This window comes from Diceros bicornis, chromosome 32, assembly GCF_020826845.1.
Source record: "Diceros bicornis minor isolate mBicDic1 chromosome 32, mDicBic1.mat.cur, whole genome shotgun sequence".
Lineage (NCBI taxonomy): Eukaryota > Metazoa > Chordata > Mammalia > Perissodactyla > Rhinocerotidae > Diceros > Diceros bicornis.
The window spans coordinates 37,872,358-37,929,326 of NC_080771.1; the positions used below are offsets into that span (position 1 = coordinate 37,872,358).

General features: G+C 51.0%; 2 protein-coding genes and 1 non-coding gene across 11 annotated transcripts; all 3 read left to right on the forward strand.

The window, feature by feature from the left end:
- Positions 1-5,713: 5,713 nt before the first annotated feature.
- On the forward strand, positions 5,714-46,202 carry SPG7 (SPG7 matrix AAA peptidase subunit, paraplegin). 9 transcript variants are annotated; one of them, XM_058528521.1, is made up of 19 exons: positions 5,714-6,005; positions 8,734-8,836; positions 12,128-12,217; positions 18,925-19,166; positions 22,464-22,603; positions 23,875-23,977; positions 26,067-26,192; positions 26,566-26,728; positions 27,122-27,295; positions 27,443-27,523; positions 35,397-35,521; positions 36,479-36,581; positions 36,847-36,984; positions 37,970-38,080; positions 38,791-38,906; positions 40,972-41,128; positions 42,300-42,466; positions 43,167-43,244; positions 45,383-46,202. In XM_058528521.1, exons 3-19 carry the CDS (start codon positions 12,157-12,159, stop codon positions 45,581-45,583), a joined length of 2,286 nt encoding a protein of 761 aa, XP_058384504.1. In that variant the 5' UTR covers positions 5,714-6,005; positions 8,734-8,836; positions 12,128-12,156; the 3' UTR covers positions 45,584-46,202. The 9 variants fall into 9 exon arrangements, with proteins under 9 accessions (XP_058384504.1, XP_058384498.1, XP_058384499.1 ...); XM_058528515.1 differs by lacking the exon at positions 5,714-6,005 and adding an exon at positions 6,876-7,067; XM_058528516.1 differs by lacking the exon at positions 5,714-6,005 and adding an exon at positions 6,876-7,067 and having other exon boundaries at positions 36,847-36,939.
- A 5,416-nt stretch (positions 46,203-51,618) lies between these two features.
- On the forward strand, positions 51,619-54,000 carry RPL13 (ribosomal protein L13). The gene is made up of 5 exons (XM_058528587.1): positions 51,619-51,773; positions 51,970-52,111; positions 52,293-52,466; positions 53,131-53,187; positions 53,817-54,000. The coding sequence occupies exons 1-5, from the start codon at positions 51,670-51,672 to the stop codon at positions 53,973-53,975; spliced, it is 636 nt and encodes a 211-aa protein (XP_058384570.1). The 5' UTR covers positions 51,619-51,669; the 3' UTR covers positions 53,976-54,000.
- LOC131396410 (small nucleolar RNA MBII-202) lies at positions 52,158-52,235 on the forward strand. The gene has a single exon (XR_009216496.1). It is a non-coding gene; the product is annotated as a small nucleolar RNA MBII-202 (small nucleolar RNA).
- Positions 54,001-56,969: the final 2,969 nt, after the last annotated feature.

Sequence of the window (56,969 nt, forward strand, 5' to 3'; positions counted from 1 at the left end):
GACTCCAGCCCCGGCCTGCTCCCAGCTCTGCCCCCAGCTTGCCGCTCCCTCCCCTTTCCCTCCCACAGGACTCACTGGAGCTTCAGCCCTGCACACACCTCCCTTCACTCTTGCTCTAAAGTCCCCTTACAAAATAGCAAATTTTATGTTATGTATATTTTGCCACAATTTTTAAAAAGCCCCCTCTCCTTGTTTCTCTCCCGTCACCAGAACAGAAGCTCTACTGGGGACAGGCGTCATTTTGCTCACTGTTGGGTCCCCAGCACCTAGGAGACAGCCACATAGTAAATGTCTGTTTAAGGGAATTCCACCTTATCCCACAAAAATCTCCTTTTCTCTCTAGTTCCTTCATTCTCTGCAACTGCTTTGGAGGCCTCTCACCAATACCCCAAAATCTGGTCCCCAGAAACCCCACCTTCCTGCCCCTTTCACTCTTCCTTCTTCCTCTCGCCATAGTCTTTACTTTGGGGCTGACCACAGCTCTGGTGTGTCTTTCCCTATCCTCTGCATCTTTCCTCCTTTCTTCTGACCTATTTTTGTCCTGTCTTTTTTTGTTTTGCATTACAAAACATCTGGGATGGGCTAGCAACCTCTGAGGACAGGGAGCTGGAAGTTCTGAGTGGAGGAAGGCAAGGTTTTCTTTAGCAGGCAGACAGAAAGGGCCGGAATGTCTGGCAACGCTCACTGTCACTGCCTCTTTTCCGCCTTACGCTGTGGCTGTCTGAATTCAACGTGGTTCATGGGAATTCTCCACCACCGATTTGCCAAAAAACCATAGTGGCCACAGACCTCTAGGATCCAGGACCAGCCAGCCAGTGAACACTCCGTGCCTTAATGGGAAGGCCCAAAGGCCCAGGACTGTCCTTCAGGGAGACAGCATGCTCCATCCAACCTAGTGAAATGGAGCCGCTCTGCTGACAATTGCTAGCTGTGGATTATGGAGTAGGGGTACAGCCAATCTGATCACTGGCTACATCCTGAGACGACCAAATAGAGGATCCTGTTGGCTCCACAGCACATTCAACTGTCTGGGGGACCCTACACAGACAAGCGAACCTTTTCTTGCTTCAAATATCTCATCATTCCCTCACAAGGAACCCCTGAGACCAGAGATAACAAGCTAGTAACTTTAAGGAATAGGCTATAAACTGAACATCTGGACATGGTCCAGCTTTCCTGGTAGCTGAGCCCAGACAAGTCTCTGAACCTGCCCCAGGGGAGTTGAGGAGGAACCCAGGCTTCCAGCAGTGATGACTCCCCAGTGGCTAAAGGACTCAGACAGGCAACCCCAACTTGGACTGACAGAAGCCCAATGTAAACTTGCATCATAAGAAAGGGTTTGGCTTGGGGCCAGCCCCATGGCGTAGTGGTTAAGTGCATGCTCTCCGCTGCTGGCGGCCCGGGTTCGGATCCCAGGCGTGCACTGACACACCACTTGTCAGGCCATGCTGTGGCGGTGTCCCATATAAAGTGGAGGAACACCAGCACAGATGTTAGCCCAGGGCCAGTCTTCCTCAGCAAAAAGAGGAGGTTTGGCATGGATGTTAGCTCAGGGCTGATCTTCCTCACAAAAAATATTAAACATAAAAACATTAGCAGACTCATTAATGGGATTTGTGCATTTGTTCAGTATCTTGCACCCATCTCAACAGTTTCTGGCATGGATATCCATAACAAGTCGATATGCAACAAGGCCAATAAACACAGCTGGTGAAAGTTTAGGGATAACAAGTACAACGCCATGTATCCATTTGGGACAAAGAGATTTACTTGGCTTCAGGGATCCAGACCATATCTTGACCAGCTATGCCTGTTTATTATTAGCTTGAAGGTCAGGGACCTTCACAATCTACAGTGAGAAAATACTACTGGGTTTGCAAAAAATAAAAGAAAGGGGTTGGCTCATGACGTGGAAATGAGGGGTCTCCCTTCAGTGACTGGATCTAGGGATACACAATGGGATGTCCCAAGTCCCACCTGTACCTTTGCTTCTTCACTGTGTGGTCTCATCCTCTCCAACCACAGCTGGGATTCCCCACCGGGTGGGGAAGGTTCTAGCAGCACCCTCAGTTCATCCTTCTACTCCATGACCCCAAAGGCAAGGTCCCTTCTCCATCTTCAAATAAAAGTCCCAAGGAAGGACTTGCTGGGATTGACTTTCCTGTTCCCAAACAATCAGTGTAATTAATGCGACGCTGTCAGGGCTGGGATCACATGATCAGGGGAGTGAGGAATTGAGGGGACAGGGTTTGCTGGGCAGATCTGAACAGCAGATATCTTCTATAATCATCACTATGGCCAGCAGCCTCCAAGCTGGCCCTCAGTGACCCCTGCCCACTGGTGTTCACATCTTTGGGTCGACTCTGCTGCATGGTACCATGTCATGTGAGCCCATCCTCTAGTACCACACAAGTTCTGAATGACTGCAACCCCAGCCATCACCTCGACTGCACCGTTGTGAGAGACCTGGAGCCAGAACTAGCCAAACCATTCCTGGACTCCTGACCCTCAGAAACTGTGTGAGATAATAAACATTAGTTGTTTTAACTTGCTAAGTTTTAGGATAATTTGTTCCATAGCAATGGATAGCTGATGCAATCAACAGAACAAGTGGTTACATTAATGAATTTGGTATGTGCTGTCCAGGGCTATGGGAGTCAACATTTTGTGGAGAGGATACAGACTCTGCCCTTTCGAGGTCCCTCCTAAATATCTGTGTCAGATTCCACACCCAACAGCCTTGAGAAACATCAAGGAATACATAGCTCTTCAGTTGTGCACAAATTTCTGTACAGGTTTTTGCTAGTAGAAATGGACTCTTCATCCTTTGTTTTTCAAGAAAGAACAAAATAGGGCAGGCCCCGTGGCTTAGCGGTTAAGTGCGTGCGCTCCACTACTGGCGGCCCGGTTTCGGATCCCGGGTGCACACCGACGCACTGCTTCTCCGGCCATGCTGAGGCAGCGTCCCACATACAGCAACTAGAAGGATATGCAACTATGACATACAACTATCTACTGGGGCTTTGGGGGGAAAAAAAAAGGAGGAGGATTGGCAACAGATGTTAGCTCAGAGCTGGTCTTCCTCAGCAAAAAGAGGAGGATTAGCATGGATGTTAGCTCAGGGCTGATCTTCCTCACACACACAAAAAATAAAATAAAATAAAAAAAAAGAACAAAATATGTGATCACAAATCTTGAGTGTGTGATCAGTAAAACCCAGTTGACGAGTGATTTGAAAAGAACTTGTTTCCTAAGAGAGATCTTTAGGGGCTGGCCCAGTGGCATAGTGGTTAATTTCATGTGCTCTGCTTTAGCAGCCCCTGGGTTTGTGGGTTGCAATCCCAAGTGCGGACTAACGCACCGTTCATCAAGACATGCTGTGGCGGCATCCCGCATACAAAACAGAGGAAGATGGGCACAGATGTTAGCTCAGAGCCAATCTTCCTCAGCAAAAGGAGGAGGATTGGCAACAGATGTTAGCTCAGGGCCAATCTTCCTCACCAAAAAAAAAAATAAGATCTTTAGTTCCGAAACAAAATTTGCCAAAATTCAAAGAGATGAACGAGTTTATTCAAACATTCCACAAGAGAGCATATTTTATAGAAGACATCCTATATTAGCCAGATATCTGGTTGTAGACCAGGTCATTCAAAGCTGCATGACTTAGCCTCAGCAGTATGAGCTCACATTACGACTACGGTGCAGCAATGACATTGCGCCACAGTCCAAGGGCTTCAGAGGCCAAGGAGGTGTGGAAGCAACCGTGCTTTAAGAAAAACGTTTAGAAGTTTAGTTGCTGCCAAGCTGCCTAATTTGGGAAGAAGCAAATAACTATTTGCTCTGATGTTAATAAAGAAGCCTAGATCTTAAAATCAAAAATGGCCCAAAAGATCGACTTCTGTTTCCAGACTGCTAAAATTTTATTCCTGTTTTACAGACAAGGTGACTGAGGGACGTTCCAAGAGCACCTTGCCTGAAGCCCACAGCTGACGGTGAACAGCAACAAGAGTCCAAGACTCCTCTGTGCTCAGGAAAAAAGGGTGGAGTTCTCGAGGGATGGGAGTGGGACAGACGCCCTCTGCTGTGGGCACAGCCCAGGCTGAAAGGGCAGCCCTTCCACACCTCCTGAGGCCTCACTTTGCTCATGGACCTAGAACGGATGGTGCCTGGTGTCAAGGTGGCAGTGCAGACACCTAGGATGTGTCCTGACTCAAACCAGGAGTTCACCATGAGATTGCCTCTGAGTTGGTTAAGGGAAGCTGCACTGAAACGTCCTGACATGCAGAGTTCAGAGAGCGGAGGAAGTACAACTGAGTAAACAGAAGTTACCAAGTACAGAAAGAATAGGCAGAGCGGGGGACAGAAATGGCTGAAAGTGAAGCTGATGTCTTGGCAGGAGAAGATGCCTCTGAAGTGGGGTCTGGGAGCCAGGGGGCTCTGGTGAGCCAGCTGTCCTACAGACAATCTCTTGTAGGGTCCAGGTCATGGGGCATCTGAATCCTTAAACTAAACCCCTATTGCCAAGGCCACAGGAGCCTCCCTCTAGGCCACAGCAGAGGGGGACTGGAGCAGCGTGGGCTCACAGTTCACCTCTCGTCTGAGGCCTAGGACACAGCCAGCCTTCAGAGCACACTTGTTAAATAAATGAGTTTGAATAAATGAATCAATAGTCTGTTTTCCCAGAACCTCATTTCCCACAATGTCCTAGGAATAACTCCCAGACATGAAGGGCTGGTTTCCTGGTTCACGAATTACTTTCACATACTTTTATTGCATTTTATCTTTACAACAACCCTGTGGGAAACCCAGAGCAGATATCAGCCTCAGTTTGCTGATAATTATTATCCCCATTTCACTGATGAGAAAGTTGACGCTGGGAGAAGGTCATAACTTGCCCAAGGTCACAGGCTGAGAAGGACAGAAGCCAGCGTTCCTTCCCCAGAGGCTCGTCATTGCCCTGCACTGCTTCCAACTGAATCACCAGGCAAGGAGGTTCGACCACAGTAACAATTTTATTTCAAACAATAATTATAGGATTGCATCTTTTTTTTTTTTGTGAGGAAGATCAGCCCTGAGCTAACATCCATGCCAATCCTCCTCTTTTTTGCTGAGGAAGACCGGCCCTGAGCTAACATCTATTGCCAATCCTCCTCCTTTTTTCCCCTTTTTCTCCCCAAAGCCCCAGTAGATAGTTGTATGTTATAGTTGCACATCCTTCTAGTTGCTGTATGCAGGACGCCGCCTCAGCATGGCCAGACAAGCAGTGCGTTGGTGCGCGCCCGTGCCTTGGTGCGCGCCCAGAATCCAAACCCGGCGGCCAGTAGCCCAGCGGACTCCCAGACGCACTTAACCGCTAAGCCACAGGGCGGCCCCAGGATTGCATCTTGTACTCCTCCCAAACACATTCAAGTTTGTTAGATGCTTTGAGTCATAAACCCTCTGAGCAGGGTGACGAGGGAACAGGGGCGAGGGTGAGGGGCCTGGTCCCTTCCTGTCAGGGCGGCGTTGCACAAGCTTTGAGAGGGTGCAAGAAACCACAGGGAAGTTGGGTTACAGTCACAGTCACGGGACAGACCTGGGTTGAGTGACGGCAGGACAGAGCCAGCCGGAAGGCAGAAAGTGGGCGGGACAACTTTACCAGCGAGAGGAAAAGTCCTAGAGGAGGAGCTGGGGAGGACGGACTGACTGTGAAGGAAGACTGCAAGAGGACAAGGCCGTTCAGCGTGTAGGTCGGGGCAGCCCCGGCTTAGGGCGGGTCTCTCCACAAAACAACCACAAGCAAGCGCCTTTGCCAAGGCACCGCTGCCCGAGCGCTGAGGACCAGTAGTCAGGACACTTCATTTAAAAAATGTCCCCAACCCTGTCTGGTGTCAGGGGAGGGCGGGGCAGGCTGTACCAGTCGCCAGACGACTGTTGTAACCAGCGCGTGGTGGGGGAGCGCAGGCCGGAACCGGTCAGACCAGCTCGGAAACCCGGCCCTGCGCCTTCACTGCAACTTTTGGCAGGTGACTCTTCGTTTTCTCGGTCTGTTTCGTCGCCTGTAATGTAGCTATTAAAGGTGTTTACTTCACAGTGAATATGACATGGGTGTTTGGTAGGAGCCGGGCACTAGGCGCACTCGGGAAGACCGGTCACTATTACAGGACTCGTCGTGGGGGATTCGGGGAAAACGGAAAAGCACAGAAATAAGTGTCTCTGTCACACGTCCACCCGATCTGCCCTTCGGCTCTCGGGTGTCCGGCCGTAAGCCCTCACGGGCTGGGCTGGAGTGACCTCCGGAGACGGGCCGTCGTCTGCGGGACAAAAGGCCGGTGGAGGAGGCGGTCACCCGCCCGCGATGCCCTCTGCGGGACCAGATCCCGGACTCCTGCCTGCGCCAGGCGCTCGCCTCCCCCCCACCCCCCACCCCCGGCCGTCTGAACGTCCGGCCCTCCGTGCGCGGACCACCGACGCGGGCACTCAGACAGGCCTGCGGCCTCATCGCGCGCCAAGACCGGGCCGGGCTGGGGTCGCGGTGCGGGGTCAGGGCCGGGATCCGGCGACCGCTGCCCTCAGGCTCCTAGCTCTACCCCGTGACTCTGGGCCCGGCCGAGTCCTCCCCGGAGCCGGCGGGCGGTCCCAGCACGCGGCCGGGCGCCGGGTCCCGACACCCTCCCTCCCGGGCCTGCCAGGCTGCAGCTCTAGAGGCGGCGCTCCGCGCGGGACGGCACCTCCATAAACAACTAGGGAACCCTACTCGGACTAGGTGGTGCCAGCTGGCCGTAAGTCTCCCGAGGCCGGGCGCAGGGTACCGAGCCTTAGCAGGCAGGACCGCGCAGGCGCTGCGGAGGCCGCGATCACGCAGGCGCCCCGCGGAGGCGCAGCGGCGCAGGCGCTGCTTCCGGGCCAAGATGGTGGCCGTGGTACTGCTTCTGCGTTCCCTCCGCCAGGGTCCCGGCTCGGGTGCGTGGCGGCGCCCCTACTGTGGCTGGAGCCCGGGCCTCTCCGCCGGGGCCGGGAGGAGGTGGCCGTACTTCGTCCACACGCCTCCGATGGGTCTCGCCGGGGCTGGAGGCCGAGCCCTGCAGGTAACCCCAGGGCCTGGCCGGGGCCGGAGCGGCGCCCCCGCCCGGACCCCCGGTCAGGGGTCCTCGGCGGCGGCGTCCAGGTGCTGCGGTTGCAGGTGTGCTCCGAGCTCGCCCCGGCCCGGGGAGAGCCGGGCAAGCACCCGCACAGGCGCAGCCTGGATCTCCAGCCCGATGTCGTGCGTTGATGTTTCTGCCTGTTTCTCGGCGTTTCAACATCGAGTCCAGCGAGAATGTCTCTCGTTTCTAGCAGAAAACTGTTTGACTCCGGCTCGTGCGGACCGGGTCCCGGGGTGCATCCCAGCGCCTTCCGAGTGGGAGCGGGCCGTCTGAGGGTTCGTGTGCGAGCGGAACACCGTGTAGCTCGACACGTTCCTGACACGTTAGTCGTGTCTGATGCCGCGTGCCGGGCCCTCCTGGGGTTAACCCCGCCCCGAGAAGAAAGACCCTGAGTCCTGCTGCTTTTTTGGTTGATTTTGTTTCCAGCCGTCTCTTAGGATCTCAGCCCTCACAATTTAGGTCGTAATTCATTATTGTTGTTATATTTTACCATCGCTTGAGGACCAATTTGAATTATAATCATATTCTAGATTACTGGCCACCCTTCCTGAACCTGAGGGCAACTGTAGATATATTATACTTTTTTTTTTTTTGTCTTTTTAGTTCTATTGAGAAGGAAAATTATAATTTATAATCTTTAGTCTTACCCTGTGCTTATTCTATGAACATAAGGGCTGAAGTAGGCAATACACGCATACTTGGGAAGTCTAAGATTATCTCACCAGTGGCTGTAATAGTAATAAACTAAAATAACCTGGTTTACACAAGCACTGGGGCTGACTTTGAAGAATGGCAGTTTTCTTTTTGCTATATCTGACACACTGATGTTTATTGGGCCCAGTCCACAACTCTCTGGCCCTCCCTTATATGACTATTGGTCATTGCTGAGCCAAGAATAGTAGTATTAATTAAATGGGACAATGGTTGTATAGACTAGGAATTTTCATCCTATTGCTAACAGGAAATTACATGTAATGTACTCCTTACCAAAGGACATTGGGCAAGGTGTTACTTTTCTCCATGGCAGCAGCCCAGCACGGATGAGCTAAGGACAAAATTAAGAATGAATAAATAAGTAAAACAGATGAAGAAATTGCAAACAGAGAGATAGAAAAAGTTAAATTAGACCATTGATCTTAAAAACATAAAACAGTCAAGTGAGAAAATACTCATCTTGAAAACAGAACTTTAGAAATATAGACTAGTAATCTGCTGTAGTACCTGAAATGTTCTACAGGGAGTCATCTGGCGACGTCGGGAGCAAAGGTCCTGGGCAGTTGCTTTGGTAGCCCATCTGCTCCTTGTGTCCTGCAGGAGAGTTGTGAGCTTCAGGCCACAGAATGGCAGTCAGTGCGCCATGCCTTTAGTTCAGCATTTCTTTGACTTGCTAACTTGCTTTTGACGTTTTGATGTTATTTTTTTTTTTATGTTGCATTAAAACTTTGAAATAATGCTCAGACTATTACTTCACATTTCAGGGCAACATAAACATTACAAATAAATAAATATTTGAGCTTTTAGAAAAGATTTTGCAGCAGGGAATTAGCCCACGTTGCTTTGGTGTGCTGTGGTGTTGGTGTGACTGATCCTTGGTATCCTTTTTTTTCAGAGTTTACAGTTGCGACTGCTCACCCCTACCTTTGAAGGAATCAGTGGATTTTTGTTGAAACAGCACCTAGTCCAGAATCCAGTCAGACTCTGGAAACTTTTAGGTTTGTATCTATGGAAAGACAGAAGTGACAGAGGCTGTGGCATTTGTGAATAAATGAGGATAATGTTGCTGGTTTGATGTTGACAAAACACCAAAATCACCAACAGGACCTTTGGCTTCTATTTATTGTGAGCCCTTAGATGCTCTGAATGAAGTTTACGAAAAGGAAGATTGTCTGAGGTCTGAACGGGCCATTTTTGCTTGTTTTCAGTCATCTTTTTTTAAAATTCTGATGTATAGCAATAATTGGACTGCTTGAAAAAGGTTTTTCATGTTCTCTAGCCGGCTCCAAGAACATTTAGTAAGGATTTACAAAGTGGCTCTGTATGTCCTACATCCAGAAGGTAACTGAAAACAGCCTACAGAGAATTTACTGTTCCAGTAGAGTTGCACCGTCTAATGAGCTACTGACGTCCTGCTCTCTCTTGACCTGAGGTCAGAGGACCTTAAGGATTGACACCTGTAATTTTACTCCCCCGTTTATTCAATTGGAACATGGGAAAAATAAAATCTTCGGACTCCTAGTGTGCATTGGACAGCCTGGTGCCCACACATGGTCAGAGAGCTCTGACTTGGCGGCAGCTTGGACGTCTGCTCTGTTTTCTCATTTAAATCTACACGTGCGCCCAGTGGCACACACTTCACTCTCCAAACAGCCTGATGCTGTGTGGTGGCTGTCCAGGTTGTCTCATTTGTGGTTCTGTTAGTGTCTGTGAAGAAAGGTATGGCTCGGTCGTGGTTGTGAGACTCTTTTCTTCCCCCATTTTAAACTGATTTGATCAGTCCTTGGACAAGACAGAACCTTTCATGTTAAGAGTGTTATGTGGGCCTGTCTTGGTGATGGTGGCACTGGGTTGCTGCCATTGCTACATGTGCTAAAGCCACTTGTGTTGTGCATGTGTTTAAATTCATTTCAAGTGATTGTATGTATTGAAGGGATTGTTCTCCAACAAACTCATGACACTTTCTCAAATTTATGTTCATAACTAATTTTTATTCCCTCACATTGGCTAATTTAAATTACAAAGATACTTCATAAATTGAATTAGTTTATTATTTTTTTAAATTTTTTCTTATTGCGGTAACATTGGTTTATAACGTTATATAAATTTCAGGTGTACATCATTATATTTCGATTTCTTTGTATATTACATCATGTTTACCACCCAGAGACTAATTGCCATCCATCACCATACACATGTGCCTAATCACCTGTTTCCCTCTCTTCCCTCCCCGCTTCCCCTCTGGTAACCATCAATCCAATCTCTGTCTCTATGTGTGTATGTGTTTGTTCTTTTTTTTTGTGAGGAAGATCAGCCCTGAGCTAACATCAGATGCCAATCCTCCTCTTTTTGCTGAGGAAGATTGGCCCTTGGCTAACATCCGTGCCCATCTTCCTCTACTTTATGTAGGATGCTGCCACAGCGTGGCTTGACAAGCAGCATGTCGGTGCGCACCTGGGATCCAAACCTGCGAACCCCGCGCCGCTGAAGCGGAACACATGCACTTAACCGCTACACCACCGCGCTGGCCCTTTGTTTGTTGTTTTTATCTTCTATTTATGAGTGAGATCATACAGTATTTCACTTTCTCCCTCTGACTTATTTCGCCCAGCATAATATCCTCAAGGTCTGTCCATGTTGTCACAAATGGCCAGATTTCATCCTTTTTTATGGCTGAGTAGTATTCCATTGTGTATATATACCACATCTTCTTTATCCATTCTTCCTTTGATGGGTACCTAGGTTGCTTCCAAGTCTTATATTGTGAATAATGCTGCAGTGAACATAGGAGTGCATGTATCTTTATGCATTCATGTTTTCATATTCTTTGGATAAATACTCAGAAGTGGAATAGCTGGACCATGTGGTAGTTCTATTCTTAATTGTTTGAGGAGTCTCCATACTGTTTTCCATAGTGGCTGCACCAGTTTGCACTCCCACCAGCAGTGTATGAGAGTTCCCTTCTCTCCACATCCTCTGTAACACTTGTTATTTCCCATCTTGTTAATTATAGCCATTCTGACAGGAGTGAGGTGATATCTCATTGTAGTTTTGATTTGCATTTCCCTAATTAGTGATGTTGAACATCTTTTCATGTGCCTGTTGGCCATCTGTATATCTTCTTTGGAAAAATGTCTGTTCAGATCTTTTGCCCATTTTTTAATTGGGTTGTTAGTTTTTTTGTTGTTGAGATGTATGAGTTCTTTATATATTTTGGATATTAACTCCTTATCAGATATATGGTTTGCAAATATCTTCTCCCAATTGTTAGATTGTCTTTTCGTTTTGTCGATGGTTTCCTTTGCTGTATAGCTTTTTAGTTTGATACAGTCCCATTTGTTTATTTTTTCTTTTGTTTCCCTTCACTAGTCAGGCATAGTACTTGAAAATATGCTGCTCAGACCGATGTCGAAGAGTGTACTGCCTATGTTTTCTTCTGGAAGTTTCATGGTTTCAGGTCTTACATTAAAGTCTTTAATCCACTTTGAGTTAATTTTTATGTATAGTGTAAGATAATGGTCTACTTTCATTCTTCTGCATGTGGCCGTCCAGTTTTCCCAACACCATTTATTTTATTTTATTATAATTTAAAGATTTTATTTATTTTTTTATTGTCCCCCCGAAGCCCCAGTAGATAGTTGTACGTCATAGCTGCACATCCTTCTAGTTGCTGTATGTGGGACGCGGCCTCAGCATGGCGGGAGAAGCTGTGCATGGGTGCGCGCCAGGGATCCGAACCCCGGGCCGCCAGCAGCGGAGCGCACGCACTTAACCGCTAAGCCACGGGGCCGGCCCGGAAAGTCTCTTCAATAAATGGTGTTGGGAGGGTCGGCCCCGTGGCTTAGCGGTTAAGTGCGTGCGCTCCGCTGCTGGCGGCCCCGGGTTCGGATCCCTGGCGCGCACCCATGCACAGCTTCTCCCGCCATGCTGAGGCCGCGTCCCACATACAGCAACTAGAAGGATGTGCAGCTATGACGTACAACTATCTACTGGGGCTTCGGGGGGACAATAAAAAAATAAAAAATAAAATAAAATTATGAAGAGACTTTCCTTTCTCCATCTTATGTTCTTGGCTCCTGTGTTGAAAATTAGCTGTCCATAGATGTGTGGGTTGAAGTAGTTTATTATTCTGTAATTAGTAAATATTATACTAAGAATGATTATCTCAGACTTCTAAATCTTCTGCACATAGGTTTCAGTTTGGTTTGGTCATTTGAGAATATGCTCTTCTCTTTTGTGTCCCCTGGTTGCAGATCTTGGTTGTGAAACATTTTCCCTGTTCCTTGTAGGTGGCACTTACTATTTTAGCACCTCAAGGATGAGACAGAAGACTAAGGACAATGATAAATCCAAGGGGAGGACCCCTGAAGACGATGAAGGTAAGTCTATCTGATGTTCTTTAATGTTGGCTCTCCTAGTGGTCTTCACACGTATGCTCTAGTCTAAGCAACAGGAGATCCGTCTTAAAAGGAGGGTGAGCACAGGCCCCTGTGTTTTCCTCACCCTGGGCACCTGCCCCCAGTCTCATGTGGTTGCTGGATCCTTCCTGCCTTTTGGAGACACTTCTGTCAGCACCTGTGTCCCTTGTCGTGTTCAGAATGTCTGAAGGCAGGTGGGGTTTCTGTCCTCTACATGGAAAGGGTGAATCTTGGATCTTCCCTGAGCTCTGAGTTCCAGGGTGGGGAGGAAGGCACCAGGACTCCTGGGCTGAACCCAACCCCATACATACCCGATTGAGAAGCAGCCTCTGGAGGAGAGGATGGTACAGTGTGTGGCCTTGAAGAAGGAGTGAGACAGATCCCTGTCCTGTACACGTGACCTCTGTGTGCCAGTTAATTCCTGCCCCAGGCCCAGTTGACAATGACCTCACTTGCAAATCTTAAGTCTCATCCCTACTCTGGAATTAGGACTCGATGATGATATGAAGGGCGAGGGAAATAAAAAGGGAAGTTTGAACTGAATTGACCTTGTAAATAAAAGCTGACTGCTTGGAGCTAATAATCATGGAAGTTGCTAACCTTTATGAATGATTGCAGTGTGCCCAGCACCCTACTAAGAGATTTATATATCTTCTCAGTTAATTCTCGCCTCAAAATTACCCTGTTACTGATCTCTTCTTACACCCGAGGGCACTGGATACCTGCTCTGTGCTGTGTCTCGGGAGGGTCACACCTGGAGAACTGGTTGTCTTGTCAAGGAGCTCCGTTATACTTTGGTACTGATTTTTTTTTTTTTTTTGGGTGAGGAAGATTGTCCCTGAGCTAACATCCATTGCCAATCTTCCTCTTTTTGCTGAGGAAGATTGTCCCTGAGCCAACATCTGTGCACATCTTCCTCTATTTTGTATATGGCATGCGGCCACAGCATGGCTTGATGAGCAGTGTGTAGGTCTGTGCCCGGCATCTGAACCTGTGAACCCCGAGCCACCGAAGTGGAGTGCGCCAAGTTAACCACTACACCAATGGGCTGGCCCCTCAGTGCTGATTTTGATGTGGCTGCTGTGTGTTTGTTCGAGGGAACCCAAGTGGGAGGCCTGGAGGAGGGTACTCAAAGGCCAGTCCTGCTCAGAAGCACAGCTCCTGGGAGCCCCAGACGCATAAGGGTGGAAGGCAGCCTCAGAAGTGCCTTGTCAATCGGGCCCCTGGGGCCACACCTGTCTCCAGAAATCAGCATGCAGACTGATGCCCACTCCCCAGCCCATCTTCCCGAGGGCGCAGCCAACCTGGAAGCAGAGTGGGGACGAGACGGCTTCCTGACCAGGCGTTTGGTAACTTAGGAGGACCTTTTTCCCAAGTCACAGTTCAGACACGTTTTCAGGACGTGGAGATTGTGCATGGCTCCATCGTGAATGTGGAGGTTCAGCCTGAGCTCACGGGTTGGAGGGAAATCCGCATGCTCAGTTTTCTAGAAGCTTATGTTTTTCACTGTTGTCACCTTTACTTTGAGGTTGAGAAGAGCAGTAACTTTCCATTTTAAAGCTCTTTAGGGAAAGGTCTTAACTCCCAGAAATGACATGTGGCCATTGGTTGGGTTCAGTGTAGACATTTCTGGTTTCAGGCTCAGCGGTGACTCCATCGTAGCCCTCACAGGGAGCATTGGCGCTGTCAGTCACTCGTTCATTATTACCAAGAGAGCTCCCCAGGGGAGCAGGTGGATCCAGCAGACGGAAGGAGGGCCTTTAGTCTGTTCAGTAGTGCTGGTGTCTCATAGGGATGCTCGTGGGACTTCCTGGGAAGGCGGAGGAGGGTCTTCCAGGGAGAGGAAGTGTCTTTTTTTTTTTTTTTTTTTGAGGAAGATTGGCACTGAGCTAACATCTGTTGCCAATCTTCCTCCGTTTTTCCTTTTTTCTCCCCAAAACCCCAGAGGAAGTGTCTTTTCTATCCAGAGTGTTCAAATGCCATGTTCTGTTTAGAATCTCAGGGTCAGATTTTGTTTCACCTGTTACACCTCAGAAATTTTCCTTGTCTTTAACCAATCCTGTAAGGGTCTTACATTCATATCTTCCCCTACTGCTCTCTTTTTTTTTTGTTTTTTGGACTGGCCTCATAATATCATACTGATCACTACTGCAGACATGTTTTTTTAGGTTTGGTTTCCTTGGGTTAAAGTTTCAGAAGTAGAATTAGTGAGTTATGGAAACTAAATGTTTTCTATGGCTCTTTTTTTTGTGAGGAAGATCAGCCCTCAGCTAACATCTATGCCAATCCTCCTCTCTTTTTGCTGAGGAAGACTGGCCCTGGGCTAACATCCGTGCCCATGTTCTTCCACTTTATATGGGACTCTGCTACAGCATGGCCTGACAAGCAGTGCATTGGTGTGCACCTGGGATCCGAACCTGAGCTGCCAGCAGCGGAGCGTGCGGACTTAACCACTACAACACCACAGGGCTGGCCCCTCTATGGCCCTTGATACACCTAGGCCAAGTAGCTTTCAGAAAGGGCTTCCCGTTTGCACCGCCTGAGAACGAGTATGGGGCCAGCTTGCTGTACTTCGCAGGCCTGGGTTTCCAGGTCCTTCCACACCTGGCCCTCATCTCACACTTGCACTTTGTTGTGTGTGTGCACTGTTTTTTTTTTTTTTTTAAAGATTTTATTTATTTATGTTTTCCCCCCAAAGCCCCAGTAGATAGTTGTATGTCATAGCTGCACATCTTTCTAGTTGCTGTATGTGGGACGCGGCCTCAGCGTGGCCGGAGAAGTGGTGCGCGCCCGGGGTTCCGAACCCGGGCCGCCAGCAACAGAGCGCGCGCACTTAACCGCTAAGCCACAGGGCCGGCCCCTATGTGTGCACTGTTGACGCACGTGTTTGCACACTTTTGTAACAGGATGTCCACTGTGGGGACTGATCCCTCTTTCTGTGGCCCTGTCTGGGGGAGTAGTTGTTGGTCTCCTTCCTGCTCAGGGAGGAGGACTTGAGGCTATTTTGACTCAGAAGCCGGAGGAGGATTTATTGAAAAATGGAAACCATTTTAACCTAAGACTTCAGTGAATCTCCCGGAGCTTCAGGGCAGTAACCACTCTGGGTGGAACTTGTTGCTTCTCAGCCTGCAGAGTCCTCTACAGAATGGGGGTGTGCGGCCTTCTTCCTGAAACGGGCGATGGGGGCGGCCTGTGCTAAGGTGGCAGCTCCTTGTGTGTTAGAACGCCTGGCTGGTTTTTATTTGAAAAGGGTTGCTTTTGTGAAGAAAGCAGAAGAGGTGTTTATTGAAGCCCAAATCCAAGCTGTCATTTTATTGTTTTTAGAAATTTTTGTTAAAAGTGCAAAGTTATCTTTTATTTAAAACAAAACCACATCTTTTAAAAATCTTAGGCCTGCTTCATGTTCTACGAACAGATGCTTGTGAGTTGTAGAATTGCTTCAAACCCTTGTTTATGTGGGGTGTGATGGGCACATGGGCAGAGCAGTGAGGAAGGGGAGAGCTGTCCATCGCTTAGGCGTGAATTTATAAATACTTCTATTGAATTGGGTACTGCGGCCCCCCAGCCAGGAACACGGGGACTCACAATTTCAGTATCTTAAACGTATCACTGCTTATGTTGAGAATTAGGTATTATGATCACAGAAAGCTCTGAAAGAGAGATGTTCATCTTGCTCGCTGAGCCTCACTCAGGGCAGCATGTTGTGGCTGTTGGAAGGTATGATGACTGTTGATGTTGTTAATTAGAAAGCAAGATTGGAAATTAAATATTTGAAATAGATGGTCTCTAAATTAGCTACTCATCTGAGAACATGTTTGCTTTCCAAAATAAGTGGTAGCCTTTATTGCCTTTTGTGAATATGAACTTTATTTATTTATTTCCCCCCCCCCAAAGCCCCAGTAGATAGTTGAATGTCATAGCTGCACAATCTTCTAGTTGCTGTATGTGGGACGCGGCCTCAGCATGGCCGGAGAAGTGGTGCGTCGGTGCGCCCCCGGGATCCGAACCTGGGCCGCCAGCAGCGGAGCGCGCGCACTTAACCACTAAGCCATGGGACCGGCCCAGAATATGAGCTTTAAATATTAGATAACACTATTATAATCTGTTGTAAGATATCCTGCTATCTAAAATGTGCATCCATGTTTTCAAAACGATCGCTGAGACAGCCTTCTCAGTAGGTTTCATTTTTTTTTTTTTTTAGTTCTTTGTTTTTTTGTCTTTTGTTTTCCTTTTTTTTTTTTTTCATTTTGTGTTTTTAAGCTGATTTAAAATGCTTTTGAATTCCTCTAAACTGATTGTTGGAGAGGAAGGGGTGTGTTTGTGGGTGACTACACCTCCAGGCAGTGCAGAGAGGATACAGAGGTCCAGCCGGGCTCTTGTCCTTGGAGAAGTGCCCACATGTGCAGCTTGTGTGGACCTCCCACCCCAGGCTTTGGGCTAGCCCTGCGTCTGTCCCTGCTCCTCCCTGCTCCTGTAAGTGGGTTTGTGCTCTTCCCCTGAGTGGACGAGTATGTTTGTGCACGAAGGAGCACACGGATTGCGGGGAGGACTGGTAAATGGTTGAAACTCTGGTTGCTGAGTTAGGTCTGGGCCTGTCTTGGGCAGAACTGGTGAAGGATTGTACATGCATTTCTCAAAAAACATCGTTAACAACAGGTTTGGTAAACTCTAGATGGAGTGTTGGGAAGGACGGGTGCACACTGCACAGGTGAGCAACGCATGAGTAGTTCCAGGGCTTCCTGGTGTGTAAATGGAGGTGCCCAGATGGTTGTAAGGGCTAGGGGAGGTGGGCTACTAGGGGAAGTGGGCTAGTGAGACCATGTAAAGTGCTGGGCTGAAAGTACCACATCAATCACATTCAGCACCTGCCCTCCATCCCCAGTGGAGGTGGGGCTTATCTGATTGGTGGATTTGGGAGGAAGACTGTGGCCTGGCCTTGGTGAGTCCCTAAAACCCAGCTCAACTTCAGGATGGTGTTTTCCATCTGTGCTCTGGGCCACAAGTGCTCCTTGTCTCCTCGGTAAACGCTTCTCCCTTACTTCCTTCCTTCTTGAAGCCTCATTGTGGTGCCCATGCTGAGAGCATTCTTCTTGGAATTCCTGCAGATTCCTGCTGTGCTAATCCCACTTCAGCCTTATGTCCACTGCATGCTGAGGTCGATTTACCTCCCCCGGGTGCCTGTGTCCTCACCTCACGTCCTCGTGTGTCAAGATCAGGGGCTGAGTCTTAAGTCTTTTATTTTTGTGAGGAAGGTCAGCCCTGAGCTAACATCGATGCCAGTCCTCCTCTTTTTGCTGAGGAAGGTTGGCCCTGGGCTAACATCCATGCTTTATATGGGATGCCGCCACAGCATGGCTTGACAAGAAGTGCGGCAGTGTGTGCCCGGGATCCAAACCTGTGAACCCTCGGGCTGCCAAAGCGGAGTGCACGCACTTAACCCCTACGCCACCGGCTGGCATGTCTTTTTTTCACCCCCTGAGAACTGAGCGTGAAGCTGTCTGTATCCTAAGTAGGGTATTAATCACTGAGTAAGGCAATTGGGGGAATTTATCTGATGGTTCTGATAAAGAATTGGTTTCTGGGAACATTCTGGAATTAAGTGGTCCCCAATATGTGTCTATAGACTAAACAATATCTTACACTTTTTTTTGTTTTGCTGAGGAAGATTCACCCTGAGCTAACATCTGTTGCCAATCTTCCTCTTTTTGCTTGAGGAAGATTCGCCCTGAGCTAACATCTGCGCCAGTCTTCCTCTGTTTTTAATGTGGGTCGCCACCACAGCATGGCCGCGGACGAGTGTGTAGGTCTGCACCTGGGAGCCAAACCTGGGCTGTTGAAGCTGAGCGTGCTGAACTTAACCACTAGGCCACAGGGCTGGCCCCTCTTACGCTTTTTAAATGTGCTATTCTCAAATGTTATTTTGATGAATGACATACAACTTACTTGAACATTACTCATTCTGATAAAAAGTTCAGGATAGGTGGTTGTGAGATGAGGGGAGGGCAGGTGGCGGTGAAAGGTATTTGTTATTAATAAGTTAAACATGTGCCACAAATGCACTGCTGCTGATCTGTAATGTCTGATCGCTCCTGGGGAGCCTGAATTCACTGCTCTTGGGCCGGCGTGCTTTCCGGGAAATGTTTACGGTGTAGCTGCGTTGTGTGCTGGTCCTAGAAAGGTTTTGACTTTATTTATTTATTTTTTAATTTTATTTTTTATTTTTCCCCCAAAGCCCCAGTAGATAGTTGTATGTCACAGTTGCACATCCTTCTAGTTGCTGTATGTGGGACGCGGCCTCGGCATGGCCGGAGAAGCGGTGCGTCAGTGCGCGCCTGGGATCCCAACCCCGGGCCGCCAGTAGCGGAGCGCGCGCACTTAACAGCTAAGCCACGGGGCCGGCCCAGGAAGTTTTTGACTTTAAAAGTGGTTTCATGTTATCTAAGCAGGTGGGACCTTAGTAAATGGAATGTTGGTGACCTCGATTGCCTTGCGATTAGTATTTGTCTCGAATCACTTTGTTGAAAAATTGGCCAAAATGCAGGATCTTATAGGAGATGAGACACCACGGTCTCAATGCTGAGCTTTCTTGACGAAAGGACATAGGGCGCAGAGGGTGGGCTCTGGCCTGCGGCCTGGGTCTGATGCTCCCTCTGCTTGCCCATTTGCAGAGGAGAGGAGGCGCAAGGAGAGGGAGGACCAGATGTACCGCGAGCGGCTGCGCACCTTGTTTGTCATCGCCGTCGTCATGAGCCTGCTGAACGCACTCAGCACCGGTGGGGGCAGCATTTCCTGGAACGACTTTGTGCATGAGATGCTGGCCAAGGGCGAGGTGCAGCGTGTCCAGGTGGTGCCCGAGAGCGAGGTGGTGGAAGTGTACCTGCACCCTGGAGCTGTGGTGTTCGGGCGGCCTGTGAGTGAGGGTGTGGGTACGGGCTCTGTGGCGTGGCCACTCGGAGAGACCTGGGGGCTTGGGTGCACGCCCCTTTTCAGGCAGCCCCTGCCCACTCCATTTGTTTGACTGTCATGTTTCAGGTTTTCTTGAAACAAGATATATCTCCATTTAAAGGAGGGTTCACTGGAAGTCTTTGAATGGTGGCCCACTAAGATGGAGCTTGAAATGGGGGAGGCAGTGTTGTCTCCAGACAGCAGCCAGCAGGGTCTGTAGCTGCCGTGGACAGAGGAGGAGATAGAAGTAGTGACAGAGTGGCCATAGTGGTGACCCGTGGCACTAGGGATAAGGAGAGGGGGGCCATCTCTGGCCCCTAGGTTTCTCTTGGGCAGTCTGGGTGTGTGGTGTGGCGCTGGCTGGGGGTCAGCAGACAGGGTGGCTTTGGCAGATGCAGGTGAGTTGGGACATGGGGGTTGGCCAAGCGGAAATCTCTTGGGGGTGGGAGGCAGGAAACAGCACTCTGAGGGGTGGCTAAGAGTTAGGAGTTGGATGAGGACTGGCCCTCGGAGAGGAGCAAGGGAGAGAGGAATGAGAGGGACCCTGCTCATCTCCCACCTCAGGTACCCCCAGGAGAGAATCCCAGCGTGGGCAAGACTGCAGAGGGGTGCGCTAGCGAGAGGAGAGGTTGTAGGTGCTGCAGAGGGGTCGGGAGGGTGGGATTTCATCGCAGGTGGAGGGCTGGGCATCAAAGAGGGGAGAGACACGCCCTAGCGACAGTGGCCCAGTTTTCTGGCACTGCTGGGAAAGGAGGGGGGTGCATGGAGACTGAGCCCCAAAAGCTTGACTGTGTGAAATGAACCACTCTCTCCAGTGCCCTCCCGTCCCTCTGACCCCCTTCTCGTTCCCCCGGTAACCACAACACCGTTGTTGGGCCCAGGAAAGGCCACCCTGACACAGTGTTTTCTACAACCCCGTCCCTGTTCACATCTCCCAACTGCCTGTCCACCAGCCTTAAGGGTCTAACCCAGGATCATGAATAATATTTAATGTCATGTTGCTTTAGTCTCCTTCCCATTGTTTGTTAGAAGTTTGGACACTGGGAAACTAGACCAGCTCACATCCTGTGCCTCTCTACATGCTGGGAGACAGACAGGCTTTCTAGTTCTGACTCACTTTGCTCACGTGGGACACGGCTTTACTCTTTTCGGCAGAGTATTCTCTCCCTTAGAGCAGAATCACGCGGCACCCCAGAGAGTGCCCTGTGCACACCGCAGTCTCTGCTCTGGTTTCTGGGTAGGGTGGAGTGGTCAGCAGAGCGCTCATCCTACTAAGCGTACTCGGCTGTGGCTGCAGCTCAGCCCAGTGAGCTTCTCTTTTATTTATTTATTTATTTTTTATTTTTGTGAGGAAGATCAGCCCTGAGCTAACATCCATGCTAATCCTCCTCTTTTTGCTGAGGAAGACCAGCTCTGAGCTAACATCCACTGCCAATCCTCCTCCTTTTTTTCCCCCCAAAGCCCCAGTAGATAGGTGTATGTCACAGTTGCACATCCTTCTAGTTGCTGTATGTGGGACGCGGCCTCAGCATGGCCGGAGAAGCGGTGTGTCGGTGCGCGCCCGGGATCCGAACCCCGGGCTGCCAGTAGCGGAGCACGCGGACTTAACCGCTAAGCCACCAGGCCAGCCCAGAGCTTCTCTTTTAGATCGGATCTTGAGGGGTCGGCCCTGTGGCTTAGTGGTTAAGTCTGCGTGCTCCGCTACTGGCGGCCCGGGGTTCGGATCCCGGGCGCGCACCGACACACCGCTTCTCCGGCCATGCTGAGGCCGCGTCCCACATAAAGCAACTAGAAGGATGTGCAACTGTGACATACACCTATCTACTGGGGCTTTGGGGGAAAAAATATATATATATATAGATCGGATCTCGAGCACGGTGTTTGCAGCTGGTTGTCAGTTCATAAGAGCTTATAATGTGGTTGGGGTGATAGGATCAACACATAGACTGTTAACCAGTCAAAGTTGAACTCCAGCACATTTCAAAAGTGAGGGGGTCTGGGCCTGAGTGACCTGGCTGACGCTGTGGGGCCTTGCAGAAGTGAGCAATGATTTGGACCCAAGTGATTGGAGGAAGCTTTACAGAAGGTGTGGGAGTTGAATGGGCTTCTGGTATCATACATTTTGCTCTTGGATCTGGGCATATAAAGAGGGTCATTTCTACGTTTTTCCCTTCTATGCAAATGGGTGACCCTGTTTACATGGCCAGGCCAGGTGTTTAAGTGATCAAGACATTGACGAAGTCCAGATCAAACATTTGGGGTCCGTTAGGTTCATCCAGCAACCGAGGCCACTGGGTGTTCCAACGCAGATGATGGTAAATACATCGTGACTGGTGGGTCCCCTTGTCTGCCTCTCCATCTGGCCTTGTTACCCCACAAAGTGGAGCCTGGCTGTCTGCTCTCATAATGACAGTCACTCCACAAGGAATCTTCTGAGACTCTTAAGAGCCAGGGGGAAATCTGTTGCTTAGTTTAGGTTCCAAGAGTGTGTTTAGAACCTGAGCTTGGAACAGTTCTACTCTGGACACCATGTGGACCACGCTGTCAGGAAATGTGGCAGGATTGGTGTGAGGTAGTTCACGCTGGTGGAAATAATTAGGACCTCCCCACCGAGGCTTTTGCCCCTTTGTGGGTTGCTCAGATGTTTCTTCTGAGGAGGCTTCAGAGTAGCCCGTGAGCGATCCCCGTGACCAGATCAGCTCCCTGAGAAGGGATTTCGGGACCTGGTGTAGACTCCTGGTCTGCTGTTGGGCTTCCTTCTCAGTGAGGCCTCTGTGCTTGGGGGAGGCGGCGATTCGCTTCTCTATCCAGGAAATTTTTACTAAGAGAAAAGAAACTCATGTAGCTGAGTTTCAGATTCAGCCAACTGTTAAGCACAAAGCCTGTGTTTCTTGCCTTAGTAGGTTGACTGCGCCTCCCCAATCCAGTGCTGCAGGCTCGTCGCTGTGTCTCTGTGAGCACGCAGGGCTGAGTGGGAGACAGGAGCAGAGTTTAAAATGCAAATGCCACTCTTCATTTTTTTAAAATGTTCCTATTACTGAAAATAGAAAAAACATATCTATTGAAATTTTGTTGTAATTGTGTTTGAGAAAACTAAAACTTTTTAGATGTGGAAGTAGTTTCTGAGTGGCAGATGAAAACGTCAGCTCTGAAACCCTGCAGTTGTCTGTACAGGGTGTTGAGGGACTGTCCCCTGTTATTGGTGGGGTCGGCAGTCTGTGCTGTTTGTCACTCTCACAGTCCCCTCTGCTTTCTGCCCCAGCGGCTGGCCTTGATGTACCGAATGCAGGTGGCAAATATCGACAAATTTGAAGAGAAGCTTCGAGCGGCTGAAGATGAGCTGAATATTGAAGGCAAGGACAGGATCCCGGTTTCCTATAAGCGGACAGGATTCTTTGGAAAGTATGTTGGTCATTTTTGTTAGCTCCTGGACTAAACCAGGTTGGCTTTGTAATATGAGAAACAAACTACAAACACAAATCTCACACTGGCCTTGCCTGCAGTTAACTAGACCCCCTTGTGGGAGGGGAAATAAATGTGAGTGGATGACGCAGCACTGGGGAATTTGGGATTCTGCAAGCCTGCTGGAGTTTCCTGTAGTCACTTTCTTTCATTGCCTGTGGCATTTCTTAGTTCCATGCATTGTGGGGTTGCCGTATTCTACAAATAGGAAAATGGAACAGGTGGGAGAAGCAGGGGCATCTGGTAGAAATTCTTGGTTCAACATTGCAGAGAGAAATAGAGACCTGTGGGCCCTGCATACTCCTTAGTGGGATCAAGTTAATCAGCATCATCATGGGGGTTATTTTAACCGCATACTGGGACCAACAGTGGCTGAGACCCATAAGCAGAAAGGTTGACTCATGGATGAGCACTGAAGTTCTGATAAGACACTGGATGCCAGTGATGGCAAGCACTCCTGTGAAACGATGTGTCTCTAAATTCTACAGCCCACTGGCTCCTGCAAGCGCAGGGCTCTGAGGCCGTGCCTCTGGTTTTTGGTAGGGAATGACCCAGCTGGCTCCCCCCTCCCCCTGCAGGGCTGACGCCCGAGGTTCACTCTTTATTGCTGTGCTTATTTTGCCTACTAACCAGCGCTGATGGGCTGCTTTTGAAAATAAAACATATCAAACATGAAAACCTGATCTTGTCAGGCATTGTCACAGGCTCTGGATGACGGGGTGCATGTATGGTGTCAGCCCTCCTGGCTTCACGCCAAGTGAGGTTCTGTGACCCCACGGTTCCCACGCTCCCTCTGACACCTAGGAAAACTTCATGAAAGAAGATGATTGGTGAGAATTGGGCAAGGAAACCCATTTTTACGGCCATTTGTTTTCCACGTTGGTCTTGGTGTGAGGAATTGCTCTTCTCATCTTTGAGACGTTCATAGTGCCCTGACAGTAAAGCGTGTCTGTCAGCTTCCACCTCCGAGCCGTAACTGCCTCTCTCCCCCTCTCCCCCTCTCCCTTCTCCCCTCTCCCCCTCCCCCTCTCCCCCCTTTCTCCTCTCTCCTCTCCCCCTCTCCCCCCCTCCCCTTCTCTCCCCTCTCCCTCTCTTCCCACTCCCTCTCTCCCCTCTCCCCCTCTCCCCTCTCCCCCTCTCCCCTCTCCCCTCTCCCCTCTCCCCTCTCCCCTCTCCCCTCTCCCCTCTCCCGTCTCCCCCTCTCTCGCTAGCGCCCTCTACGCCTTGGGGATGACGGCAGTGGGCCTGGCCATCCTGTGGTATGTTTTCCGTCTGGCTGGAATGACGGGAAGGGAAGGAGGATTCAGCGCTTTCGTAAGTTGTACAAATCATATCTCGCTGCACTTCCATCTGAGGATTTGTCTGTGCGTGCTTGCTGAATGCTTTCCCCCAGGCTGCAGAATAAGCACACAGTGAAAATGAACCTGTTGCAACGGCCAGCCTGGAGCCATAGTTGGGTAGCTCTCCTTTCCTTCTGCTTGGCTGATTACAGGGTGTCCAGTAACCAGCTCTACCTGAGGCCCCCCTTTCCCTGACTTGTGGGAGGCTGAGCCAGGGGCATCTATAGGACAGTTTATTCTGCAGTTTTCTTTCTTTTTTTTTGCTGAAGAAGATTCGCCATGAGCTAACATCCGCTGCCAGTCTTCCTCTTTTTATATGTGAGCCATTGCCACGGCATGGCCACTGACAGACGAGTGGTATAGGTCCATGCCCAGGAACCGAACCTGGGCTGCCAAAGCGGAGCATGCCGAACTTAACCACTAGGTCACTGGGGCTGGCCCTATTCTGCATTTTTTTTGTGTGTGTGTGAGGAAGATCAGCCCTGAGCCAACATCCATGCCAATCCTCCTCTCTTTTTGCTGAGGAAGACCGGTTCTGAGCCAACGTCTATTGCCAGTCTTCCTCCTTGTTTTCCCTAAAGCCCCAGTAGATAGCTGCACGTCATAGTTGCACATCCTTCCAGCTGCTGCGTGTGGGACGCGGCCCCAGCATGGCCGGAGAAGTGGTGCGTCGGTGCGCGCCTGGGATCCGAACCCGGGCCGCCAGCAGCAGAGCGCGTGCACCCAACCGCCAAGCCACAGGGCTGGCCCATATTCTGCAGTTTTTGATGTCAACTGGGCATTACTTCTTTTTCGTTTCCCCTACTAGCTAAGATGCTGAGAAATTTTTAAAGGTTGTCTTTAAAAGGACAACTTTAATACACTTTAAAAATATTCTCCTATTGTTGTTGCATGGATTATAACGTGCACTTTCCCTCCCCATCAGGTTGTCTGTGGCCAATTAGCCACATCAGCAGAGGGACTGGGGAGGTGGGCCTGAGGCCCGGTCACCTCATGGTCCCTTCCCTGGGATCTGTGACAAGGCAGGGATGCAGAATGTCACCTAGTTGTGTCCACATAGACTAGGAACGTCTTTCTGTGTCTGTAGCTAAGACTCACACCTTACTTTTAATGGCAGCCCTGGGTCTCATTGTGAGGCTATATCATATTTCACTCAACCAATTTGATAATTCTTGCCTATTTTGGGCTGTTTATTTTTGTTGTTGTATTTAAATAATACTGTGGTGGATTCCATGCACATGTCTTCTGAGTGCCTAATTATTTGCCTGGCGTGTGCCTTCCTAGAAGTAGAGCCTGGGTGCAGCTTAGTGCCTCAGGAAGAGCTTGATCTCTCTGGCCTGATCGCTGTCCAGAAATTTACCAATTGACATTGCTACCAAGACTCCCCAGAGCTGAGTGTTAGTATGTTACTTTTATAATCAGGAAAAGAAATTATGGGGCCTGCCCGGTGGTATAGTGGGTAAGTGCCCGTGCTCTGCTGCAGCGGCCCAGGGTTCGGATCCCGGGCGCGCACCGATGCACCACTTGTTAAGCCGTGCTGTGGTGGCGTCCCATATAAAGTGGAGAAAGATGGGCACGGATGTTAGCCCAGGGCCAGTCTTCCTCAGCAAAAAGAGGAAGATTGGCAGATGTTAGCTCAGGGCTGCTCTTCCTCACAAAAAAAAAAAAAGAAAAAGAAATTACACAGTAGTGGGAAAAATCATATGGAAAAATAAGATAGTTTATGCAAAAGACTTTATTATATTACCTAGGTTGTAGTGGGGAGTTTTTTGTTTTTTCTTTTAAGGCAAATTGCTAGATGCTAGACAGCTTTCCTACTGTTTAATAATGTAAAATAAACATTTCCCCTTATATGTCTGGAAGGTGACCTTAATCTCCGTCTGTCTGTCTGAGTGGAGAGGGCGTGGGCTGGTACTTCGGGGCGGAGGGAGAAGGGTCCATCAGACCCTCTGGCCGAGGTGGGTGGGCACACGGGGATGTGCTGGCAGAGCCAGCACCGAGCTCTCATCTTCCCTGCTCTGCTAGGAGTGCACAGTGCCCTGCCCTTTGTTCTTTGTGCCCAGAATCAGCTTAAAATGGCTCGTTTCACGATTGTGGATGGCAAGACGGGGAAAGGAGTCAGCTTTAAAGACGTGGCAGGGATGCATGAAGCCAAACTGGAAGTCAAGGAGTTTGTGGATTATCTGAAGGTGAACACACATGTTGAGCAGGAGGCTGATGGAATGCTCTCCCGAGGGAAGAGCCGCACTGGTCAGACGTTGTGTCCTGAGTGGTGAGCTCCCTGAGCGCAGATGGGGCCACGAGTGTCCTACACGTGCTGGTGCCTGTTAAACGGCAACGTGGGTGAAACGCATGGTCGTTAAGCAGCCGAAAGGCCAGTAGTGTATTAGAGATTGCACCCTGAGCTGCCTGGTCACCACCAGAGCTATCTGCTTCTCCCAGAACCGCCTGAACCAGAGCTGACTCATGACAATACATGAGCTGACCTTCATGTGAGTCATTTTTTGAAAATTCTGTCTGAATCACCTGTGGTTAGTGTCACATTATCTGCTGCTTTTCTAGAGCCCAGAGCGCTTCCTTCAGCTCGGTGCCAAGGTCCCGAAGGGTGCACTGCTGCTTGGCCCCCCCGGCTGTGGGAAGACGCTGCTGGCCAAGGCAGTGGCCACTGAGGCCCAGGTGCCCTTCTTGGCGATGGCCGGCCCGGAGTTCGTGGAGGTCATTGGAGGTAGGCATTGCTTGGGGCCTGCGGACAGGCTCACCTGACCATTTGTCCAGGATGGCTCTCCTTTCACACGTCCTTCCTCAGGTGGCTGAACTGACAAGGAAATGGGGGAATGGAGAAGGAAAAATAAAACCAGTGTTACAGGAAACATTGTGTTGATGTAGAGAATTGGGTGATGATGTGCTTTGAAGCCACTTCCACTTGTGGCCTGGGGAGTCCAGGAGGGTGAACATCTGCCAGGGTGACCTCTGCTGGGATGGGGTGCCTGGCCTTGTTTGCATGAGAGGACACTTGCTGAGATTTTGTCACTCTCAGTGGTCAGCTCTGGCCCCTGGCATAAGCGTAGGGTTCATCTCCCATTACCTGTCCACTTCCTGATCCTCTGTGTCCCCTCAGGCCTCGGTGCTGCCCGTGTGCGGAGCCTCTTCAAGGAAGCCCGTGCCCGGGCCCCCTGCATCGTGTACATTGACGAGATCGATGCTGTGGGCAAGAAGCGCTCCACCACCATGTCCGGCTTCTCCAACACAGAGGAGGAGCAGACGCTTAACCAGCTTCTGGTGGAAATGGATGGTGAGTGCCCGCGCCCCCAGCTGCTCCTGTGCCAGGAAGGGCGTCTGATCTCTTTCAGAACAGTCGTTTTCTAGGTGGATCACACTGCTTGTGTTTATTGTTCCACAACCTTGCACTAATGCTCATAGGCATTTTATTTTCCTCCAGTCAGTGGTCTGTATTGTTTCTCCACACCACCTGCCACAGGTGAGGGTGATGTCAGAACACAAGAGAACTGTTCTCTAGCAGGTAAGAAATAGAAACAAGGCCAGTTGAAGAAGCAGTCAGCATCTTGCTGCACTCAAGAAACACAGCTTTTAATTTTAAAAAGTTAAGACAATAGTGAAAAAAGAAAAAGGCAAAAAACTGGGAATACAGGTGGCGGTCAGGTTGTGATGGGGAGTTCCGGTCTGGACGAACCAGTTGATTGTGCTGTTGTGCATCTCTGTGCCGCCTGGTTGGCTGGAGGCCGGATGGAGCAGGATGTCTGTGGAATGCAGCTGAGGCGTCGGGGGCCCTGAGGAGGTGCTGTGTTTGCTGCCCTTGAACACGACCTCTGACTGGCTTCTTCACAGTCTCTTTTTCTTTTTAATGGAAATGATCCAGCAAAGGTGACATGGAATTGTTTTTCTTCTGAGTTACTTTTGTAAGATCCTCTCTTTTTTGGTGTAGATATTGTATGTTTTTTTTTATTGTAAAATATATATAAGATAAAATTTTAACTATTTTTAAGTATACACTACAGTGGCATTAAGTACGTTCACATTGTTGTGCAGCCATCCCCACCATCCATCTGCAGAACTTTGTCATCTTCCCAAACCAAAACTCTGTCCCCATTTTTTTTTTTTTTTGTGAGGAGGATCGGCCCTGAGCTAACATCTGCCAATCCTCCTCTTTTTTTTTTTTTTTTTTTTTGCTGAGGAAGACTGGCCCTGGGCTAACATCCATGCCCATCTTCCTCCACTTTATGTGGGACGCCGCCATAGCATGGCTTGCCAAGCGGTGTGTCGGTGTGCGCCCGGGATCCGAACCGGCGAATCCCAGTGCCGCAGCGGAGCGCGCGCACTTAACCGCTTGCACCACCGGGCCGGCCCTTCTGTCCCCGTTAAATAGTAACTCCTCATCCTCCTCCCCCAGCCCCTGGCACCCACCATCCTACTTTTTTTGTCTATGAATTTTGACTCCTCTTGGTCTCGCATATAAGTGGAATCATACAGTGTTTGTCCTTTTGTATCTGTTTTATTTCACTCAGCATAATGTCCTCAATGTTCATCCATGTTGTAGCGTGGGTCAGAATTTCCTTCCTCTTTAAGGCTGAATAATGTTCCATTGTGTGGATGGATCATGTGTTGTTTATCCATTCATCTGCTGATGGACACTTTTGGCTACTGCGAATAATGCTGCTGTGAAAATGGGCATACAGATGCCTCTTCAAGACCCTGCTGTGTAAGATCTGTTTTTAACTTTTCTTTAATCAGTATTCTACTTCTATTTTAGGTATTGTAGATGAGGGAGACACTTTTTTCTCGAGTATTTTTGGTTCTAAGAGAGCTGTTATTTGTGTATTTATTTTCCTTTTCAAAGTGTTCCTGCCATTTGGGATGGTGTACCTGTTGGCCGCATATGGACAGTAGAGTTTGACTGTACATGACTAAAGGCGAAATTTTTTTAACCTTTCCTTTTGAAATGATTTAAGACTTACAAAAGTGTTGCAAAAGCAATCAAAGTGTTCCTTTATACCTTCCCCTAAGCTTCCCAAAGGACAATGTGGACATGACCAGGAGGCGAGCATCCACGCGGAGTCTCTCATCCCGTGGCTGTGCCTTTTTTGGTCCAGGATCCAGTCCAGCCTCACAGGTCGCATTTAATTATTCTGTCTCCTTGGTCTCCTCCAGCTGGCACTGTTTCTGTGTCTTTGTCTTTGTGACACTTTTGTGACCTGTGACAGGAGGTCCCTACCGTGAGGCTGTGCTGTTCCTGAGAGGCAGTTCGAGCTGTGCATTTTTGGTGGGAACAGCCCAGCAGTCTCAGTGCCCCTCCACACATGGCATCAACGCATCTCGTCCCTGTGCTGGGATTTGGACTGAGATGGCTGCAGGCGGCATGGCGAGGCCTTTCCTCGCGCACTGTTGTGCAGGTCAGGTGGACTGATGCACTGGAAGCATTCTGTAAGCTCTGAAAGCTCACGGTTTAAAATCAGAGTGTAATTTCTTTCTTTCTTTCTTTTTTTTCTTTTGTGAGGAAGATGAGCCCTGAGCTAACATCCAAGCCAATCCTCCTCCTTTTGCTGAGGAAGACTAGCCCTGAGCTAACATCCGTGCCCATCTTTCTCTACTTTATGTGGGACGCCGCCACAGCATGGCCTGACAAGGAGTGCGTTGGTGCGCATCCGAGATCCAAACCTGGGCCGCCAGCAGCGGAGCTTGCGCACTTAATCGCTGCGCCATGGGGCCGGCCCCTCAGAGTGTAATTTCTAACGGAACCAAGGGAAGGGCTGCGTCATTGCGTCATGAGAAGAGTGGTTTATGTCTGGAGCTGCCCCCGCAGACCTCCTCTGTTCTGTCTCTCCCTCATCCAGTGGGCCATAAACATTTGCTCAGGGACTGCTTATGGCACAAGCAATTAGGATCTGAAGGGCCACCTTCCACATGAAGAGCAAGCCTTCCTGGGAAGTACATTTCCAAAGAACTCAGTGTCTTTGGAAACATGAATGGAGTGGGGCTCAGATTCTGAGATGTAGCTTTCAGGAGACACCCTCAGAGATGAGGACCCTCCAAGTGTACTCTATAGGCCAGGTCCCAGGGACCAGGACCTCATACCCCTCTTCTGGGGTCGTGCGTGCTAGACCTGGCTCTGATGCTCCCTCTAGTGAGTGCCTGGGCTCTGATGAGCTAGATCTGCTTTTCAAGCAGTGTGCTATTTTGTAGTTTAAAAAGCTATCTTCTAAAATCTCCAACTTTTTTTTTTGTGTGTGTGAGTAAGATTGACCCTGAGCTAACATCTGTTGCCAATCTTCCTCTTTTTGCTTGAGGAAGATTGGGTCTGAGCTAACATCTGTGCCAATCTTTTCTCTCTTTTGTATGTGGGTTGCTGTCACAGCATGGCTTGATGAGTGGTGTAGGTCTCTGCCTGAGATCCGAAACCATGAACCTGGGCCGCCAAAGCACAGTGAGCTGAACTTAACCACTACGCCACCAGGCTGGCCTCTGAAGTCTCCAACTTTTAAGAAACCACATCACGTTGCTTCTCTTTTGAATGGCTTCACATGACCTCTTAGCGGCGTGTCACCTTCAGTGTGGCTTTGGCGATTGCTTCCGGAGGTGATTTTGGAGTCCTGAAGAAATCTGGAAGTCCCTTTGGGTTCTGGCCACAGGGTCTTGTGACCCTTGAGGGTTTGGCAGGTGGATGGCCATGATGGGCTGGCCTGCAGCAAGTGGAGCTGGAGGTCTGTCTGGCAGCTGTAATCCAGTGCTATACATGTGATGAGTCTCTGCTCTCAGAAGTGCCAGGTTGTGGGGCTGGCCCGGTGGTGTAGCAGTTAAGTGTGCACGCTCCACTTCAGTGGCCCGGGGTTCGCAGGTTCGGATCCCGGGCACGCACCAATGCACTGCTCATCAGGCCATGTTGTGGTGGCGTCCCATGTAAGAAGTAGAGGAAGATGGGCACAGATGTTAGCCCAGGGCCAGTCTTCCTTGGCAAAAGGGGGAGGATTGGTGTCGGAAGTTAGCTCAGGGTTGATCTTCCTCACAGAAAAAAAAAAAAAAAAAAGAAGTGCCAGATTGTAACGATAGCTTCTGGTCGTCTCTCCCTCTTTTTTTTTTTTTGTGAGGAAGATCAGCCCTGAGCTAACATCCATGCTAATCCTCTTTTTGCTGAGGAAGACTGGCTCTGAGCTAACATCTATTGCCAATCCTCCTCCTTTTTTTTTTCCCCCCAAAGCCCCAGTAGATAGTTGTATGTCACAGTTGCACATCCTTCTAGTTGCTGTATGTGGGACGTGGCCTCAGCATGGCCGGAGAAGTGGTGCATCGGTGTGCGCCTGGAATTTGAACCCGGGCCGCCAGTAGTGGAGCGAGCACTTAACTGCTAAGCCACGGGGCTGGCTCTAGTTGTCTCTTTAAAAAAGAGAAGAACCTTTGTGATGTTGAGAGGACAAAGGGAGCCAGCCCTGATGGCCTAGCAATTAAAGTTCAGCAGTCCAGGTTCAGTCCCCAGTCGCGGAACCACACCACCGTCCGTCAGTAGCCATGCTGCGGCGGCAGCTCACATAGAAGAACTAGAAGCACTTACAACTAGATATACAACTATGTACTGGGGCTTTGGGGAGGAAAAAACAAAAAAGGCAGATTGGCAATAGATGTTAGCTCAGAGCAAATCTTTCCCAGCAAAAAAAAAAACAAAAAAGGAGTGGACAGAAGGAGAACAGTCTTGAAAGTCATCAGATGACTAGGTGGCCATCCAGACGTGATGCATCCTCAAGTTCCACTGCTCTTGAAGGTGTAGCGATGTTTACGTTTGTCCTTCGGCTCTTGCAGACACCCATCCGTGTGCTGGACCTCAGTCATGCTCGTGGGCTTGTGGAAGGACAAGTGGGTTCATGCTGGTCCCTATTCTCTGAGCTGGGTTTTCTGATGTGTAAAATGAGGTTAAAGTGCATGACCTCACCTGTGATTCTGTGACCTGCGTATGAAGGGAGTCTCAGTGTGGAGCCTCCCATGTGGCTCTCTGTAACTGAGCACTCAAGGCCACGAGAAGTAGCACATCTCTTTCTGCTTATATTGCTTTTTGCACTTGAAGACAGAGACCACTTTTTTTGGGCAGACTTGAGCCCACCAGGAAGCATTTACCAGGCGGCCTCTTCCTCTGAGCTCAGCCTCTCTGTGCTGCCGTGAAAGAGCTGCTTCCGCCCCAGGATTTGCTCTTGCCCGAGAATCCCTGATGGAAGCCCTTTTGTTGGGCTGGGCCAGCAGCTAACAAGTCCCTCTGTGCGCGGACACAGCTGAGCATTCTCAGCCCTCCAGATATGTCTGAGGGGTCTTTGTCACTCCTTGGGGAAGAGCAGTGTCTGTTCATTGAAGTACGGAACACGCAGCAGACGCTGTGCGGTTGTGGGAAAAGCTCGCCAAGGAAAAGAAATTCTCGGCTCATGGGTCAGGCAGGGGCGGCCCTGCAGGATGGCCAGACCAGATGGGCAGGGCACCTGTGTCCAAGAGCGCTGGGTTCAGCCCAGCTGAGTTACCTGTCGACAGTCATCTTTTTACAGTTTGATCAGCAGAAAGGGCTTTGTACTCCAACATCTCCATCAGAGCTTCTGTGTTAGAAAGAATATGGGGGACATGAACTCTGATTCCACATGGAGTCATTAGAAACCCCAGCTGCCATTTACACGGCCACTTCCATTTTAAGCTGTGACCCATTTTTAGTTGATTTTTGTGTAGGTATGAGGTTTTGGTTGCGGTTTATCTTCTTGCCTGTAGATGTCCAATCGCTCCAGTACCGTCTTTTGGAAACACTGAGCTTCCTCCACTGGATAGCTTGTGCCCCTTTATCAGAGCTTAGCTGGGCATATTTGGCAGAGTCTATTTCTGGGCTCTCTGGTCTACGAGTCCATCTGACCACCACACCACACGGCGTCTGCCATGTAGCTGTGCATAAGTCTTGAAAGAAGGTGGCGTGATTCCTCCCACTTTGTTCTTCTTTTTTTTTTTTTGTGAGGAGATGAGCCCTGTGCTAACATCTGCCAATCCTCCTCTTTTTTTTTTTTTGCTGAGGAAGACTGGCCCTGGGCTAACATCCGTGTCCGTCTTCCTCCACTTTCTATGGGATGCCTGCCACAGCATGGCTTGCCAAGTGGTGCGTCAGTGCATACCCAGGATCCGAACTGGCGATCCCCTTGCCGCCGCAGCGGAGCGTGTGCACTTAACCACTTGTGCCACCGGGCCGGCCCCCCACTTTGTTCTTCTTGACTAGCATTGTTGTAGCTCCTTCCTTTGCCTTTTCATATAATTTTTAGAATAGGCTTGTCCGTATCTACCAAAAAGTCTTACTGAGGTTTTGATTGGCATGCACACCTACTAGGATAGCTAGAAAAACAAACAGTGGCCACATGAAGTGCAGGGGAGGACCCCGGTCTGTGGGTGGACCTGGAATAAAGCAACTGCAGAAACATATTCCTGAAGCCATTGGGGAGGTGTGGACCTGACACGTTGTGGTGGGGATGTGAAATGGTGCTGTCTGTCTGGGAAACAGTTTGGCAGTTTCTGAAAAAACTAAACATATACTTACCATGTGACCCAGTATTCACACTCCTGGGCGCTTATCTCAAAGAAATGTTTACACAAAACACCTGTGCTCCAGCGTTCATTTATTTGTAATAGCTGAAAACAGGAAAGAACCTAGATGTCCTTCAGCGGATGTGTAAACTGCGATATGTCCTCACCGTGGTGGACCATGCAGCAATAAAAGGAAACAAACTGTTGTTACACGTGGCTGCTTAGATGGATCTCAAGGAATTACGCTGAGAGAAGAAAGCTGACCTTAAGAGTCTGTGTGTTGTATGATTCGGTTTATATGAGATTGTCAAAATGACCAAATTCTAGAGATGGAGAACAGATTCATGGTTACCAGGGTTAGAAGGGCAGAGGGGGAGAGGATGTGACTGTAAAGGAGGTCTTGTGGTGTGGTGGTGGAATCTGTCTTGACTGAGGTGGAGGCTACCCGGATCTGTGTGTGATCAGATTGCAGAGAACTCAGCACACACAGAAGAGGGAGTGCTTGTGGCATGGGGGACGCCCACTAAGGCCTGTGGGCTGCGCAGTGTGACACCGCACCTTCGTTACTTAACATGCAACCGCAGGAAACTGGGTCAAGGGGACTCGCTCTGCTGTTTTTGCAACTTGTATGCTATGTATCTATGTCAGAATCCAAAGTTTCAAAAACAAAACAAGGGTCCAGCCCCAGGAAGTCTGCACCTGTAGTCCATATGAACAGCACAGAGGCTGCAGAGGACCAGGCCCAAGAGGAAGGAAGCCGCTGTCGTGGGATCCTAGAGTGGAGTTAACGACAGTCTGCTGTGAGGTCGCAGCATCTGACACACTCTCGGGGCTTAATTCTATAATATTTCTTCTAAATTTCACTTTTGTTAAGAGACTTTATGGGGGTTTCAGATTGTATTTGTCAATGTCAATTTATTAGGGATTTTTTAAGTTAGCAAAGGATAGATCATGGTATCTTTACTTTTTAAACTTTGTATCATGGAACTTTTCAAACATCCACAAAAGCAGAGAGATGTGCGGCGAGTGCCGTGTCCCAGGCCAGCCTCAGTGCCTGGCAGGAGCTGGCAGTCCTGGACCACCCACACTCTGTCCGGTCCTCCTCTCCCGTGGGTCGTTGTAAAGCAGACCCAAAGTTCTGGATCTTACAGGCTCTGAATTTATTTCTTTACACTCAGAGAAATACCACCGTATCATTATAACACTCAGTGGAAAATAGGTCCTAATAGCATCTTGGTCTCCAGTTAGGCTCACCTCCGTGCTTCATAGATGGGTTCTTGCAGTTGCTTTATTCAAATTTGGGTCCAGCCCAGGTTCACTCAGAGACCTGGGCCATCAGTGATGGTTTCTGGACTTGCTTTTAAATTCTTGTGTGAGAAACCTGGGGCCTATAGCCCAGGCCCTCAGACCAAGTGTTAGAGATAAAATGCCCCCATGGTGGTCACTTTGGCTCAAGGAATTACAGTGAAGGAGCGTGAGGAGAGTGCCCCTCGCTCCTCCAGGTCCACCCTCTGTTAGCATCGGCAAGAAGCATGTTCCTCCAGGATACTGTCTGGACGTAGAGGATGGCCTTGGACAGAGACCAGGTCTGATCTGTGGTTCTACCTCTGGGCTGGGGGAAATAAAACAGGAGAGTTCTTGCTCTTGTGGTGATTTTGGTGGACAGTTCTCAGGGAAGGATTGATCCTGGGTCAGTTCATGGCTCCTCGCTCAGAATGACGATATGTGTGTTCCTCACTCGAGGACCCCAGTGGGAAATCTCTCCCGTCCTGTGTCCTGAAAGAGGAACCTGTGGGGAAGGCTGTTGTGTTGGGGACCCCTACCCTAACGGCCACGGTCTGTCCTCCCAGGAATGGGCACCACTGACCATGTCATCGTCCTGGCGTCCACCAACCGAGGTGACATTTTGGATAATGCTCTGCTGAGGCCAGGCCGGCTGGACAGACACGTCTTCATTGACCTTCCCACGCTGCAGGTCAGTGCGGCTCGGGGCTGCTGTCCTCAGCCCAGACGCAGCCTGCTGTCCCTATGGTCTGTCCAGACTTGGGCTCACTGCTCTTCTCATAGTTTTGCAGCTTGTTTTTATCTCCCATGTTTTTCTCTTCATCCTTCGACGCCTGGGGTTGAATGGACTGGTCTGGGTTGAGTTTTGTGGCACGTTCTTTGGAGAGCCGCAGAACTTCCATCCTGACTGCTCAAGTCCTTGAGTGCTGCACGGTTTTGGGGCACGAGCTGTGCAGCTGCCCTGAGAGTGGGTGGAAGCAGGTGGAAGCCCTGGCGACTGCTCAGCCCCACCAGCCTCCCCTGTCTCAGGCCTCTGCTTGGACGTCCACCTCTGGGTGGTCCTGCCTTTGTGGTGGCCCCTGAGGGAGCAGGGACCCAGCATGCTGTAATGAGGATCACGGATGTGGGAGGGACCCAGCATGGGTAGGGGAAAGGGTTTGGAGGGTCACCATAACAGTTAGCTGGTTGGTTAACATTCCTGTAGAGCCACGTGTGGGGAGCAGGGCTGTGGCTCGTGGCATGCCCCAGCAGTCATTCTGGGGGTGACTCTCAACTGTGGCTCCCTAAGAAGCAGGGGAGGTGCTCCCCAACACTGCTCTGGAGGGCTCTCCTTTCTGACAGCAGGCAGCCTGGACAGCGGGGTCTGGAACATGCAGGAAGTACGTGAATCACAAGTTCTACAAAACAAGACCTGGCTGTATGTGATGCGTGTTACTCTCCGTTCTGTTTCCTCTTTTTCCTTTTCACTTTGGAAATGCTGTCTGCAGCTCTAAATTGGTTCCACAAACCTTGGGTTGTGACTGACGACAAAGAAACCAATCGAAAAGCCAGTGCTCCTGAGTGGCTCTTGTCTACGGGGCAGGCGAGTCCGGACCTGGAGTGTCAGGTGGCTGAGCCCACCCTGTGTCTTTTCTCCCGTCTCTGGCAGGAAAGGCAGGAGATTTTTGAGCAGCACCTGAAGAGCCTGAAGCTGACCCAGGCCAGCAGCTTTTACTCACAGCGTCTGGCAGAGCTGACGCCGGGGTTCAGTGGTATGGGAGCTGGTTCCTGTTGGTCCTGAGGGTGGGCTGGCCTTTCCTGCACAGTCGGGTGTGGGCCTCCCCCACATGCCATCCGTCCGCCCTGCTCTGAGCCTGGTGGTCAGCACAGCCTGGGTGGGAGGGAGGTTGTGGACGTAGAGCAGGCAGAAGCTAGAAGAACTGCACAGCACTTTGCTTGTCCTCCCTGAGTGGTGGAAAGCCCACAGTGGGTCTCTTGCTTGTATTCAGACTGCACTATGCCCGTGTCCCCCAACAGGTGGTTTGGCTTTCAGGGCTCTGCACACTGGCTCTTCAGTTCCTTTTCAGCGCAGACTACGTGTTCCTGCTGCTCCCCGCCACGTGCTGCCATGTGAGGCCTTGTCACCGACTGGGGGTGCCACTGCCCTCCCTCATGGTCTCAGTTTTATTTCAGTAGAGACAGACATCACAAATCAGAAATTTTTTCTGTATGGCTCTCATTTTTTTTTTTTTTTTTTTTTTGTGAGGAAGATCACCCCTGAGCTAACATCTATTGCCAATCCTCCTCCTCTCTTGTTTTTTCCCCAAAGCCCCAGTAGATAGTTGTATGTCATAGTTGCACACCCCTCTAGTTGCTGTGTGTGGGACGCGGCCTCAGCATGGCCGGAGAAGCGGTGCATTGGTGCGCGTCCGAGATCCGAACCTGGGCTGCCAGTAGCGGAGCGCACGCACTTAACCGCCAAGCCATGGGGCAGGCCCCTTTTTTTTTTTTTTTTGTGAGGAAGATTTAGCCCCGAGCTAACATGCGTGGTCAATCCTCCTCTTTTTGCTGAGGAAGATTGGCCCTGGGCTAACATCTGTGGCCATCTTCCTCTACTTTAAATGGGACGCCGCCATAGCATGGCTTGTCAAGCAGTGCGTCAGTCTACGCCCGGGATCCTAACCTGCGAACCCCGGGCCACTGAAGCGGAGTGTGGGAACTTAACCCGCTACGCCACCGAGCCAGCCCGTGTGGCTTTCATTTTAAAGAGTAATATAAATAAAAATCCCTTTTATTATGATATAATTTCTTCCCTTTTGATTTTTTTTTAACGTCTTTACCTAGAATCTTATGGATACTAGAGAGCCTTTAATTTCTTCTCCATCAATGTGTGTATGAAACATTAGGTGGAATAAAACACAAGGTGATGTGATCATACTCAGGTGTTGAGGTATCTGTAGAGGCAGATGGAAGGAGGGGAGAGTGGCTGTGAGCAGGAGGTTGGAGTCTGTTGTATGAAATGGCACTGGGCCTTCTGCTCACGGCCGTCTCTTCCTGAACCCCTCCCCGTGGGTCCCCCCATCTGCTGAAGCACACTCCCTCCCTTCCCTCCTCCCAAGCCCTGAGGGAGGAGAGCCAGTACCCTCCATTGTGCCCTCAGGTGCTGACATCGCCAACATCTGTAACGAGGCCGCGCTGCACGCCGCACGAGAAGGGCACACGGCCGTCCACACCTTCAACTTTGAGTACGCCGTGGAGCGTGTCATCGCTGGTATGAGGACCCGGTTCTCTGCAGGGCTCATTCCCTAAATGCTGAGAGGAAGGTGGAGTGGAGGGAACCGAGTCAGGCTTAGATGTCGAGTGATGGAAGTGATTAGCAATTGGACATTATTTTGGACAGAAAATATGTAAAGCATTTCTATTTTTATAAGTCAGGTCTTTCTTTTTTTTTTTTTTTTTTGGTGAGGAAGATCAGCCCTGAAATAACATCCGATGCTGATCCTCCTCTTTTTTGCAGAGGAAGACTGGCCCTGAGCTAACATCCGTGCCCATCTTCCTCTACTTTATATATGGGACGCTGCCACAGCATGGCTCCACAAGCGGTGCATTGGTGCACGCCCGGGATCCGAACCTGCAAACCCTGCGCCGCCAAAGCGGAGCACGTGCACTTAACTGCTTGCGCCACCGGGCAGGCCCGTATAAGTCAGGTCTTTACAATGTGACTTATTTTTGCTTTGTTTAAAATACTGCACATTTGCCTAGAGCAGATGTACTCTTCAAGTAGAAATATAAAAGGATCTGGCAAACTCCCATGTGAGCGGCGCTCACCTCGGGGCAGGGACGCAGGCAGTGGACGTCTATTGACAGCCCTGCTCTGACCACACGACGTGGGGTAAAAATCGCGCACGGACAAGGAGAGTGCCTGGCACTCTTACGCAGGATGATCGGCGCACGTGACTCACCTTCTTGGCCTTCTTTCAGGGACTGCCAAAAAGAGCAAGATCCTCTCCAAGGAAGAGCAGAAGGTGGTTGCGTTTCATGAGTCCGGCCACGCTCTGGTGGGCTGGCTGCTGGAGCACACCGAGGCTGTGATGAAGGTAGGTCTGGCAGGCCCGACCCGACTGGCCCTTGAACAGAGCTGACCTTGGAAGCACTGTGAGTTTGTGCTGGGGGAAGAGAGCGCAGCCAAGGTGGGCCTGGGGACAGGGTGGGAGGTGACTGTGCAAGATCCGTGATCCTGGGAAACATAGGGCAGGAGGAGGTCTTACGTCTGAACCAGTGGGCTCCTGTCATGGCCACAACGATGTGGGGGCTCGCTCCCCTGTCTACACAGTCAATCTTGGGATTAAGAATTGCCAAGTTTACTATCAGCTCTAAAGTGTATTGATTTAATGACTCCTAGGCTTAAAGAGAAGTGAGTCTAGTACTCACTTTAGTACATTTTTTAGAACACTGCTCTTGTAGACATTTGTGAGCTTGATGAAAATTTATTTGTATCAAATGGTAATATCACAAACACCTCCTCCAAAATGTGTAGATTCATGACCAGGAGATCTTGAGCGACCATTAAGGACAACATAAGTATTTGGGATGCGGGTGCCCAGTCTTTACAGCTGAGGATGTGGGTTGTAACCACCCTCCATGGGGACCTGCTGGAGCCCGGAGCGGAGCACGTGGGAGCCTGTGCGGGCAGTTTGGTTCCAGCAAGCTGTGAAGGACCTGCACCGTACTTCCTGAGCCTCCAAAAATGGGACAGTGTAGAAATTACCAGTCTGCTATGTTAGTGTTTCATGTCCATTAATTATCTTTTCAGAGGTGTTAGTTATAGCAAAGTAGATTGTTAGTCTGGTTGTGTTTGATGATGTCCTGCCAATCAGGCTGGTTCCTTTTATATGCTGGTCTGAGGGCTGGAAGTCTAGTATCTTGTGACAAAGACGAGTGTATGCCGCAGTCACTGAGGTGGTCAGGGCCGGGCCCAGGGTGAGGCGGGCAGGACAGCCACCAAGGGCGTGCCATTTATGGGACACTAAAAATTCAGTAATCAAGATAAATAAATATATTTTTTTGTGAGGAAGATCAGCCCTGAGCTAACATCCGATGCCAATCCTCCTCTTTTAGCTGAGGAAGATTGGCCCTGGGCTAACATCCGTGCCCATCTTCCTCTACGTTATATGGGATGCCACCACAGCATGGCTTGACAAGCGGTGTGTCAGTGCGCACCCAGGATCCGAACCTGCAAACCCTGGGCCACCACAGCGGAGTGCGTGCACTTAACCACTACACCACCAGGCCGGCCCCTGAGATAGATATTTTAATGCAGTATCTCAAAAAAAATTAATGCAGAAGAATCCATGATGAAGTAAATATCATAATTAATCATAAATATCATAAATATCATAATAGAACAATTTTCTATTGTTCTCAGAATTTTCGCTTCGTTGGATGGATAGAAGTCAGATAAACTAGTCATAATGAGAAAACCCCACCCTCCCAAGGCTCAGTACTCAGCTGGGGACAGATTGTGAAGTTCCTGTTACTGATCTGGTCATTATTTACAGCCTTTTCAACTGTGATTGACTTTAGTGTTAGTTTTAAGTTACGTCTCCTCTTCAGATGCTGGGGTGCTGTAACCCTCAGAAACAGCACCTGCTCCAGCACAGCCCTTGCTGCCTGAGGCCCCTCCCCATCGCTCCTGTAGCAGGTCTCATCCCGCTGGAGCGGTGGCCCTGTGTGCATACCTGGTGTTGGGCTGAGGGCAAAGGCGAGGAGAGTCTCCACTTCCCCTTTGTATCCTCAAGCCAGTGTCTCCGAGGTTTGGTGCAGGGTGTTGGTGCAGGTCGGTGGCCTGCAGCGGAGGCGGTGATGGAGGGCAGTGCGTAGAGGCTGCAGGAAGTTTGTCCCTGACCTGTTGGTTGGCCTCACCTACGAGGCCCTGTCTCTGTTCTTTACTTCATATAGACGTAGTAATGTGTGAAGAAGACACCCCCGCACACAGTGTGAGCCTCCTTCAATGACAGGATTGTCCTTTGTTATAAAAATGGGGACAGTGCAGATTTCCTTAACTGCTTTGAAACCTTCCAGTTAAAGATCTTCCATTGCCCCCACCTTCATCTTTAAAGCCTGCACCTCGCTTTCTAACTTTGGCCACCTGACGTTCTGCAGGTCTCCATCGCGCCGCGGACAAACGCTGCACTGGGCTTCGCTCAGATGCTCCCCAGAGACCAGCACCTGTTCACCAAGGAGCAGCTGTTTGAGCGGATGTGCATGGCCCTGGGCGGCCGCGCATCGGAGAGCATCTCCTTCAACAAGGTCACTTCTGGTGAGGAGCCAGCCCACGCGGGCCTGGAGTTCTCACAGTGCACTAATGTCTGTTATCCCTTTTGCATATGGGGGTGACTCTGATGGGGGGATTTGAACAGTGGGATGCACATGTACTTGTGAATTTCATTAAGTGTCTTTAAAAGATGAGCTATGGAAAGATTTGGAACTAAGCAAGACTTTTTATTTTTATTTATTTATTTTATTTTATTATTTTTTTTATTTTTTTTGTGTGAGGAAGGTCAGCCCTGAGCTAACATCCATGCCAATCCTCCTCTTTTTGCTGAGGAAGACTGGCCCTGAGCTAACATCCGTGCCCATCTTCCTCCACTTTAAATTTTTATTTATTTATTTATTTATTTATTTTTGCCCCAAAGCCCCAGTAGACAGTTGTATGTCATAGCTGCACATCCTTCTAGTTGCTGTATGTGGGACATGGCCTCAGCATGGCCGGAGAAGCAGTGCGTCGGTGCGTGCCCGGGATCCGAACTTGGGCCGCCAGCAGCGGAGCGCGCGCACTTAACCGCTAAGCCACAGGGCCGGCCCTCTTCCTCCACTTTATATGGGGCGCTGCCACAGCATGGCCTGACAAGCGATACGTCAGTGCATGCCGGGGATCCGAACCCCCGGTCGCCAGCAGTGGAGCTCGCACGCTTAACCGCTACGCCATGGGGCCGGCCCCAAGCAAGACTTTTTAAATAATTTAATTGTTACAAAAACTTTTACATACATGCAGACTATAATTGCATTTAATTGGTTAATTGTTGGTAATGGCTACATAAAACTGTATAAAATCCAAACAGCTTCACTGTTCTCAAGCTGCTATTTCACTTGATTGTCCAGAGAGGAGGTGAAAGACGTTCCTGGCTCGTTCCCAGTGACTGTGGGGTTCTGTGCTGATAGGTGTGCCCTGTGCAAACCTGGGCTTGTGCTGGAGGACTGCTGGTGAAATGAATCCAAATGTACAGCTGGAGGAGTCGTCTCTTAAACAAAAGAACATTTTTTAAAGTCTCTTTTAAGGAAAAATAAAAGAGTTGTTGTCCCCTGGGTGCTCTGCGTCCTCTGGGTGCTCTGTGCCTGCTGTCAGGCCCAGGTGTGTGCCAGTGGGGTCCCAGGGTACCCTGACCTGGCACCGCTGGAAAGAAACCTCTTTTCTTGACCCCATGCTCCAGGGGCGCAGGACGACCTGAGGAAGGTCACCCGCATCGCCTACTCCATGGTGAAGCAGTTTGGGATGGCACCAAGCATCGGGCCCGTCTCCTTCCCTGAGGCACAGGAGGGCCTCATGGGCATTGGACGGCGACCCTTCAGCCAGGGCTTTCAGCAGATGATGGACCACGTGAGTCTGCACGGCCCTCGCTGCCGTACCTCTGCCTGGCGTTTGCCCCATCCTGTGCTGCAGGGGGGTTAGGAGGCAAGTCTCGTGCAGGTGCTGCACCCTCTGCCACGTGAAGCCCCCCCCCCACTGCACTGAGCTGAGAGCGGTCGTGTGGTCCCCACATCATGGGTCTTCCTCCTGGCCTCTGTTGCAGCTCTGACCTGCCGAGTGTTTGTTCTTGGATAAGGACCCATGTGGCTCCTGATGAAGTTGTAGATGACGTGGAACTGGGACGAATATCAAATAAATGCATTGAATGATAGAGCCAGTGCCCGGTCATCCCAGCAGGGACGCACTGTATTGCCCATGTGAGACTGGACCAGGCAGTGTTCGGCCATCCTGGGGCAGCCCCAGTCGGCCTGGTGCACACGCATGTGAAGCAGCTGTGGGCATGGAGGACAGACGCAGGGTCCCCGGCCTCCAGGAGCTGGTGGGGCACCTTCGGGTGTGAATGGTTGGTGGGCAGGCATTCCCAGAGGAGAAGCTGGGGGCGGGAATCTGTTAGCAGCTGGGCTCTCCTCTTTATTCTAAGAGACGAAGGGCTATGTTCTGAACCTTTGTTTCTTTCATGTACTTTGGGGCAGAGCCAGGCTCTAGATGATGCTGAGAATGTTGGTCAGCTGTTTTTGCTCCTTACAGATCTGTTCTTCTTCATTGGCAGGAAGCAAAACTGCTGGTGGCTAAGGCCTACAGGCACACTGAGAAGGTACTGCAGGACAACCTGGACAAGCTGCAGGCGGTGAGACCTCTGAGCCCCTGCCTGCACCCCAGACGTTAGGGGAGGGTCCCGACCATCACTGCACTGCGCCTACACGGCGGGTTACCCTTTTGTGGACCGCTCTACACAGAACTGTAGCAAACAGCATAACCGATGTGTGTTCCACTCAGCTCAACTGAAATTAACATTTTCGGTGTTTCTTTCTTTCTTTTGGTGAGGAAGATTGGCTCTGAGCTAACATCCATTGCCAATCCTCCTCTTTTTTTTTCTTTTGAGAAAGATTGGCCCTGAGCTAACATCTGTTGCCAATCTTCCTCCTTTTTTCCTTTTTTTTTTTTCTCCCCAAAGCCCCAGTAGATAGTTGTGTGTTATAGTTGTACATCCTTCTAGTTGCTCTGTGTGGGATGCTGCCTCAGCATGGCTGGATGAGTGGTACGTAGGTCTGTGCCCAAGATCCAAACCAGCAAACACTGGGCTGGTGAAGCAGAACATGCGAACTTAACCAGTAGGCCACCAGGCCAGCCCATCAATCCTCCTTTTTGCTGAGGAAGATTAGCCCTGAGTTAACATCTGTGCCCATCTTCCTCTATTTTATATGTGGGATACCGCCACACATGGCTTGATGAGCGGTGCGTAGGTCCACGCCCAGGATTCGAACCTGTAAACCCTGGACCGCTGAAGCAGAGTGCTTGAACTTAACCACTACGCCACCGGGCTGGCCCCACCATTTTCCATATTTTTTAGCTCTTTATTATGAATGTGTCCAGCCAATTCTTCCCAGGAGACAAGAACATAACCCCACATGCCACTCACCCAGCATCAGCAGTTATTAGCGTTTGGTCAATTTTAGTTAATCTTTCTCCAACTCTTAAACTTTTCCTGGAACTTTTAAAATAATTTTTAAAGTTTAGAATAGTTTTAGATTTATGGGAAAGTTGCAAATATAGTAGAGAGTTCCTTCTACTAGAGACACCCAGTTTTCTCTGTTGTCAGCATCTTCCACTATGTGGTTCATTTTTCACAACGTAGTGAACCAGAATTGATACGTTCTCAGCAACTGACGTCCATGCTTTATTTGGATTTCCTTAGTTTTTCCCTAATGTCCTTTCTCTGGTCCAGAATCCCACGTACATTTAGTTGTCACGTCTCCTTAGGCTCCTCTTGGCTGAGACAGTTTCTCACTTGCCTGTTTTGATGGCCTTGGCCTTTTAGGCAACCTGGTCTGTTGTGTGAAAAGCATCCTCAGATGTTCTCACAGTGAGAACGGGATGTTGGGTTTGGGGGAGTTGACCCCGGAGGTGAAGGTACTGTGTCCCTGGTAGAGGTGGGCAGCTCCTTGTGGAGGGGCTCGGAGTGTCGCCCCTGGACCAGCAGCTAGTAGCCTCGCTGTGAGTTGTGAGCCTGCAGAACGTCAGGCCCACCAGACCTGCTGAGCTGGAACCTGCCGTTAACAACTGTTGCTGCCACCTGGCAGGGCTCAGGCTCCTGTGGTGGGTCGAGGGTGTCCTACCTCCCGTCTACACTATGATCTCACATCATTGGTGGGTTACAGGGCTCAGCAAGAATTAGAGCAGTGTGCAGAGGAAGCAGGTGCCTCAGTCTGGGGGTGACGGAAACTGGTATGGCATGGCCATGACAGCGTTCCTTGTAGTCGGGACTGAGCCGGCAGAGATGAGCTGCTGGTGCAGGCTGCTCACAGGATTCATTCAGTATGTTTTCCACGACCACATCTAGAGAGGCAGAGCTTCCCTTCCTGAATTGTGAGGGCCCCTTGCTCTCATGCCTCAATGCCAGCACCCCTCTCCCCAAATCCCAGTGAGGGGGTTCTGCATTTTAGCCCTTCACTCTCCCACATGCAGACACACACACCTTGTTTGGTAAAGGAAATCGAAGTTGCCCAAAATAAGCAGAGATTTGGAAGGGAAGTGGAAAGATTAATGAGGCTGGCAGCTGGAAAAGCCTCTCCAAGGTTGAGACAGGGAGCGATTCTTCACTTGAGCTGCCTGTGTGCGCTGCTTCCCTGGGAAAGTGGCCTGTCGGGCCGCCTGCTCAAAGACGCCCCTTCCTGGGAACCCCCCCTTTTCTGGGTGCTATGCTCTCAAAAGGCTCTTGTCTGTCCTTGTCGGGGGCTCACACACTGCCCTGCTTGTTCTTCCTAGCTGGCGAACGCCCTGCTGGAAAAGGAAGTGATAAACTACGAGGACATCGAGGCCCTCATTGGCCCGCCACCTCATGGGCCCAAGAAGATGATCGCGCCTCAGAGGTGGAGCGATGCTGAGCGGGAGAAGCAAGATGCCGGGGAGGAGGAGGCTCCCCAGCAGTCCCCCCTCCGAGGGGAGGAGCCATCTTGGCCCAAATAGTGGGACCTCCCTGACTGCCCGTGGGGCTGCGGCATCTGCCGGGCCCAGGAAGTGGCTCCTTACTGGCTCCCCCAAGTTCCCTTTCTCCTGAGACTCAGCCCTCCCTGGTCTCTGCTCAGGGCTTCTGAGCTCTGTGTACCGATTTCCCCACCCGGGATTAGTCAAGTCTTCGAGAGGTGGATGATTCAGTTTGGTGTTTATAGATGGTTTCCCCCATGGGAGGGTCACAGTTGTGTGGAGCCGTTCACGAGTTCCCAGGTTTATGGCACTAGTGCTTCATGGTGCGGGTGGATCCAGGGGCAGTGCAGCAGGCAGGTCCTGAGCAGCCTGTTCATGCCCAGGCTTGTGTGTGGGCTCTTCCTGGCTCCTGTGACTTCACCAGAATGCTAACAGAATCTGCGGTGAAAGGACCCTCTGAGCTGATTGTCACTGGTTCCTTGCTGGGCCCTCTCCTCGTGCTCAGTCATCAGTGGGGATACTGAGCCCCTAGAGGATTAAAACCCCGCCACCTACTGCTGTGTGGACGGGTGTGCATGAGAACCTCTTGCTGGTCTGGTCGTGTGGTGGGGGGACACCTGAGAACTGTTGGGATACCTTACCAATAAATCCTGTGGATGGAGACTGTCTCTGTATTGCGTAGCTAGTGCTAACCCCGCGGGGCTGTCGGTCTGTCCTGGACTACAGGATTGTGTCGCAGTTTATAATCTCAGCCATGTGATAACCAACTGAAGAGCCCCTTCGTAGGAATCTGGGATAAAGGGCTGAGGATGCCCCATGACTGCAAGACAGGCAGAGTGCACTCAGCTCCCCGTGTCCCTAGGGGTGTGCAATGTGCACTGGTTTCCTCCCTGCTGCTCTCATTGCTTCTGCCTCCCCTGTGCGGTGGCATTTGGAACCGTGGGTTCCAAAACGTGGGTTATGGGCACTTCCTGATAGAATGGGTTGTTCTGTTGCTGCCCCCACACTCTGCCCCGAGGACACACTGGACAGGGCAGGGCGGGTGCAGTTACACACGAGGGAGGGCAGCTCTTAGGGGCCCTAGTGTTTTGGGAGGGCGCTTTTGCCTTTGCCCTAGTTCTCCAAATCCATTTCCAAAGATCCGCGTGTAGTTAGGGTCTTGCCTGGTGTATCTGCCCTGGGGCAGCATCCTCTCTAATGGTGGATCCCCCTTGCACTTCACCCATTCAGATGGCGCATGTCTGTCCACCCTTTGGAAAATTGTTCGCTGAGCACCAGAAGATGCTTAGCTGGGAATAGGAGGTGAGTGGCATGAAAGGGCTGCCCTGCTATAGTGGAGGAAGGTGCAGCTGGCGCTCGCAGCCGCCTAGAGAAGGAAGGTCACTTTGTGCTCAGAGTTACAGAATTGAGTTGTTTGCAGACTTTGGCCCTCTGATGGGTCATAAGTGATGTCACCTCCCAGTCATCAGACACATGGTGCTCGAGAAGAGCGCCGGGAGTAATACCTCCTCTGCTGTCTCGTGTGTGGACCGACACCACTCCTCACACCTCCTTTAAGGGGGTCCTGGAGGTGAAGAGGCTTCTCCAAAAATGGCATGTGGTCCCTGGAGCAGCCAGACCACACCGGGCAACCTGTGTGCTCAACACTAGGACCACAACCCTGACCCTCTGCCCTCTGCCCAGCAGAGCAGGTACAGCATGGCCTGGCCATAGCTTCTGGAACTGTCTTCCTCTGAGTGAGGCGTGTGAGGTCTCCTTGTTGAGATAAAACACTTGTTCTTTAAGTAAACGTGTGTATTTAACACAATCAGTCTCCACAGATCATTTTTTTTTTTTTTAAGATTTTATTTATTTATTTTTCCCCCCCAAAGCCCCAGTAGATAGTTGTATGTCATAGCTGCACATCCCTCTAGTTGCTGTTTGTGGGACTCGGCCTCAGGATGGACGGAGAAGTGGTGCCTCGGTACGCGCCCGGGATCTGAACCCGGGCCACCAGCATTGGAGCGCGCACACTTAACCACCAAGCCACGGGGCTGGCCCGCCTCCACAGATCATTAAAGAATATTAAAAGAAAGACATTAACCTATAGTTCTCAAAGCATAATATAAATTGTTCTCCACCCTGATCTAGGCTCATAAACGTTTATGATTTGTTTTGCTTTTTAAAAATTTGTTTTTATTGAGATATAATTGACATACATTATATTAGTTTCAGGTTTATAACCTGAAATTAATTTGATATTTGTATATATTGGGAAATGATCACAATAAGTCTAGTTAACATCCGTCACCATAGTTACAGAATTTTTTTTCCTGTGATAACTTTTAAGATCTACTCTTAGCAACTTTCAGATGCAACCTTTATGATTACAATAATAATGTACTTCCAGTTTCCTTTCAATGACATTGTGTTTCTCATATTACAGAAATTTTTTTTTTTGTGAGGAAGATTAGTCCTGAGCTAACATCTGATGCCAACCCTCCTCTTTTTGCTGAGGAAGATTGGCCCTGAGCTAACATCCATGCCCATCTTCCTCTACTTTATATGGGACGCTGCCACAGCATGGCTTGACAGGGAGTGTGTCTTTGTGCACCTGGGATCCGAACCTGCGAACCCCAGGCCACTGAAGTGGAGTGCACACACTTAACTGCTACGCCACTGGGCTGGCCCCTACAGAAATCTTTGAGTTCACCTATATCTGATTCATGTGTAGGCCATGATTTTGGAAAGTTGAAAGGCTGGGTGGTTGAGTTCTGAGATTAAAACTCCTGAGTTATCAGTCTACTACTTTTCCTAATTCAATTTATATGACATTGTTAGCATGCTCATTTTTGCAAAGTGGTATAGGGATGTGACTTTTTTTCCCCCAACACACTATAAAGTCACTTTGGTGCTATATTAAAAATCAGGATTGTGTGTCTGAAAGGGTTCCAGAAGCTATTGTTGACTGTCTTATGTTGGATTTCTTTGAGGCTGACCCACAAAAGCACCAGCTGGAAAGGGCCAGTCAGGTGCAGGCGGAGAATGAGCGGGCACTGCCGTGAGTAACTGGAGCTCAGTATTGCAAGGAAATTCTGGGAGGCCGTGCAGAGCAAGCTCCCACACCTTCAGGGGCATTTATCCAGGACCCCTGGCCCCCTTAGCCAAGCACGGCTTCCAGGGGCATTAGTGATAGCCCTTTCGGTGGCCCTTGCAGGCCCAAGCCCGGGACAAAAGCCCTCCAGCAGAGTTGTGGCTGTGGAGTTCTGTGCCAGGGGGGGACAGGGACTGTCTCTATAGCTACAGATTTTTAAAACCCTTGAGCCAGCCAAGGCTTTGTGTCAAAGGACTCCTGCATAACAGTTCACTTCTTTAACCTTTCCCAACGGGAAAGCTGAGCATGTTTCCAGCAGAATTTCATATCACAACCTTTTTTGCCTCACTATTCTGCATACTTTTTTTTTTTAATAATTTTTATTTATTTATTTATTTTCCCCAAAGCCCCAGTAGATAGTTGTATGTCATAGCTGCACATCCTTCTAGTTGCTGTATGTGGGACACGGCCTCAGCATGGCCGGACACGCGGTGCATCGGTGTGCCCCCGGGATCCGAACCCGGGCCGCCAGCAGCTGCGCGCACTTAACCGCTAAGCCACGGGGGCGGCCCTATTCTGCATACTTTTAAAGGCAGTAAGTATGGAATCTTCAAGCGTGGAAAAACTGGATTCTGTGTCCGGCTTGGTTGTGTGCAGCAGACTAAGGTTCTCAAATGACAACTTGAGTTTCTTACCACTAACTCAATTCTGAGCAGTGTTTGCAATTTCAGACCTCTAACCCCCATCCTGTGACCCAGGGCAGCATCTTAACTACCAGCAGCTGGAGCTCAGGTGGAGGTGTGGCTTAGGGCACAAGGAGATGCGTGAGTCTGTGGGTCTGTCCAGAAAGAGACACTGGGGTTGGGGACAGCCATGTGTTTGAGATTAGACAGAGCAGGTGTTTTGCTCCATGGCAGGATCATTGAAAGGAGTCTGGGGGCCGGCCCTGTGGCTTAGCGGTTAAGTGCGCGTGCTCTGCTACTGGCGGCCCGGGTTCGGATCCTGGGGGCACACCGATGCACCGCGTGTCCGGCCATGCTGAGGCGGCATCCCACATACAGCAACTAGAAGGATGTGCAGCTATGACATACAACTATCTACTGGGGCTTTGGGGAGAAAAAGGGAAAAAAAAAAAGGAGGAGGATTGGCAATAGATGTTACCTCAGGGCCAGTCTTCCTCAGCAAAAAGAGAAGGATTGGCACAGATGTTAGCTCAGGGCTGATGTTCCTCACAAAAAAAAAAAAAGAAAAAGGAGTCTGAAAAAGACATGGGAGGTGTGGGCTAACATGTGATTGATTATGTTCAAAGAAATATGCCACAAGCCAAGGCAAGTGTTTATTCAACAAGCGTTTCCTCCAGTGTCTGGGTGGTTATGCTGCCAAATGGAGTGAGTGCGGGTTCAAGCCCCAGTTCCACTGGACACAGTGATCTGTGAGGTGGATGAAAATCTCTCAAGGTTGTTGTGAGGACTGAATGAGAGAGCATTCGCTAACGCTAACCTTAACCTGCCCTTCCCTTCTGCGCTGCCTTCACCACACCGGCTCCTGCCATGTCCACGTGGCCTGGAAGCAGAGCTGTGTGACTTAGTAACGACCAGCATCCCTGACTTACCCGGTGCTGGGTGCTGCGCTGTGTCCTGTGGCCTTGCCGCGGTCAGGACTCCCAGTAGTCCTCTCACTTCACAGGAGGGAAAGTTCAAGTAACTCGGCAAAGCCTCGAAACTAGTACACAGTGGAACCCACGCCTACTCCGCGGCACTTTCTTGGGGACTTGTGGGTCATTGGCCTTCCACGTGAGCCCCTTTGTCTGTGACAGTGGCTGACCACAGGGATTTCACAGACAGGCGCCGCTTCCAGGTTCACTGAGAGGTGCTTCCTTCCCGCCGTCATCTGCCCATGCCAGTCAGTAACGCAGGGCCGGCACCGCCCGTTTCAGAACTGCGCAGGGACCTGCTCGAGGGCGGAGCAGATCTGAGCTTCCCTGCAGGCTCATGCACCATCTCAACAGACCGCGCGCCTCGTCTCCCGCACACTCCTCCGCCCTGTTCACATGTCTGTCCCCCGATCACAACCCTGTCCTTCCTCGCTGAGTCCCAACCTGGTTTTCTAACACCCCAGGCGTCTCAACCGGGCAGAAAACTATCAGCAACCCGTCTACTCAGCGAGGACATAGGCCTTGAATGTCTCATTCGAGTCGTGATGGTCTTCGTCTGTTCCACCGGGGGAAGAAGCCTGGTGACAGGGGAGAGGGGGAAGGAGGGTCACTGGGTGGAAAGCTCACGGGCGGCGGAGGCTGCGGCGACTCCCCAGACCCGTCCTGGAGAACGGGGCCGCGCGGGGCAGCACGCGTGACGGGAAGATCGACCCCTGCAACCGGCCACCGGGACTGTCGGTCCCACTGCTCAGCGAAGCTTCCAACCCCCCGAGTGAGGCTTCCGTGTGGAAACGCCCGAGAGGAACCGGGCGCCCGCTCACAGCCCGGTTAGTACGGTTACTGAAGGAGCACGGACGCCCCAACAGACAGAATTGAGGACCTGAGGCCTCGGGTGTGAGGAAAACACCGAGCCCGGCGTCCTGCAGAGCAGGAAAGGCCTGGCAGCGGCTGGGGTTCGCCGAGCCCAAGCCGCGGCTCCCCTCTGGCCCCGGGCGTCCTCGTTCGGGGCCGCGGAGGGCGCACGGGCCGCGCCATATTCACCGGAGGCCGCGGGGGAGACCGGAAGCGCGCGCGTGTCACTTCTGGCACCCCCTGCTCTGATTGGTCAGAACGCTCCGGCGCCTCTGATTGGCCGGGCCCACGACCATCCCAGGGTGCTTTGAGACGCCACTTCCTTTCCGCCGGCTGTTCGCGGGAGGAGGAGGTGGGTGTGCTGCAGCTCGGGGTCGTCGGGCTCCATCCGCCGCCATCGGCGTAGGGTAGCTCCCCATGGGGCCGCGAAAGGGACGCCGCAGACGGCGTCGGACCGTGGCCCGGGCTCTGTGGGCGAACGGGACCCCGTGTCGGCCGGAGCCCGGGCGCTGACTCCCCGCCTCCCCCCCAGGCCCTTAGGCAGCAGCCATGGCGCCCAGTCGGAATGGCATGATCCTCAAGCCGCACTTCCACAAGGACTGGCAGCGGCGTGTGGCCACGTGGTTCAACCAGCCGGCGCGGAAGATCCGCAGGTGAGCGGGCGGGGGCGTCCCCCTCTGTCCCGTGCGTGTTTCCTCTGTCTCTTCCGTGTCGCCTCCTGTACTCCTTCTCTGCTCCTCCCGTGCCCCCTCCGTGCCTCTCTGTGTTTTTCCGGGCCCGCCTGTGTCCCCTCCCTGCCCCCGAGCCGGGGGGCCTGGGGTGACCGCCGCTCGGCCTTTCTCCTCCCAGGCGCAAGGCCCGGCAGGCCAAGGCTCGGCGCATCGCCCCGCGGCCCGCGTGCGGCCCAGTCCGGCCCGTCGTGCGCTGCCCCACCGTGAGGTACCACACCCGCGTGCGCGCCGGCAGGGGTTTCAGCCTGGAGGAGCTGCGGGTGAGTAGCGCGGCGGCCGCGGTCGGACGACCCCGGGCCGGTCCGGTGATGACAGTCTCCGGAATCGCTGCACCGCCTTGATGAAAGTGCACTGAACCCTTGTTTGTCTGACGGCCGGGCTCGCGCGCGGGGCGCGGGGTGTGGACACGCCTCGGGGCTGCATCTTTGTCTCTCTGGGCAGGTGGCCGGCATCCACAAGAAGGTGGCCCGGACCATCGGGATCTCAGTGGACCCTAGGAGGCGGAACAAGTCCACCGAGTCCCTGCAGGCCAACGTGCAACGGCTGAAGGAGTACCGCTCCAAGCTCATTCTCTTCCCCAGGAGGCCCTCGGCCCCCAAGAAGGGGGACAGCTCGGTGAGTCAGCGCTCTCGGCCTCTAGGGCGTGGAGGTCTGTCTCTGTGTTCAGGTGGGGTGAGAAGAAGAGAGGTAGGTTTGTAGTCTTTTTGTCTCCTAGTGCTTGGCAGCCCTGTGTGGGTGGGTGGTAGAGAATCGGTGGACAAGGAGAAGAAAGTTTCTAAGTATTTACGCTTTAATCCTCAGAATTGCCAAGGTTTGCTCTTGTGCTCAAAAGCGATTTATTTCTGGTTTATGGTAATAGTGAAAATTGTTTGCTTTGGAGCTAGTTTTCTTTCGTTGGAAGTGTTTTGCCCTGTAAGGTGTCTTATGCACAACACAAATACTTCTACAAACATTTGCAGAACAAGGTTGACAGCGTCTGTTCCTACAGACTTCCCAGGAGTTGGGTTTGGGGGGTGTCTTTATGCTTCAGCCCAGTTTCCTCTGCCTGCGGCCCTGGTCATACATAGGTGGCTGTTTTGTATCTGCTTGTGTCCCTGCTGTCAGACCCACCAGGAATCCAGTGACAGGCCAAGTATGCACACAGTATATGCATCTGTGGGTACAGGTGACATTCTACTTACAAGCATGGGGACACCCAGTGAGAGACATAGGGCTGTCTTAGGGGGATAGATGTTTGGAGCCCTTGGGGAAATGAGCTCACCCCTCTCCTTGTTAACAGGCCGAAGAACTCAAATTGGCCACCCAGCTGATGGGACCAGTCATGCCCATACGGAATGTAAGTGGAAGTTTTTTAGAGCCTATGCAAGTGCGTGCTTATTGGGGCGGAGAGTAAAGGATGGCAGCTGAGGCCTGTGTTAAAATTTATGTGTTTGTGAAAAAGGACCTTTAGCCCTGGGAAAAGCATCCTGTGTTCTTAACAGATGGACTCCGTGGGGGAGGCCCTTGTCTTCCCTTTCAGGAGCTTTGCGGACCCTCACTTGTCACTTTCTTCTCTGTTGGGTCCTTTTTTTCTCTGGGCATGTTTGATGATCCTGTAACCTGCCCAGCGAGTGACTAGACCCTTGAGGTTCCCTTGGGACAGGGGAGGTGCGCCTGAGCCTCCCTTTGTCCAGGGTCTTCGTTGTGTCTGACAGGAGTGCGGTCCCTCTGTCCAAGCACAGCGCCCCACCATCCTTCACGCCACTGAGGTGGTTGCCTCTGCTCTGAGTTTGGGGTTGTTTCTAAATCCTGGGGAATGTTGTTATAATCTTTTCCTTGGCGGTCTCCGTGTAGCCTCTGCAGTGGACAGGCAGGCAGGGCATTACTTGATCTCTTTCCAAGGCACCTTTGGGTTCTGGTGACAGGTGGTCCCGGGCCTTGTCATGGGTCCCTGCAGCAAGGGTTTGACGCTGTGCTCCCTTCCAGGTCTATAAGAAGGAGAAAGCCAGGGTCATCACGGAGGAGGAGAAGAACTTCAAGGCCTTCGCCAGTCTCCGCATGGCCCGTGCCAACGCCCGGCTCTTTGGCATCCGGGCAAAAAGGGCCAAGGAGGCTGCAGAGCAGGATGTCGAAAAGAAAAAATAAAGCCTTGTCGGCAACTTGTGATAAACCTGCAGTCTCTACGCGACGTCCTTTGTGTGAGGAAGGGGCCAGGGCCTGGAGAGACGAGTCCTGAGGGGAGCCTGGGGGCCGGGCAGGGGACGAAGGTGATCCTGCCTGCAAGGCAGCGCAGAGACTGGATGGCATCCTAACTTTGTGTATTTAAGGACCATTGTTTGATTAGTTGTTGATTAAATAATTTAATGGCTTTTTTGTGGGGAGATTACAAAGCCTAATTTTATTTATTTATTTATTTTGTGAGGAAGACCAGCTCTGAGCTAACATCTATTGCTACTCCTCCTCCTTTTGTTCCCCTAAGCCCCAGTAGATAGTTGTATGTCGTAGTTGCACATCCTTCTGGTTGCTGTATGTGGGACGCGGCCTCAGCATGGCCAGACAAGCGGTGCGTTGCTGCACGCCTGGGATCCAAACCCGGGCTGCCAGTAGTGGAGCGCGTGCACTTAACCGCTAAGCCATGGGGCCGGCCCCTAAAGTTGCTTTTTTTAACCAGAATAGTGTCTAGTTATTTTAGCATCTCAGGACTCAGGGCCTCAGCCTTGCTTTGATTCACAGCCAGACCCTTCCTGGGCCCATCTGTACCTGTGCTGTGCTGAAGAGTGGCCTCTTCACCTAGACCTGTACTGTAGGCCACGGGTGCTCTGTGCAGAAGGCTGGCATTTGGCTGTCCCTAAGACAGCCTCAAGCCACTGTGTCTTCTTGGCTGAGTGGCAGCCAGGACACCCCTGCTGCCGACCCCAGAGGAAGGCTGGAGGCAGGCCATGCGGTGCCCTCATGGGCAGGCTCTGCCTTGCCTGTACCCCTGATGGCAGCGTGGTGCCCGTTTCTTTGGAACTGGAGTCTGATTTCTCTACAAGTGAGATGCTCAGATACAGCCCCGTCCTTGTCTGTCACAGCAGGGCCTGGTGTGAGAAGCAGCTTTGAAGACCAGCTTGTGCTTAATGTGTTTTCTTGTCTGGAGTCTGCAAGCCCTGTAGGTGTGCGTTTTTAGAAACTTCGCAGGTGGCAGGCATTCCCGTACCCTGCAGCTCCTCAGATAACTTAGAGGACTTGACTGTTTCACATCTAAAATGAACAGTTGATAAGGTGCTGGCTTGCATGGTCTTATATTTGGAAATCCTGTGCTGTGTGAGGGTCAGCTGAGGTGGAGGCGTGGGAGTTTATCCTGAGCTGTGTCCCTGGCATCCCTCTGTGAGAGGAGGGAAGTGGAGGGGTTGCCTCTGGAGGGCCCGGTGGCACCAGTTCCATTCGCTTTTTGGTTGGGAGCCTGGTGAGAGGTTAGACTAGTGTCCGCAGGGGCAAGTGTCTCTGTCCTGCCAGACTCCTGGCTGTGCTCTTCACAGGTCCTGGAGCCCGGGGGCCTGCAGGGCAGCAGCCCCCACTGCACTAGCCTGCAAGTGCCAGCCTTTCTCCCCTTAGACATGGCTTTCTGCCTTCTGTCACCTCTGCACACACCCCGTCGCCCTTCACGCCTTATGCCACCAGCCACCCCCCACCAGAGTGCAGGGCCTTCTGCAGTGGTCCAGTGATGGAGTGAATGTGCTCAAGGAAGGCCTTGGGTAAGGGATGCGTGCTTTAGGATCCTGTGACACTTTGTAACAGGCCTCTTCCAACCATGCCCAATGGTGGTGGCAGCTCTGCTGTGTTACCTTGAGTAAGCTGCTTCTCTGGTCTTTTCCCTCTCACCACACTTGGTTCCATGCTAGGAGTGTTCATGGGGGGTCGGGCCTTGCCCCCTAGGAGCTGAGGAGATTTGCCACCTGGTGAAGCCAGGCAGAAATAGGCCTGACCCTGCGCACCTGGGGAAACATTAAATGGGGTCCCTTCTTGTTCTCCCAAATCTGCCTTATCCGCTAAAATCCCTGACCCGAGGATAGAGTTCCTATGCCCTGCTGTCCTGGAACCCTCTGGGCAGGTTCCTAGATTTTTATGCCAACTGGGGTGCTGTTAAGTGAGTCTGGTGCAGGAGGTGATTATAGGTTGTGTGGCTTTGCTGGCGTCCTGTCTTCAGAGCTGTGTCGCTGCCTGAGGCCGGGAGCCCTGGCCCAGCCCTCCCTGAAGCCCAGGAAGGCTCCCTACAGGCGGGGCTAGAGGCCTGGAGAGCGGGTGGTGCTGGTCAGCCTTGGAATCCCTAAATTCATGCTGGTCCCCTGGAGAAGCCCCGAGGACCTCACTATTGTAGGGATGCAGGTCCTGCAAGGGGCAAGGGCCTCCCCCAGGACTGCTCTCTGCGATGGGGTCCTTTGTCCACGGCCCCCTAGGGTTCTAGGGTGGCCCTGGGATTCCCGTCCCTGGAGGATGTGCCCGGGATTTCCCCTTGAGAGGGTGGGCAGGACTGTGACCAGGAGGAGGGCTCACTCCTTATCCCTTATGGGCCTGGGGGAGCAGCCCGTTGTGAAGGCCACAGAGCAGCAAGAGAGCAGGACCTCATCCTCTCTCCACAAGGAACTGAAATCGGCCACCAACCTGGGCCGGATGGGATGGCCCCTGGGCAGCGTGCTGTGCTGACTCCTGCGTGTTGTTCCAGCTGCTACGTGGTGATAGTTTGTGTAGAGAGCGAACCCCCAGTACACGCTCTGATTCCTCACCCCTTTCCACAGCGGGTAGCATTCCCCCAGAGGGGGTACGTGCCCTCTGGGTGAACTCGCCTCGCAGGTCAGTGGTTTGTGGGAGCCAGGGCGCTTCGGGGACGGATTCCCAAAGAGGGTGCGCCCGTGTCGCCGCAATGCCTGCGGCGGCCACCAGGGGGCGCTGGGCTCGTGTGATCTGCAAGATTTCCCATTTCTACGTGTACCTGTTCTTTGTCCATTTTCGGATCAGCGTTGATCTGGCAGGATTTGTAAATTATTTTTCTCAATTTATTATTTGTTTATTTTGCTTTTTTTGGGGGGGCAGACATTAGGAATTTTGCTTAATTCTCCCAGGCTATTTTTCCTTTTTTCATTATTTTTAAATTATAGA

Bases quoted from the DNA above. Each gene is read 5' to 3' on its own strand.
- RPL13 (XM_058528587.1), top strand. From the start codon at position 51,670: ATGGCGCCCAGTCGGAATGGCATGATCCTCAAGCCGCACTTCCACAAG. The intron at 51,774-51,969 runs GTGAGCGGGCGG...TTCTCCTCCCAG, and splicing joins CCGGCGCGGAAGATCCGCAG to GCGCAAGGCCCGGCAGGCCA. The intron at 53,188-53,816 runs GTAAGTGGAAGT...GCTCCCTTCCAG, and splicing joins CAGTCATGCCCATACGGAAT to GTCTATAAGAAGGAGAAAGC.
- SPG7 (XM_058528515.1), top strand. From the start codon at position 6,891: ATGGTGGCCGTGGTACTGCTTCTGCGTTCCCTCCGCCAGGGTCCCGGC. The intron at 41,129-42,299 runs GTGAGGAGCCAG...CCCATGCTCCAG, and splicing joins CTTCAACAAGGTCACTTCTG to GGGCGCAGGACGACCTGAGG. The intron at 42,467-43,166 runs GTGAGTCTGCAC...CTTCATTGGCAG, and splicing joins TTCAGCAGATGATGGACCAC to GAAGCAAAACTGCTGGTGGC.